This window comes from Macaca fascicularis, chromosome X (assembly GCF_037993035.2).
Source record: "Macaca fascicularis isolate 582-1 chromosome X, T2T-MFA8v1.1".
Taxonomy (NCBI): domain Eukaryota; kingdom Metazoa; phylum Chordata; class Mammalia; order Primates; family Cercopithecidae; genus Macaca; species Macaca fascicularis.
Genome location: NC_088395.1, coordinates 75,325,250 through 75,378,240, shown reverse-complemented (window position 1 = coordinate 75,378,240; position 52,991 = coordinate 75,325,250). Strand labels below are relative to the sequence as shown.

The 52,991-nt window shown below is 40.0% G+C and overlaps 1 non-coding gene across 1 annotated transcript; it reads right to left on the bottom strand.

Annotated features, from left to right (window-relative positions):
- Nucleotides 1-41,633: 41,633 nt before the first annotated feature.
- On the bottom strand, nucleotides 41,634-42,618 carry LOC102120227 (large ribosomal subunit protein eL31). The gene has a single exon (XR_006695483.2). It is a non-coding gene; the product is annotated as a large ribosomal subunit protein eL31 (transcript).
- Nucleotides 42,619-52,991: the final 10,373 nt, after the last annotated feature.

Here is a 52,991-nt window from a genome sequence, read left to right as displayed (position 1 = left end):
ACTCTTATAATTTTCATTTCACGGATGAGAAAACTGAGTCCCAGAGAGGTAAGAAATCTTGCTCAAGGTCACACAGCTGGTAGGTGACAGAACTGGGGTTCAAGCAAAAGCCACCCCGCTCCAGAGCCCATTCTTTTACACTTTGCTGACTGTTCAAATATGACCCCCACCCTGGCAAAGGGCTGACTCATGCTCCACAGGAGAGTTAAGCCAACCAGACAAACAGCCTTGATCCAAAATACAGCATGAGGGGGTGGAAGCAGAGAGTCAGAGAAAGTGTTATTGGAAGCTAGATGAGAGTCAACTCAAGGAATAAGAAAGCTTGAGGGAAGAGGTGACATTCGTGTTGATAGATGAGCAGGTTTTGGGGAAGTGATGGGGTGAGTATTCTTGACAGAAGAAACAGCATAAGCAAAGGTCTAAAAGTAGGAATTCAGAAATTACATATGAAGAAGTTCATTCAAGATGTCTCCAGTATAGGGTTCATAGGATCACAATACTGAGCAAATAAAAGTACAAGGTGCCCAGTTAAAGTTGGACTTCAGATAAATTTTAATACAAGTGTGTCTGAAACTCACCTTTAACTGGGGTCCTATATTTTATACAGCAACCCCAAGAATGCATAAATGAGAAGCTAGAATGAGAAAGGGCAGATTGAAATCAGATCATACAGAACTCTCAACATCAGGTTAGGTCATTGCCGGATGATTTTGCAAACTTGCCTCTCTGAGCCTCAGTTTCCCCTACCTGTAATGTGAGAGCACTGGACTAGACCAATGGTTCCTAAACCCAGTGCACAACTATATTCCAAAGTGTACATTCCCAGACTCTTCCCCAAATTTCCTGAATCCGAACCTTAGGGAGAAGAATCTGGTTCTCTGGTGATTCTGATGAACATCTAAGTTTGAAAACCAGTGGGCTAGGTGGCTCTAAGTATCCTTCTAGCTTCAATATTCTTTGTGACTGGTTCAAGAGTGATCATACCAGAGAGGTAGGCTATACCTTTATACTATCAAGTCCCTGAGTCCCTTCTTTCCCTCAGTTTCCCTCACCAGTGAGGCCCAACCATTTCTATAAAAGACTTTGGGACTCCCCTTCCATTCCTCTCCCAGCTTCCAGAAGGCCCCATGTCAAATGCCCATACTACAGGGAGTTCTGGCAGATAGGAGGTAGCTGATCATTTTTGTGTGTGTGTGCAAAATGTCCCTTGCCTTGTAGGAGTTTCTTGGGATGGGATGGAGACTGGTGGTCAGTGTGTCACAGGACCATCAAGACCAACGGCCTGAAACTGAGGTAGGCCTAAGCATGATCTCTAGAAAAGATATGAGATACTCCTTGGAGAAGTGAAATTACTGCTGTTAGAAAGTCTGGTCTTCCACAGCAGGGACTGAGGTGGGAAATGTCGACTTCCCAGCTCAGGAACACAAGGCCTCTGCCTCCCGCCACAGTGGCTACTGCCCATAAGTAGGTCAACTCAGCACCTCATAGCTCCTGTGGCTCCTACTCCAACCAGCTTGTTATACTGAGAATTAGAGTCAGGGCAGGGGATATGAGATCCCCGAAGACCAGGCTCTGCTATGTTTCCTAGCCAGACCTGGCAGCCTCCACCATGGGCCAACCCACTTTACCTCTCCAAGAGGCCCACTTGCCAACAGGCCAATCCTGCTGGGCCTCACAGGAAGTGGTGGCAACTGGAGGCTGAATCCCCTAAGCATCTGTCAGTAGGATTGTAGGTTATCAACAGCCCAGCACGTGAGCAATTTCTGCACAAGGTGGTGGCACCAAATGCTTTGGTATTAGGGCTGTCGTCTTGGCTCTGACAGGTCAGCCAGAACCTGGCAGGGCTGAGAGAGCAGGGTGTGTGGGGGGAAGGGAGGAGTCAAATACCGGGAGAGGGGGGCTGAGAAACGGGGCAGGAGAAAGAAACAGACTGGCTTGGAGCAAGGTCTGGGTCAGTGACACTCTAGGCCTCCTCTTAGGGCCCCTGGATGGCCCAATGGCATGTCTCAAGGCCTAACAGAGCTCAGGGAGAGCCCGAGTTAGTGTCAGCTAATGCTGGGAGCCTGTGCTAGGCTTGGCGGGTAGTCAGATTTCCTATTATGGGTTATCATGGCCACAGTTTGCTGAAGCAAGCCCAGATGCCCTGAGAGATGGAAGGAGCTGGGCAGGCTTTGCTATACTTGCAGTCAGGCAGGCAGAACAGATAGAACAGGCTCTCTAGAGAGCTGAGGCAATAGCCAGAAGTGGGGACACCCAAGGGAACAGCAGAAGTTTTCAGTCTCACACAATGTCTTGGGGAGGACACAGCAACTGATGAGGAGTCCAGGGATGGGTGATGCCAAATACTCTAGGAGACAGTTGGGGCGGGCAGGAAGTGGGGTGTGTGCAGGGGCAGGTGGCAGCAAGACCTTGCTGGAGGAAAAGGGACCAGACTTAAGTCTGTGAGAGGATCGGCAATAGCAAACTAGAGCTCAGCTATCACTTTACCATGGATGGAACCCAAAGATCAGAGCTGGTGTGGGCAAGGTGGGGACTTGGCTATTGTTTCCGGTCAGAGCCCAGTGACTAGAACCAGGGCATAGGGCCAGTGCCAAATCATGGCAAGAGTCTGATGTGGAGGCCAGCAGGTGGGCCCAGGGCTTCCCAGTGTCAGCATGGGGGCCAGAGATGGAGTTAGGCCTGAAGCAGGGCTCAGAAGTTCTCAGCAATGGGGGAAGGAGATGAGCAGCAACCGGGCACCAGGCAAGGTTAGTTAGTAGACATCCCACAGGGCAAAAGTCAGTCCAAAAGTGCCTGCCCCCCCATATTTGACACAACGCAGCTTGTACAGCTTGACACAGACCATGCTGTAGTGGCAAGAAGGCTTCCCAAGAGGCCCAGCCGCAGCAAAAGCAAGCCCTGAGCTGTGAAGCTGTGGCCTTCTTGGTGACTTGATGAATCATGAGACCCGGAACAAGCCATTGCTAGGCTGATATGCTTCCATTTCTCTATATACCATCAATCCATAGAGCTGGAGGAAGAAAAATGCATGGAGTACATGGAAGGAGAAAAAAGCAAACTAAGTAATAAGAGCAGTGATGAGGATGGTGAAAATAAAATAAATAACAACAGAACAATAAGAAGAAAGTATAATGATGAATTCTAACAAAATAACCACAACCACGGCTAACATGCATTGAGTTCTTACTGTGGGCCAGATACCACTCTAAACACTTTCCATGGATGACCTCAGTTCCCCAGACTACTGAGTGGCCTTGGGGCTCAGCTTGTGGCCAAAACCAGAGCTTTCCTCTATCAAAGGCACAGTGGCCTTTCTCAAGACTGCAATAATTGCCATCATCTTGTTGGCACTGGGACCTGACCACCAAGCCTCATGCCCCTCTTCTAGTGTCCTGGCCCCCAAATCGACAGAGAGTAGTTTTAGAGCTAAGTCCTGACCCCATGCGAGCAGGGAAAGCACTGTTCTGGCAGTTAGGAGGAAGAAGGACATAGCCTGGCCATGGGATTTTGGACAAAGCACTTCTTTGTGGAGTTCAATTCTCACATGTATACATTTCATTCATTCATTAAACAAATATTTACCATTATATGCCAGACACTGTTCTACTCACTGAGAACACAATAGTAAATGAGACCAACACAGCCTCTGCCCTCCTGAAGCTTACATTCCAGTGGGGAAGACAAACTATAAACACAAAAAGTAAATATGTAGAAAATCAGACCCTTATATTAGAAGGGAAGGAAGACTAGGCTTAGAGGCAGTAGGCGTACCTCATAGTCCTAGCCCAGCCCCTGATAGCTGGGAAATCTTGGGCAAATCTCTGCATCACTCCAGGCTGCATCATTCCAGGTCTCCTCTTCTGAAAAATCTGGAAAAAAGTCTATGTCCTGTGCACCTCCTAAGTGGTTATTTTTATGATGATATGATAAAAAGGATATCAGAGCAACTGAGGCTCTGTGAGTGCTATGCAAATGGAGGGGGGATTTATCGTAGTCCCAGTAGCTAAGCTGGCTATGGGAGAGGCGAACTGAGACAAGGAAAGCGTTGTGCTTTTCAACTCATGTATACCTTTTTCAGAAGACTGGAACTCTATGAGAGCAGCTTGGTTTTAACATCAGCCTCTACTAAGTTAAACATTTAAATCAAATGAAACTCACACTTGACTTTTAAATATACAAACACCTGGGTACAATTCAGTACTGTTCTCACTGGTCTTCAGCTGTTCTTAATCCTGAGGACTAAATAAGTCAATGCATCTAATTTTTTTAAATTGAAAAACACCATGGAAATGTGTTATTTCCTCCTAGAATCCTGTAATTTGGAATTATGCACTCCAGTGGGGCCTAATTGTCCGGAAGGTCAAGTCATTTGGGCATCAAAGGTGAGCATATATTGCCACAGTGTTGGGATGGGATGGGTTCCTTGGGTCCACCCGAGGTCCTCAGAGAAGGAGGCCAAGCTGCACTAGGTCGGGCCACTAGTGGGGAGAGGGACTTACTGCCCTCCCACACAGAGGCTCTTGGGAGGAGAGGGACTTCATCTGGCAGCATAAAAAATAAGCCATTCAGTTAAATATTACAACAGCCTGCTAACTCTTCTCCCTGCCTCCAGCCTCCATCCTCCACCCCTCCAATCTGCTTTCCAACACTGCTTACAAATTGTGGGTAAGGCAATTCGGCTTTTAAACACTTTAAAAATATAAATACTACATGAGTAGCTTTTTTGTAGCAAATAGTATCAACAATAAAGAAGTCTATAGACTTCTTTAGACTGGGTTTTTTTTTGTCCTCAGCACTATTGACATTTGGGACTGGATAATTCTTTGTTGTGAGGGCTGTCCAATGTCTTGCAGGATGTTTAGCAACATCCCTGGTCTCTGCCCACTAGATGCCAGTAGCACTTTCCCAGTTGTGATAACTAAGAAACATCTACAGACATGGGCAAATATCCCCTGGGTGGCAAAATTTCCCCCCATTGGGAATAATTGCTAAAGAGTAAAAAGTGCACATCCCCCTTCACCTCTGCCAACCCACTCCCCTCCTCAGAGATAATCATCATTTGACATTGGTCATCCAGGCCTTTTCTATATATTTTCACACATATGTATATATCTAGCAATATGATCTTTCCAAAATGCAGATTTGATTGTATTACTACTGTGATCCAGTTTCTCTCCAATAGCCTGCATAAGAAAATGCAAAATTCTTAGCCAGGCAAACAGGGTCTTCGGGACCTGACTTCTTCAGACTTTTGTCCTGCCATCCCTTCCTTGTGGTACACTTCCCACTATAAAGACTAAAAATGCCATAAACTTACCTTTCTAGTCTTTCTTGAATTTAGGGCATGGGAAAGGAATGTCTGATGGGGAGCTTCCGGGAAAGGTTTTCCTGCCTGCTATAAGAACACACATGGGGCCGGGCGCGGTGGCTCAAGCCTGTAATCCCAGCACTTTGGGAGGCCGAGACGGGCGGATCATGAGGTCAGGAGATCGAGACCATCCTGGCTATCACGGTGAAACCCCGTCTCTACTAAAAATACAAAAAATTAGCCGGGCGCGGTGGCGGGCGCCTGTAGTCCCAGCTACTCGGTAGGCTGAGGTAGGAGAATGGCGTGAACCCGGGAGGCGGAGCTTGCAGTGAGCTGAGATCCGGCCACTGCACTCCAGCCTGGGCGGCAGAGCGAGACTCCGTCTCAAAAAAAAAAAAAAAAAAAAAAAAAAAAAAAAAAAAAAAAGAACACACATGGAATGAAGGGGTCCTCTCATTCTTCACTGTATGTGGTTGAGCCTGCATGCAACACAATAACCATCTTGCAATCAAAAAGACAGATCAAAGATTGTGCCACTGCATTCCAGTCTGGGTGATGGAGCAAGGCCCTATCTCTAAAAAAATTTTTTTAATTAAAAAAAAGAGAGGCATGTCATTGACAAATCAAGGATGATTGAACAGAAGGATAAGAAACCCTCTGAATCTTTGATGACATCATCACTGAGCCACTGAACCTGCCTGGGAACCACCTACCTTTGGACTACCTATCATGTGAGGTAATAAGCCAATGTGTTTGTGTGTTCATCATACTTTTAGTTGGATATCCACTCACTTGCGATTGAAAGCATCCAAACTAATACATACCATATTCCACCCATTCATGGTTGCCTAACACACTAGTAAATGCCTTTGTGCATGCTGGTGCCTCTCTCTGCCTGGAATGTATTTCCACTGTATCTGCATGACAAATACTCTTACATCAAGTCCCATCTTAAGTATCACCTCCTACCCTATGAAGCCTTTCTAAGCATCATCCTATACCCAGAAATGGTAAACATCCCCCTCCTTCATGAATCTGTTTCATCTTGTTAATATTGTGTTATAAAATGTATCATACTGAATTGCAACTTATTTGTTAGTCTGTGAGCTTCTTGAGGGATGAGGCTATATCTGATTCATTTCTGAATGAATGTGCTCATCACACGGCTTGAAATAGAGTATACTTAGTAAATTTTTACTGAGTGGGGGTCAAGCCAGACCCCTATTGACTCCAGTAGCGATGGCGCTGTGTCCGAGAGGCCACAGAAGAGAGCTGGATCCGGTAAACAAGACATAGGGTTTATTGGAGATTTACATACGGGGTGGTCCAGGAGTGGTGGGCTTGACAGGAAAACCAATACCGTTTGTAAAAAGCATGCAGTTTATACAGCATTTTTACTTTGCACTCTTCCCCTAGCAACCTCCGTCTAACCCAAAACAAAGGGCCTCGGTTCCTTGCATGTCCTGTGTTCCAAGAATTGGGCCAGGGGTTCAGAGATGTTCCTCATAGATAAGGAATGAATCTCCGGATTGGCCACTCCTGGATTCCTTAGCTTGGAACTCTGAGCACACATTCTTCTTAGACCATAGGGTCATTCTCAGGGTATGCTTAATTTATTATTCTCAGGTGCATCTGCCATATGGGGTGGGGGAGGGGGTGGTTAAATGGATTAGTGAATGAATAAGGAAATGAATGAACTGACCAAGTCAGCTGGTAGGGAGATGGTAAACAGCCCATTTCTCTGAGTGCCTCGCTTCACCCCATGCTGGCTGGAACCCTCAAAGATCAGGAAAGGGTGGATTACCTGAGGTCAGGAGCTCGAGACCAGCCTGGCCAACATGACGAAACCCCATCTCTACTAAAACTACAAAAATTACCTGGGCATGGTGGCGGGCGTCTGTAGTCCCAGCTACTCAGGAGGCTGAGGCAGGAGAATAGCTTGAACCTGGGAGGTGGAGGTTGCAGTGAGCCGAGATCGCACCACTGCACTTCAGCATGGGCGAGAAGAGCAAGGCTCCGTCTCAAAAAAAAAATAAAAATAAAAAAAAATAAATCAGGAAAGGGGAGAATTCTATGGATAGGAGAGGCCTTTACAGATAGGACTTCATTCCATTCATATTGCAGCTCCGTCACCACTCCCTTGTCCCTTCCCTTTTCACCTCACTACTAGGCTCTGCCTTTGAGTTGAAGAAGAAAAACAAAGGTTAGCACTCAATCATTTGTTCAAGAAAGAAGTAATCATCTCAGGGTACATGGTCCCAGTGAGGTCACCTAGCCATTTCTTCCTCAGTGTGCTAGGGGCTTGTTACAAGTGTGGAATCTCAGGTCCCAAACCAGACCTTTGAATCAGAACTTGCATTTTCACAGGATTCCCCAGGTTCTTCCCATGCACATGAAAGTTTGAAGAGCATGGCTGTTTAAGGCTAAGAAAGGTCATGTGACTTGCTTAAAATCACAACAGCTGGGAAGTAGTGGAGCTAGATTTTGAACCCATCTGTCTTCCTCTGCATTCTGCAGTTCCCACACCATGCCATAATTCTTCCTCCCTTTCTTGCCTGGACACACCCACACCCCATTCTTCTGGAGTTCTTCCTCAGCTTCAAGGACCAGCTATCCAGCATGGTGCCTCATGTGGGGAGCTGGTAAAGGAGACAGCTGAGCCAGGAATATCTCCTCATCTCAGGCCACAAATGAAAGAACTGGCAGAGGCCTTCAAGGTAATGTAACCCAATGCTTCAATTTTGTAACAAGTAAACTATACTCTTGATAGAAGAGACAGGCTGAGCATCACCTACAGAACCAGAACAGACTTTAAGGATCACTTAGTCTACTATCTCCCCCGTCACTCCCATTTCACAGTGACCCAGAGGGAACTGACCTGGCTAACAGAGCAGGTTAGTGTCAGAGCTAGAGCTCAAACTAAGGCTTCCTTATGGATTCAAGACACAGCTCATTCTATCATTCCATTCTGGTCTCCCAGACATTTCTTTTTCAAAATAAAACAGGAGAACCCCCTATACTATAAGAAGCACTTTTAAAAGTATCCTTTATTGTTGCACAGCATTAATTTGCAGGGAAGATTGATGGAAAGTTCTTGGTAGAAGGAGAAAAAGAAAGAGAGAATCACTTCACAGAGCCTTCCACTTTCTAACTTTTTGGAATTTTGAACATATTTGAGCCTGTTTTGTTTTTATTCTTCATCTGGAACTTTTCAAAAAGGCATTTCACTTTGCAGTAAATTATTTTATACTACAGGCCACCTTGTGTAATAATCAGATCATTCCATTTTGCTTACCCGTGGAGGAATGCTGCCTTTTGGACTGTTTGCAGCTTTCTTCCATGATTTGTTTCCCATTCCACCTTTTCTATCCTGCTTTCATGATCAGAGTGTAAGAGCCAGACCTAGGGCTAATCAAGGAAAAGGAGAAGAATGGAGGAAGGGTACAGTCCTGCAGCCCCAACCTGGAGCCATCTCCACAGATCCAGGCTCTCTGCCAATCTACACCACAGGACGAGGAAATCTCATACGGAGGGAGAAGAGAGGTTCACAGACAGCTCCAGCAAACCATACGCTCCCCATCTCCCTCTGGCTCTGAGCCTGGAATCAAGTTTGTGTGGCCTTGGGAGTCATAGCCCAGCTCTGCCATTCACATTCATGCCTCTAAGCTTCAGTTTCCACAAAATAAAGGTGAAAATACACACAAGGTGCCATGTGGAGACCTGCTTATAGTGTACGTGAAAAGTATGTGGTGAATAACATAAAGAAGTGACACTTCCATGAGATGTGCCGCATATCCTGGTATATGCCCATGCCTACTGATGTTACGGGACCAGCTGATGCATGGGTGTGGGGAAGTTCTAGCCCTGACTGAGGGTGAATCAGAACTCTTACTTAGTAAGTGTGTGGGTATGGAAGGGAATGGGGGGAACTGTGCTTAGGGAAGGGCCTGCTGAGAAGGCAGAGGAGTTCCAAGACTAAGCCAAACCCTTTGCTGAGTGGCCCTCAACCATCCAAACACATCCCATGCCCTTTTCCAATGTCATCCTGGGGCCTGTCAGGAGACGGGGGGGTGGTTTGCCAGGGGCAGGCTCAGCCAGCCTGAAATGACATTGTCAGGCCCTAGAGACCCCTCTCCGCAGGGCTGAGCTGGGCCAGGCTGGGGACAGGGTGTGTAAAAGCCACACATCTCTCCACAAGCAGCCCTCCAGCTTCCAGGGCGCCAGGTCTGGTGGCAGTGTGAGGTCAGGCCTTGGCGGGGGCTGACGATGGAGCCTGTGAGTGGGAAGGAAGAGCCTCTCTTTCTGCTTCCCCGGATCCTACCCCCCTTCCCAGGTATTTTCCTTGGGAGCTGCAGCCCTGGAGGGACACTTGAAAGGATCCCAGGCAAGGAGGCAGGGTCCTGAGGGCTGTTCAAGGACTCTGGGTACCCATAGCCCCAGAGTGAGCTGGGAGCAATGCTGGGGGCAGAGACCAGGGCTCCAGGAGTGGGATGGCTTAGCCTCAGCCCTCCCTTTTCCTGCCTTTCCCCTCAGGCTCCCCACCCTTCCTTTTTCTCACTTTCCTCCCCTGGCCCCAGGTACCCCCCATCCTCAGAGGACTCTCATGCCACCCCCACCCCTATGCTCTGCAGAAGTCCTGTGCATGCTGGACTTGCAGATGCCCCACCCCCATGGGAACACACAGAGGAGCTCACAGAAGCAGAGCATTCTGGAAGGAAGGGACCCTAGAACCAGGGCCCATCCCGTTTTTTCCAGATGAGGAAAGTGGGCCTAGCCAGGGAGGAGCAAGCTCCAGGGCTGAGGACTGAGACTAAGCTGGGTGGAGAGGAGTGCTCCTGTCCTCGCCTGCTGTGTGTGGGGTGCGGGGTTGTGTCAGAGGCGGTCTTGTCTTTGCTCATCTCCCCTCTGCACGTTGTGATCTTCTTCTAGAGGGCAGGAATGCGGTGGGGCACTGGGGTGGACATCCTGCTCTGAGCGTCTGTGCCACCACGGTCACCAAGTGCTCTGTCCAGGGTGCCCCACCTATTTGTTAGGGTTGGGCAGGCAGACTTCCCGGAGTCGTATGGGGGGTGCTCCATCTGCCTGTAGCAGAAAACCTCTGGCCCCTTGGAGATAAGCCAGTAAGGTCAGTCCGGAGGCCCATCCTGGGTATGAAATGGGACCTGTGGCACTGTCATGGCACAGGAGTCTAGAGTGGATGTTGGGGCCCGGCCTTCCATCAGGCTGGCATATTGCCTGGTGTTGGTTCAGGGGAGATGACAGGCCCCCACATGTCTGGGAAAGAGCCAGGCCTGGGTTATCCAGCTCCACCTGCCCAGTCCAAGTGCCAGGAGGCAGTCATGAGCTGCCCCACACCTCTGTGTCTGAGCTTAGGGAGGGCAAGGGCAGAGAGGTTAAGTGACCCCTTAATCTCCTCTGGCCTGGACCTGGCTGGGCCTGTGCTCTAGAGTCCCTCACTGCCAGCCCAGGGCTCTGAGCTCAGCACAGAGCTCCTCCTTCCAGGGTGCCCTGGGGCAAAACCAAAAGTTGGTTCTTTGAAGGTCAAAAATAATGGCAAACCTTTAACTGGACAGATTAGGGAGAGGGGGAAGCAGAGAGAGAACACTAATAAAATCAGAAATAAAAAAGAGGATGTTACTACCAACTTTACAGAAACAAAAGGGATTATAAGGTATATTGGGGTTCTCTAGAGGGACAGAACTAATAGGATAGATGTATATATGAAGGAGAGTTTATTACGAGAATTGACTCACATGATCACAAGGTGAAATCGCACAGTAGGCTGTCTGCAAGCTGAGGAGCAAGGAAGCCCATCCGAATCCCAAAACCCCAAAAGTAGGGAAGCCAACAGTGCAGCCTTCAGTCTGTGGTTGAAGACCCAAGAGACCCTGGCAAACCACTGGTGTAAGTCCAAGAGTCCAAAAGCTGAAGAACTTGGAGTCCAGTGTTCGAGGACGGGAAGCATCCAGCATGGGAGAGAGATGAAGGCTGGAAGACTCAGCAAGTCAAGTCCTTCCACGTTGTTCTGACTGCTGTATTCTAGCCGTACTGGCAGCTGATTAGATGGTGCCCACCAGATTGAGGGTGGTTCTGCCTCTCCCAGTCCACTGACTCAAATGTTAATCTCCTTTGGCAATCCCATTACAGACACACCCAGGAACAATACTTTGCATCCTTCAATCCAATCAAGTGGACACTCAATATTAACCATACCATAATGGAATACTATGAACAACTCTATGCCAAAAGTATTAGACAACTTAGATGAACTAGACAAATTTCTAAAAAGACACAAACTACCAAAAAGAACTGAAAAAAATAAAGAGAAAATCTGAATGGATCTATAACAAGCAAAGTTATTGAATTAATAATAAAAAAAATTCTACAAAGAAAAGCTCAGGACCAAAATTGTTTCAACAGTTAATTCCACCAAATATTTAATGAAAAATTAACACGAATCCTTTAAAAATGTTTCCAATAAATCAAAGAAGAAGTAATGCTTCCCAGCTCATTCTATGAGGCCAGTATTACCCTGATACCAAAACCAGAAAAAGACATCATAAGAACAAAGTTACAGAACAATATTCCTTATGGATATAGATGCAAAAATCCCAAACCAAATACTAACAAACCCAGCCAGCAACATATAAAAAGGATGATTAACAATGAATGGATAGGTGCAGTGGCTCATGCCTGTAGTCCCAGCACTTTGGGAGGCTAAGATGAGAGAATTGCTTGAGTCCAGGAGTTTGAGACCAGTCTGAACAACATAGTGAGACCTCGTCTCTAAAAAAATCAAAAGGTTAGCCCAGCGTGGAAGTGTAAGCCTGTGGTCCCAGCAGATAGCTTGAGCCCAGGAGGACAAGGTTATAGTGAGCCATGATTGCACCACTCACTCCAGACTGGACAATACAGTGAGACCCCAACTCAAAAACAAAACAACAAAAAGAATGAGTAAGTGGGATTCATCCCAGGAATGTAAGGTTGGTTTAATATATAAAAATCAGTGCATGAAACACACCATACGGATAAAATAAAGAACATAAACCATATGATCATCTAAAAAATTGAAGAAAAAGATTAGACAAAAATTCAGTTCCCTTTCATGAAAAAATCATTAAATTAGGAATTAGGAATTAATTCCTAATTAGGAACATAAGGGCTCATCACAGGGGTTCACAACTGTAATCCCAGCACTTCAGAGGCTGAAGTAGGCGGATTACTTGAACCCAGGAGTTCAAGACCAACCTAGGCAACATAGTAAGAACCTGTCTACAAAAAAAAAAAAAAAAAAAAAAAAAAAAAGAAAAAGAAAGAAAAGAAAAGAAAAGAAAATAGCCAGGTGTGTTGGTGCATGCTTGTAGTCCTAGCTACTCAGGAGGCTGAGTTGGAAGGATTGCTTGAGCCCAAGAGGTTGAGGCTGCTATAAGCCGTAATTGTGGCACTGCACTCCAGCCTGAGTGACAGAGTGAGACCCCAGCTCTAAAGTATATAAATTAATTAATCAATTAATAGAAATTAAGTACCTAATAAATGAAAAGATATCTCATGTTTATGAACTAGAAAATTTAATAATGTTAAAAGGGCAATATTCCCTATTGATCTAAAGATTAGATGCGATCCTTATAAAAATCCTGGCTGCCTGTATTGCAGAAATTCACAAGCTGATTTGAAAATTTATATGAAAATGGAAGACTCAGAAGAGCCAAAGCAATCTTGAGAAAAGAAAAAAAAAAGTTACAGAAATTTGACTTCCTGATTTTGAAATTTACTACAAAGCTATAGTAATAAAGATAGTATAAGACTGTAATTTTGTATCCTTTGACTAACATTTGCCCAACCTTCCCCCACAACTCCCTCAGCCTCTTGTAACCACCATTCTACTCTCTATTTCTGCTACAAGTTAATGATGATATATTGTATTCTTGAAAAATGCTAAGAGAGTGGATGCTAAATGTTCTCACTACAAAAATGATAACTATGTGAGGTAATGCATATTATAAGTAGCTAGATTTAATCATTCTACAATGTATATATACTTCAAAATATCATGTTACACATGATAAATACATATAATTTTATTTCTTGATTTAAAATAAACAAATTTTGGAGAAAAGGATAATATAGGACTGGAATCAAGATAGATACATAGGCTGGGTGTCGTGGCTCACGCCTGTAATCCCAGCATTTTGGGAGGCCAGGGCAGGCAGATAGATCACTTGAGTCCAGTAGTATGAGATCAGCCTGAGCAACATAGCGATACCCCTGTCTCTATAAAAAAGAACAAACAATTAGCTGGGCATGGTGTTGTGCACCTGTAGTCCCAGCTACTCAGGAGGCTGAGGTGGAAGGATCACTTGAGCCCAAAAGGCCAAGGCTGCAGTGAGCTATGATCACACCACTGCACTCCAGGCTGGATGACAGAGTGAGACCCTGTCTTAAAAAAAAAAAGAAAGAAAGAAAGAAAGAAAGATACATAGACCAATGTAATATAATTGAGATACCTTTTAGGCAAAGGTGCCAATAATATTCAATGGAAAAAAAGTGGTCTTTTCAACAAATAGTGCAGGCGCAAATGGATATCCACATGCAAAAGAATTAAGTTGAATCTTTAGCTCACACCTATACAAAAATTAAATCAAAATAATCAAGGATTTAAATGTAAGGGCAAAAACTATAAAACTCTCAGAATAATACATATATGTAAATCTGAGTGTCCTTGGATCAGGCAATAGTTTCTTAGATATGACACCAAAAGCACAAGGAACCAAAGGAAAACATAAATGAATTTGGTTTTATCAAAATTTAAAACTTTTATGCATCAAAAGACACTATCAAGATACTGAAGACAACACACAGAATGGAGAATACTAGCCAATCATATTGGATAAGATCTACTATCCAGAATATATAAAGAACTCTTACAACTCAACAACAAAAAGACAAATAATCTACTATAAAAATGGGCAAAGGATTTGGATAGGTGTTTCCCCAAAGAAAATATATGAATGGCCAATAAACATATAGAAAGATGCTTAACATTACTAGTCATTAGGAAAATGTAAATCAAAACTACTATGTGATATTCTTCACACCTACTAGGGTAGCTAGAATAAAAAAGACAATAGCTCCTGACCTCAAGTGATCCACCCACCTCGACCTCCCAAAGTGCTGTGATTACAGGTGTAAGCCACCATCTGGTCAATATGGTGAAACCCTATCTCTACTAAAAATACAAAAACTACCCGGGCATGGTAGTGCTACTCTGGAGGCTGAGGCAGGAGAATCACTTGAACCTGGGAAGCAGAGGTTGCAATAAGCTGAGATCACACCATTGCACTCCAGCATGAGTGTCACAGTGAGACTCTGTCTTAAAAAAAAAAAAAAAAAAAAAAGATAATAGCAACTGGAATCCTTGTATATTGTTGGTGGGAATGTAAAATAGTGCAATTGCTACATCCAGAAGAATGAAATTAGACCCTCATCTCACACCATGTACAAAACTCAACTCAGATTAAAGACTTAAACCTAAGACCTGAAACTATAAAATTCCTATAAGAAAACAGGAGAAAACCTCCATGACCTTGGTCTGGACAATGATTTTTTGGATATGATCCCAAAAGCACAGACAACAAAAGCAAAAATAGGCAGGATAACATAAAATAAAAAAGCCTCTGTGAAGCAAAGGAAACAATCAACAGCATGAAGAAACAACCTACAAATTGGGAGAATGTATTTGTAAAGCACGTATCTGATAAAGGGTTAATATCCAAAATATTTAAGAAACTCAACTCAGAAGTAAGAACACAAATAACCCTATTAAAATATGTCCAAAGGACTTGAATAGAAATTTCTCAAAAGAAGACGTACAAATGGTCAACAGGTATATGAAAAAAATGTTCAATATCATTAATCATCAGGAAAATGCAAATTAAAACCACAATTAGATATCACTTCCTACCAGTTAGAATGGCTATTATCAAAAAGATGAAAGATCATCAGACCTGTTGTAGAAGAAATGCTAAAGGTAGTACATCAATTAGAAAGAAAATGATGTTAATGAGCAATAGAAAAGCATCTGAAGGTACAAAACTCACTGGTAATAGTGAGTACACAGAAAAACACAGAATATTATGACACTGTGACTGTGGTGTGTAAACTACTCTTAAGTACAAAGACTAAACAATGAACTAATAAAAAATAATAACTACAACAACTTCTCACGACACAGACAAGAAGATATAAATAGAAATAACAAAAAGTTAAAAATCAGGGGAAGAAGTAAAAGCAAAAAGTCTTCATTACTTTTCTTCGTTTGTTTATTTGCTTATTTATAAAAACAGTGTTGTTATCAGCTTAAATAATGTGTTATTAGATAGTATTTACAAGTCTCATGGAAACCTCAAACCAAAAAATATAAAATGTATGCACAAAAAGATAAAACGCAAGCAACTAAATCATATCTCCAGAGAAAAGTCACCTTCACTAAAAGGAAATAAAGAAGAGAAGACTACAAAACAACCAGAAAACAAATAACAAAATGGCAGAAAGTCCTTACTTATCAATAATAACACTGAATGAAAATGTACTAACCTCTTGAATCAAAAGAAATAGAGTGGCTGAAAGGATAAAAACCAAGATCTTGTGGTGACTCACGCCTGTAATCCCAGCACTTTGGAAGGCCAGAATGGGCAGATCACTTGATGTTATGAGTTCGAGACCAGCCTGGCCAACATGGTGAAACCCCGTCTCTACTAGAAATACAAAAAATAGCTGGGCATCATGGTGCATGCCTGTAATCCCAGCTACTTAAGAGGCTGGGGCAAGAGAATCACTTGAACCTGGGAAGCAGAGGTTGCAATGAGCCGAGATCATGCCACTGCACTCTCCAGCCTGGGCGACAGAGCAAGACTCCATTTCAAAAACAACAACAACAACAACAACAACAAAAAACCAAACAAACGAAAACAAAACCAATGACCTGTTGCCTACAAGAAATACACTTTACCTATAAAGACACACATAGGCTGAAAATAAAGGGATAAAAAAAGATATTCCATGCCAAAGAAAACCAAAATGAAAGCAGGAGTGGCTGTATTTATACCAGACAGAATAGATTTCAAGACAAAAACTATAAGAAAGGACAAAGAAGATCATTATATAATGATGAAAGTGTCAATTCTGTAAGAGGATATAACAATCTTAAATATATATGCACCCATCACTGAAGCACCCAGATATATAAAACAAATATTGTTAGAGCTAAGGTGACAGGCTTCAATACAATAATAGCTGGAGACTTCAACACCCTACTTTCAGCATTGGACAGATGTTCCAGACAGATGATCAACAAAGAAACACCAGAAAATCTGCACTATGCAACAAATGGACCTAATAGATATTTACAGAGCATTTCATCCATGGCTGCAGAATACATATTCTTTTCCTCAACACATGAATCATTCTCAAGGATAGGCCATACGTTAGGTCACAAAACAAGTATTAACATATTCAAAAAATTGAAAATCACATGAAGTATCTTCTCTGACCACAATGGAATAAAACTAGAAATCAATAACAAGAGGAATTTTGGAAACTATACAGATACATGGAAATTAAACAATATGCTCCTGAGTGACCAGTGGGTCAATAAAGAAATTAAGAAGAAAATTGAAAAATTTGTTGAAATTAATGACAACAGAAAGATAACACACTAAACCCTATGGGATACAGCAAAAGCCATACTAAGAGGGAAATGTATAGCTGCAAGCACCTACATCAAAAAAGAAAAACTTCAAATAAATAACCTAATAATGCATCTAAAGAACTAGAAAGGCAAGAGCAAGCCAAACTCAAAATTAGTAGAAGAAAAGAAATAATAAAGATCAGAGCAGAAATAAATGAATTTGAAAGGAAGAAAAGAATACAAAATCTCAATGAAACAGAAAGTTGTTTTTTTTGAAAAGATAAACAAAATCGATGAATTTTAGCCAGACTTAGAAAAAAGGAGAGAAGACGAAAATAAATGAAATCAGAGTTGAAAAAGGAGACATTGAAACTGATACTGCAGAAATTCAAGGGATTATTAGTGGCTGCTATGGGTAACTACATGCCAATAAATTGGAAAATCTAAAAAAAAGATGGACAAATTCCTACACACATACAACCTACCAAGATTGAACCAGGAAGAAATCCCAAACCTGAACAAACCAATAACAAGTAACAAGATCAAAGCAGAAATAAAACGTCTCCCGGTAGAGAAAAGCCCAGGACCTGTTGGCTTCATGGCTGAATTCTACCAAACATTTAAAGAAAAACTGATACCAATCCTACTCAAACCATTCCAAGAAATAGAGGAGGAGGGAATACTTCCAAACTCATCCTACGAGGCCCGTATTACCCTGATACCAAAACCAAGGATACATCAAAAAAAGGATCACTACAGGCCTATATCTCTCATGAATATTGATGCAAAAATCCTCAACAAAATACTAGCAAACTGAATTCAATAATACATTAAGAAGATCATTTATCACGATCAAGTGGGTTTTATCCCTGGGATTCAAGGATGGTTCAACATATGCATATCAATCAATATAATACATTATATCAACAGAATGAAGAAGAAAAACCATATGATCATTTCAATTGATGCTGAAAAGCATTTATTAAAATTTAACATTCCTTCATGATAAAAAATCCTCAGAAAACTGGGAATAGAAGGAACATATCTCAACATAACAAAAGCCATATATGACAAACACACATGTAGGTATCATACTGAATGGGGAAAGACTGAAAGTCTTTCCTCTAACATCTGGAACACAACAAGAATGTCCACTTTCACCACTGTTATTCAACATAGCACTGGGAGTTCTAACTAGAGCAATGAAACAAGAGAAAGAAAGGGCATCCAAGCTGGAAAAGAAGAAGTCAAATTATCCTTGTTTGCAGGTCATATCATCTTACATTTGAAAAAACCTAAAGACTCCACTGTAAAACTACTAGAACTGATAAATTCAGTAAAGTTGCAGGATACAAAATCAACATAAAAAATCAGTACCATTTCTGTATGACAATAGTAAACAATCTGAAAAAGAAATTTAAAAAGTAATCCATGTACAATAGCCACAAATAAAATTAAATATCTAGTCATTAACCAAAGATCATATCATCTTTGGTTAATGATTAATCATATCATCTTTGGTTAATGACTAATCATATCATCTTTGGTTAATCATCTTTGGCAAATGATCTCTATAATGAAGCATTGATGAAAGAAATTGAAGAGGACACCAAACAAATGGAAAGATATTCCGTGTTCATAGATTGGAAGAATCAATATTGTTAAAATGTTCATACTACTCAAAGCAATCTACAGATTCAATGCAATCCCTATCAAAATGTCAATGACATTCTTCACAGAAATAGAAGAAAGCAATCCTAAAATTTATGTGGAACCACAAAAGACCCAGAATTGCCAAAGTTATCCTGAGCAAAAAGAATAGAACTGGGGGAATCACATTACCTGACTTCAAATTATACTGAAGAGCTGTAAGTAACCAAAACAGCATGGTACTGGCATAAAAACAGACACATAGACAAATGGAACAGAATAGAGAACCCAAAACCATATCCACACACCTACAGTGAACTCATTTTCGACAAAGTTGCCAAGAATGTACACTGGGGAAAAGATAGTCCCTTCAATAAATGGTGCTGGGAAAACTGGATATCCATATGCAGAAGAATGAAACTAGACTCCTATCTCCCACCATATACAAAAATCAAATCAAAATGGATTAAAGACTTAAATCTAAGGCCTCACACCATGAAACTACTAGAAGTAAACATTGGGGAAACTCTCCAGAACATTGGTCTGGGCAAAAATTTATTGAGTAATACCCCACAAGCCCAGGCAACCAAAGCAAAATAGACAAATGGGATCACATCAAGTGAAACAGCTTCTGTACAGCCAAAGGTACAATCAACAAAGTGAAGAGACAACCCACAGAATGGGAGAAAATATTTGCAAACTATGTATCTGATAAGGGATTAATAAACAGAATATAGATGTGTTCAAACAATTCTGTAGGAAAAAACCTAATAATACGATTAAAAACTGGGCAAAAGGTTTGGATAGACATTTCCCAAAAGAAGACTTACAAATGGCAAACAGACATAAGTAAAGGTGTCCAACATCACTGATCATCAGAGAAATGCAAATCAAAACTACAATGAGATCTCATCATCACTCCAGTTGAAATGGCTTTATCCAAAAGACAAACAATAACAAATGCTGACGAGGATGTGGAGATAAGGGAACCCTTGTACACTGTTGGTGGTAATGTTAATTAGTACAACTACTATGGAGAACAGTTGGAGGTTCCTCAAAAAACTAAAAATTGGGCTACCATATGATCCAGCAATCCTACTGCTGGATATATACCCAAAAGAAAAGAAACCATGACAGGTGTGGTGGCTCACGCCTGTAATCCTAGCACTTTGGGAGGCTGAGGGAGATGGATCACAATCGAGGCCATCCTGGCTAACAGGGTGAAACCCCGTCTCTACTAAAAATACAAAAAATTAGCTAGGCGTGGTGGCAGGTGCCTGTAGTCCCAGCTACTCGGGAGGCTGAGGCAGGAGAATCACTGGAACCCGGGAGGTGGAGGTTGTAGTGAACCAAGATCATGCCGCTGTACTCCAGCCTGGGTGACAGAGCAAGATTCTGTCTCAAAAAGAGGACAGGAAGGGAAGGGGAGGGGAGGGAAGGGGAGGGGAGGGAAGGGGAGGGGAGGGAAGGGGAGGGGAGGGGTGGGGAGGGAGAAAATCAGTATACCAGAGATATCTGCACTCCTATGTTTGTTGCAGCACTGTTCACAATAGCCAAGATTCAGAAGCAACTTAAGTGTCCATCAGCAGACAAATAAAGTAAATGTGGTACTTTGCACAATTGAGTACCATTCCGCCATTAAAAAGAAGGAGATCCAGCCATTTACAATGACTTGGATGGAACTGGAGGTCATTATGCTAAGTGAAATAAGCCAGACACAGAAAGACAAACATCACATGTTCTCACTTCTTTTGGGGGTCTGAAAATCAAAACAATGGAACTCATGGAGCTAGAGAATAGAAGGATGGTTACCAGAGGCCAGGAAGGGTAGTGGAGGGTTGTGGATGAGGTGAGGATGGTTAATGAGTAAAAAATAATAAAAAGAATGAATAAGGCCTAGTATATGAAAGCACCACAAGTGAGTATAGTCAGTAATAATTTAATTGTACATTTTATTTTATTTTTTATTATTTTGTTGTTGTTGTTGAGACCAAGTCTTGCTCTGTCACCCAGGCTGGAGTGCAGTGGCACAATCTTGGCTCACTGAAACCTTCGCCTCCCAGGTTCAAGCAATTCTCATGCCTCAAACTCTCAAGTAGCTGTGATTACAAGTGCGCAACACCGTGCCTAGCTAATTTTTGTATTTTTAGTAGAGATGGGGTTTCACCATGTTGCCCAGTTTGGTCTCAAACTCCTGGCCTCAAGTGATTCACCCACCTAGGCCTCCCAAAGTGCTGGGATTACAGGCGTGAGTCACTGCGCCCAGCCTAATTGTACATTTTTTATTTTCCTTTTCTTTTTCTTTTTCTTTTTTTTTTTTTTTTTTTTTTTGAGACGGAGTCTCACTCTGTCGCCCAGGCTGGAGTGCAGTGGCACGATCTCGGCTCACTGCAAGCTCCGCCTCCAGGGTTCACGCCATTCTCCTGACTCAGCCTCCCGAGTAGCTGGGACTACAGGCGCCTGCCACCATACCCAGCTAATTTTTTGTATTTTTAGTAGAGACGGGGTTTCAACGTGTTAGCCAGGATGGTCTCGATCTCCTGACCTCATGATCCACCTGCCTCGGCCTCCGAAAGCCGAATTGTACATTTTTAAATAACTAATAATATACTTGGATTGCTTGTAACACAAAGGATAAATACTTGAGGGAATGGATACCTCATTTTACATGATGTGATTACACATCGCATACCTGTATCAAAACATCTCATGTACCTGCTAAGTACTCACAAACACTAAAATGAAAGAATTTTTTAATTAAAGATTTAAAAAATATTGGCAAGGATATAGAGAAAAGAGAACCTTGTATACTATTAGTGGAGATGTAAATCAGTACAACCAATATGGAAAACAGTATGGAGGTTCCTCAAAAAATTAAAATTATAACTACCATATGATCCAGCAACCCACTTTTGGGTACATTTCCAAAAGAAATGAAATAAGTATGTTGAAGCAATATCTGAAATTGTGTATGCCAATTTAAGATAAGTAAACTTGAAACACGTATTTAAATTTTATTAAGTATAAGTTCAAAAAAACATATGTAAGGCTGTACACATTGGTTCATGCCTATAAACTCAACACTTTGGGAGGCCAAGGTGGTGAGATTGCTTGAGTCCAGGAGTTCAAGATCAGCCTGGGCAACATAATGAGATCTCCTCTCTACTTAAAACAATAATAATAAAAATTAAAATTAGACAGACATGGTGGCATGCCCCGTAGTCCCAGCTACTGGGGAGATAAAAGGATTGCTGGAGCCTAGGAGGTCAAGATTGCAGTGAGCCGTTATTGCACCATAGCACTCCAACCTGGGTGACAGCAAGACCCTGTCTCAAACAAACAAGCAAAAGTACATGTATAGGATTTATATGCTGAAAAATACAAAACAGACCAAGTGCAATGGTCATGCCTATAATCCAAGCACTTTCGGAGGCCGAGGCAGGAGGACTGCTTGGGGCCAGGAGTTTGAAACCAGCTTAAGCAACATAGTGTGTCCTTGTCTCTACCACTCCCACCCCCCCGCCCAAAAAAAAGTCAGGCATGGTGGTGAGTGCCTGTGGAAGGCTGAGGCAGGAGGACAACTTCAGCCTAGAAGTTCAAGGTTACATTGAACTATGATTGCACCACTGCACTCCAGCCTGGGCAACAGAGCAAGACTCTGTCTCTAAAAAAGAAAACACTGATGAAGAGATTAAGGAATATCTTAATAAATGGAGAGAAATATTGTGCTGATGGATTGGAAGATTCAACAGACTAAAGACATCAATTCTCCCTAAACTGATTTATAGGTTAGTTGACAATTCCTGTCAAATCTCAACAAAACTTTTTTATAATCAAGCTTATTCTAAAATTTATGCACAGAGGCACAAGCCGTAGAATAACTAAAACAATCTTGACAAAGAAGAATAAAGTAGGAGGAATTATTCTACCCAATTGTAAGGCTTACAATATAGCTAGAGGAATCAAGAAAGTGTGGTGCTTGCAGAGGGAGATGCATATAGATGAATGGAACAAAACAGGGAACCCATAAATAGAAGTGAAAAATTATGCTCAACTGATTTTTGGAAAAGGTGCAAATAAATTTAATGGAAGAAGGATAGCATTTTCAATAAATGATGCTGGAACTACTGCATATCCATAGGCAAAAAATAAAACTGAAATCAAAATAGATCAAGATTTAAATACAAAACATAAAGCTATCAGTAATCTTTGGGACCTAGTGACTGATGAAGAATTTTTTGACATGACACCAAAAGCACAATCTATTTAAAAATGTATAAATTGGACTTCATTAAAATTTAAAACTTTTAGTCTGTGAGAGACATTCTGCTAAGAAGATTAAGAGAGAAGTTAAAAACTAGGAGAAAATGCTTGCAAGATGCCAATCTTGCAAAGATCTCATATGTAGGATATATAAAGATCTCTCAAAACTGAACAAGAAAACAAACATCCAATTTGAAAATGGGCAAACGATTTGAACAAATGCTGCAATAAAGAAGGTAAGCAGATGGCAAAAATCCTACACGAAAATATATTTAACTTCACTAGCTATTAGGGAAATGCAAATTAAAATCACAACGAGATATCACTACACACTTATTGGAGTAGACAAAATGAAAAACAGTGACAATACCAAATTTTGGAAAGGATGCAGAGAAATTGGATCATTCAAACATTGCTGGTGAAAATTTAATATGGTACAGCTGCTCTGAAAAATAGTTTGGCAGTTTCTCAAAAGTGTAACATATAATTACCACATGACCTAGCCACTGTACTGCTGGGGATCTATCCCAGAAAAACGAACATTTACATTCACACAAAACCTGCATATGATGGTTAATAGTGGCTTTATTTATGATAGCCAAAAACTGGAAACAACCAAATGTCCTTCAATAGGTAAATGGTTAATCAAGCTGTGGCATGTCTATACTCCTATAGTTTAGATCGAGTTTGTCCAACCCATGGCCCATGGGCTACATAAGGTCCAGGACAGCTTTGAATGCAGCCCAACAGAAATTCATAAACTTTCTTAAAACATTATGAGATTTTTTTAGCGATGTTTTTAAAGCTAATCAGCTATCGTTAGTGTTACTGTATTTTATGTGTGGCCCAAGACAATTCTTCCAGTGTGGCCTCAGGGAAGCCAAAAGATTGAACACCCCGAGATGTTTGCCCCCTCCAAATCTCATGTTGATATTATATCCCAGTTGTTGGGAGTGGGGCCTAGTGGGAGGTGTTTGTATTATGGGGGCAGATCCCTTGTGAATAGATTAATGCCCCCTCTGGGAGGGAGGGTGAGTTCTCACTATTAGTTCCACAAGAGCTGGTTATTAAGAAGAACCTGGCATGTTCACCTTCTCTCTTTCTTCCTTTGTCACCATGTGATTTATGTACAGGCTGGTTCCCCTTCACCTTCTGCCATGAGTGGAAACATCCTGAAGTCCTCATTAGAGGTGAATGCTGGCACCACACCTCTTGTACAGCCTGCAGAACTGTGAGCCAAATAAAACCTCTTATAAATTACCCAGCCTCAGGTATTCCTTTATAGCAACACAAAATGGACTAAGACATACACCAGGGACTACTATTCAGCACTGAAAAGGAATGAACTATTGATACACACAAAAACTCAAATGGATCTGAAGGATATTGTGCTGAATGTAAAGGGCCCATATCAAAAGATCACACTGCATGATTCCATGTATATAACATTCTTGAAATAACAAAATTACATAGATGGAGAACAGTTTAGTGTTAGTGGTTGCCAGAGTTTAGGGATGTGGCAAAGAGGTGTATGTAACTATAAAGGATAATATGAAGGAGGTTTTGTGGTGATGAAATAGTTCTGTCTCTTAATTACTGTGATGGTTACACAAATATATACATGAGAAAAAAAGAGACACAGAATTATACACAAGTGTTGTACCAATTTCAGTTTCCTTGTCTTGACCAATTTCAGTTTTCTGGTTGTTCTATAGTTAAGTAAAATGAAATCAGTACTATCTTTGCGTCTTCTTTTGAATGTGCTATCTCTGTGTCTTCTTGTGAATCTATAATTATTTCAAAATGAAAGGTTTGGCCGGGCATGGTGGCTCATGCCTGTAATCCCAGCACTTTGGGAGGTTGAGGCGGGTGGATCACTTGAGGTCAGGAGTTCAAGACCTGTCTGGCCAACATAATGAAACCCTGTCTCTACTGAAAATACAAAAATTAGCCAGGTGTGGTGGCACACACCTGTAATCCCAGCTACTTGGGAGGCTCAGGCATGAGAATCACTTGAACCTGTGAGCCAGAGGTTGCAGTGAGCTGAGATCATGCCACTGCACTCCAGCCTGGGCAACAGAGTGAGACTATGTCTCAAAAGAAATTAAATAAATAAATAAAATAAAAAGTTTAGGGTAGACAAGGGACAGAAAAAAAAGTTTAAAAAATGAAAAAAAGTTTGAACCAATTTGCACTCCTACCAACAGTGTAAAAGCATCCCTATTTCTCCACATCCTCTCCAGCATCTTTTGTTTCCTGACTTTTTAATGATTGCCATTGTAACTGGTGTGAGATGGTATCTCATTGTGGTTTTGATTTGCATTTCTCTAACGACCAGTGATGATAAGTGCTTTTTTCATATGTTTGTTGGCCACATAAATGTCTTCTTTTGAGAAGTGTCTGCTCGTAGCCTTCACCCACTTTTTGATGGGGTTGTTTTTTCTTGTAAATTTGTTTAAGTTCTTTGTAGATTCTGGATATTAGCCCTTTGTCAGATGGGTAGATTGCAAAAATTTTCTCCCATTCGATAGGTTGCCTGTTCACCCTGATGATAGTTTCTTTTGCTGTGCAGAAGCTCTTTAGAAGACAATGTGGCAATTCCTCAAGGATGTGGAACCAGAAATCCATTTGACCCAGCAATCCCATTACTGGGTATATACCCAAAGGATTATAAATTATTCTGCTATAATGACACATGCACACGTATGTTTATTGCAGCACTATTCACAATAGCAAAGACTTGGAACCAACCCAAATGCCAATCAATGATAGACTGGATAAAGAAAATGTGCCACATATACACCATGGAATACTATGCAGCCATAAAAAAGAATGAGTTCACATCCTCTGCAGGGACATGGATGAAGCTGGAAACCATCATTCTCAGCAAACTAACACAGGAACAGAAAACCAAACACTGCGTGTACTCGCTCATAAGTGGGAGTCGAACAATGAGAACACATGGACACAGGGAGGGGAACATCACACACCGGGGCCTGTCAGGAGGCGAGGGACTAGGGGAGGGATAGCATTAGGATAAATACCTAATGTAGATGATGGGTTGATGGGTGCAGCAAACCACCATGGTATGTGTAAACCTATGTAACAAACCTGCACGTTTTACACATGTATCCCATGACTTAAAGTATAATTTTAAAAAAGAAAGAAAAACATAACCCTCATTTTAGCACCTACTGCCTAACAAGAGAGCCAGCCACTTGAAAATAAAAGCTGTATTTTATTAGATTAGGCTTTTACATTGGTAATGCATTCAAATAGTGAAAATTTTCAAACAAAACAGAGTATATGAAATTAAAAGTAAAATCTCTGGCTCTTCTTCCTGTCACATCCCCGAGTTAGCTATTTTTAACCATTTTTAGTTTTAATTCTTCAAGTGGTTTACTCTATAACCTTAAATAATATGCTTATCTATTTCTTTGTTTTAATAACTCGTACCTTACCCAAGGTAAGAAAGGTAAGAAATTAGCTCATTTACATTACTCCTATCTCCCATATTTTTAGAGTTAATATTATTTTAAATTCTCCTATGAATTACTTTTATAACTTTCAATAGCATACTTTAACCACAGTTTCTGGATAGATAACAGAAACAATAGTACTTATATTTACTGAACACTTACTAAATGACAGATATTCTTTTAAGCCCTGTAGAGCAATATTAATTTACTTCTCTTACTAACAATCTTGTGATGTAGGTACCATTATTTTCCTCATTTTATAGATAAGGAAATTGAGGCACAGAGAGATTAAATAATTTGCCCAAGTTCACAAAGCAAGTAAGTGGTAGAGCCAGTACTGGAACTCAGGCAGTCTTCACCTTAGAGATTATCATTTGTCTCTCTTTACATAAGATAATTTAAACTCCTCACTTTCCCTCATTCCCTATCCTCCCTCTACCTCCAGAATATATGTCAGATAAAATTTTATAACTCTCCAGATTTATGGCACTTAAATTTTTCTATAGTTATAATTATGCTGCTTAAGCTTTTGCTTAGTATTTATAAAATACTAAAAACAACAGTATTTACACTATTAGGATTATACTAATATTGTTCACTGCAGAATCATGTAGTGTAATTGAGCCCACAGAGAAGGAAATCTAATTGTATGTCTCTAAAACCATGCTATTTGAAGAATGTTCTGATCATCAATACCAAATAAATTCTCTTTTCTTATTCTTCATGGATTGCTTCCTATCTAGCTCATGACTTTCTCGTACATCTCTTTTGTATTTCTTGAAGTTACTCACTTTTTTTTTTTTTTTGACAAAAGTAAGGCATGCTTTTTGTATCAGATAGGATGCTTTGGCTCCAAGCAACAAAGAGCTTAACTTAATTTAAACAATGAGGAAATACATTAGGTTACATAAGAGAAAGTCCATAGAGAAGGCAAGCTTAAAGGTTGGTTTGTCAGTGATTACATGGTAACACCGAAGTTTTGGGGTCTTTCTGCCTCTCTCCATAATATCAAATTTATTCCAAGGCTGTGTTCCCCTCACAGTCATGAGATGATTTGCCACTATGCCTGGGCAACTGATTATTCTAATCCATTATGTAAATAATCTTATAGCTTTTGTTAGTGATAAATTCAAAGATAGGTAAACCTGGCTGGGTGCAGTGGCTCACGCCTGTAATCCCAGCTGTTTGGGAGGCCAAGGCGGGCGGATCACCTGAGGTCAGGGGTTTGAGACCATCCTGGCCAACATGGCGAAAACAAATCTCTACTAAAAATACAAAAACAAATTAGCCAGGCATGGTGGCAGGTGCCTGTAATCCCAGCTACTCGGAGACTGAGGTGGAAGAATCGCTTAAACCTGGGAGGTGGAGGTTGCAGTGAGCTGAGATGGTGCCACTGCACTCCAGCCTTGGCGACAGAGCAAGACTCTAATTTCCCCAGAATTCTGAGGGAATTTCTCCACTGACTTCTGTTACCCACAGTTACTAAGAAGAGGTCCAATACTGATCTTATTTTGGTGCCATTTTAATTTTTGGTCCTATGTTTGGTCCATATTTGTGTTTTGTTTTTGTTTTGTTTCCAGGAGATTGTAGGATCCTCTCATTGAGGGTATGGAACTTCATAAGGATGTATCTAAGTCTGGATTTTTTGCTGACATTTTATGATGATTTTTTTCAAACACACATTAAAATCAGAAAGCATTATGATAAACATGTGAATACTCATCACTTTGATTCTAACATGAATAGTTTGCTATAGTTGCTGTATCATATGTCTGTCTAGCTGTCTATTAATTCACCTTATGTTTTGCTTCATTTCAGAGTAAGTTGCAGACATCAGCACATTTCCCTGTAAACACATCAGCATGCATATGATTAACTAGAGTTCAATACTGATTAGCTTTTTATTAGAAATTTATATTAAATGACACCAAGTGTGGTGGCTCACGTCTGTAATCCCAGCATCCCAGCACTTTGGGAGGCTGAGACAGGAGGATCACTTGACTTGAGCCCAGTAGTCTGGGACCAGTCTGGGACACAGCAAAACCCCGTCGCTACAAAAAGAAAAATTAAAAAATTAGCCAGGCGTGGTGGCACACACCTCTAGTCCCAGTGACTCAGAAGGCTGAGCTAGAAGGATTACTTGAGCCTGGGAGGTCAAGGCTGCAGTGAACCATGATCATGCCACTTCATTTCAGCCTGGGTGACAGAAAAATACCCTGTCTCAAAAAAATACATAAAATGAAACGCACAAATCATATTGTACATTCACTAAATTTTGGAAAATGCATACATCTGTGTAACCCAAACCTCATCAAAATATAAAATGTTAGCATCACCTCAGAAAGTTCCCTAATAACCTTTCTCCAACAATGCCCTGCTCCAGTCCTGTAGAGAAATCACCGATTTTCCCTAACATAAAATAGTTTTGCCTGTTCTACATTTTTATAGAAATGAAATAACATAGTGTATAATCTAGAATTTCATATAAATTAAACAATGTATAAATTTTTACTCATTGTATGTTATAGCTTCATTCATATTGTTACATGTATAATTTCATTCCTTTTATCGCTGAGTAGTATCTATTGTATGAATACATCACAGTCTGTAAAGTTATGGACATGTGGATTATTTCCAGATGGTGGCTATTATGAATAAATCAGCTATGAGTATTTGTCTACAAGTCTTTGCAGGCACATATGTTTAAATTCTTCATGAGTAACAACTTAGGTGTAGATTCCTGGGTCATAGGAAATGCATATGTTTAACTGCAAAAGAACTGTCAAATTTTGTAAAGTGGTTGTACCATTTTACATTCCCACCAGTGCATGAGATTTCCAGTTGCTCCACATCATTCATAATATTTGGTGTTGGAACGTTTTTAATATTAACCGTTCTGGTGGCTGTGTTAAGGTATCTCATAGTGTTTTTTTAACTGAGATATAATGCACATAATATAAAATTTACAATTTTAAAGTTTGCACTTCAGTGGTTTTCAGTATATTCATTAGGTGCAATCATCACCACTATATAATACCAGAATATTTACATCACAAGAATAATCACCAGATTTGTTAGCAACTAGTTTCTTTTTTTTTTTTTAATTAATTTATTATTATTATACTTTAAGTTGTAGGGTACATGTGCATAACGTGCAGGTTTGTTACATATGTATACTTGTGCCTTGTTGGTGTGCTGTACCCATCAACTCGTCATTTACATCAGGTATAACTCCCAATGCAATCCCTCCCCCTTCCCCCCTCCCCCCTCCCCATAATAGGCCCCGGTGTGTGATGTTCCCCTTCCTGAGTCCGAGTGATCTCATTGTTCAGTTCCCACCTATGAGTGAGAACATGCGGTGTTTGGTTTTCTGTTCTTGTGATAGTTTGCTAAGAATGATGGATTCCAGCTGCATCCAAGTCCCTACAAAGGACTCAAACTCATCCTTTTTTATGGCTGCATAGTATTCCATGGTGTATATGTGCCACATTTTCTTAATCCAATCTGTCACTGATGGACATTTGGGTTGATTCCAAGTCTTTGCTATTGTGAATAGTGCTGCAATAAACATACGTGTGCATGTGTCTTTATAGCAGCATAATTTATAATCCTTTGGGTATATACCCAGTAATGGGATGGCTGGGTCATATGGTACATCTAGTTCTAGATCCTTGAGGAATCGCCATACTGTTTTCCATAATGGTTGAACTAGTTTACAATCCCACCAACAGTGTAAAAGTGTTCCTATTTCTCCACATCCTCTCCAGCACCTGTTGTTTCCTGACTTTTTAATGATTGCCATTCTAACTGGTGTGAGATGGTATCTCATTGTGGTTTTGATTTGCATTTCTCTGATGGCCAGTGATGATGAGCATTTTTTCATGTGTCTGTTGGCTGTATGAATGTCTTCTTTTGAGAAATGTCTGTTCATATCCTTTGCCCACTTTTTGATGGGGTTGTTTGTTTTTTTTCTTGTAAATTTGTTTGAGTTCTTTGTAGGTTCTGGATATTAGCCCTTTGTCAGATGAGTAGATTGCAAAAATTTTCTCCCATTCTGTAGGTTGCCTGTTCACTCTGATGGTAGTTTCTTTTGCTGTGCAGAAGCTCTTTAGTTTAATGAGATCCCATTTGTCAATTTTGGCTTTTGCTGCCATTGCTTTTGGTGTTTTAGACATGAAATCTTTGCCCATGCCTATGTCCTGAATGGTACTACCTAGGTTTTCCTCTAGGATTTTTATGGTATTAGGTCTAACATTTAAGTCTCTAATCCATCTTGAATTAATTTTCGTATAAGGAGTAAGGAAAGGATCCAGTTTCAGCTTTCTACTTATGGCTAGCCAATTTTCCCAGCACCATTTATTAAATAGGGAATCCTTTCCCCATTTCTTGTTTCTCTCAGGTTTGTCAAAGATCAGATGGCTGTAGATGTGTGGTATTATTTCTGAGGACTCTGTTCTGTTCCATTGGTCTATATCTCTGTTGTGGTACCAGTACCATGCTGTTTTGGTTACTGTAGCCTTGTAGTATAGTTTGAAGTCAGGTAGCGTGATGCCTCCAGCTTTGTTCTTTTGACTTAGGATTGTCTTGGAGATGCGGGCTGTTTTTTGGTTCCATATGAACTTTAAAGCAGTTTTTTCCAATTCTGTGAAGAAACTCATTGGTAGCTTGATGGGGATGGCATTGAATCTATAAATTACCTTGGGCAGTATGGCCATTTTCACAATATTGATTCTTCCTATCCATGAGCATGGTATGTTCTTCCATTTGTTTGTGTCCTCTTTTATTTCACTGAGCAGTGGTTTGTAGTTCTCCTTGAAGAGGTCCTTTACATCCCTTGTAAGTTGGATTCCTAGGTATTTGATTCTCTTTGAAGCAATTGTGAATGGAAGTTCATTCCTGATTTGGCTCTCTGTTTGTCTGTTACTGGTGTATAAGAATGCTTGTGATTTTTGCACATTAATTTTGTATCCTGAGACTTTGCTGAAGTTGCTTATCAGCTTAAGGAGATTTTGGGCTGAGACAATGGGGTTTTCTAAATATACAATCATGTCATCTGCAAACAGGGACAATTTGACTTCTTCTTTTCCTAATTGAATACCCTTGATTTCTTTCTCTTGCCTGATTGCCCTAGCCAGAACTTCCAACACTATGTTGAATAGGAGTGGTGAGAGAGGGCATCCCTGTCTTGTGCCAGTTTTCAAAGGGAATTTTTCCAGTTTTTGCCCATTCAGTATGATATTGGCTGTGGGTTTGTCATAAATAGCTCTTATTATTTTGAGGTACGTTCCATCAATACCGAATTTATTGAGCGTTTTTAGCATGAAGGGCTGTTGAATTTTGTCAAAAGCCTTTTCTGCATCTATTGAGATAATCATGTGGTTCTTGTCTTTGGTTCTGTTTATATGCTGGATTATGTTGATTGATTTGCGAATGTTGAACCAGCCTTGCATCCCAGGGATGAAGCCCACTTGATCATGGTGGATAAGCTTTTGGATGTGTTGCTGAATCCGGTTTGCCAGTATTTTATTGAGGATTTTTGCATCGATGTTCATCAGGGATATTGGTCTAAAATTCTCTTTTTTTGTTGTGTCTCTGCCAGGCTTTGGTATCAGGATGATATTGGCCTCATAAAATGAGTTAGGGAGGATTCCCTCTTTTTCTATTGATTGGAATAGTTTCAGAAGGAATGGTACCAACTCCTCCTTGTACCTCTGGTAGAATTCAGCTGTGAATCCATCTGGTCCTGGACTTTTTTTGGTTGGTAGGCTATTAATTGTTGCCTCAATTTCAGAGCCTGCTATTGGTCTATTCAGGGATTCAACTTCTTCCTGGTTTAGTCTTGGAAGAGTGTAAGTGTCCAGGAAATTATCCATTTCTTCTAGATTTTCCAGTTTATTTGCGTAGAGGTGTTTATAGTATTCTCTGATGGTAGTTTGTATTTCTGTGGGGTCGGTGGTGATATCCCCTTTATCATTTTTAATTGCGTCGATTTGATTCTTCTCTCTTTTCTTCTTTATTAGTCTGGCTAGTGGTCTGTCAATTTTGTTGATCTTTTCAAAAAACCAACTCCTGGATTCATTGATTTTTTGGAGGGTTTTTTGTGTCTCTATCTCCTTCAGTTCTGCTCTGATCTTAGTTATTTCTTGCCTTCTGCTAGCTTTCGAATGTGTTTGCTCTTGCTTCTCTAGTTCTTTTAATTGCGATGTTAGAGTGTCAATTTTAGATCTTTCCTGCTTTCTCTTGTGGGCATTTAGTGCTATAAATTTCCCTCTACACACTGCTTTAAATGTGTCCCAGAGATTCTGGTATGTTGTATCTTTGTTCTCATTGGTTTCAAAGAACATCTTTATTTCTGCCTTCATTTCGTGATGTACCCAGTAGTCATTCAGGAGCAGGTTGTTCAGTTTCCATGTAGTTGAGCGGTTTTGATTGAGTTTCTTAGTCCTGAGTTCTAGTTTGATTGCACTGTGGTCTGAGAGACAGTTTGTTATAATTTCTGTTCTTGTACATTTGCTGAGGAGTGCTTTACTTCCAATTACGTGGTCAGTTTTGGAGTAAGTATGATGTGGTGCTGAGAAGAATGTATATTCTGTTGATTTGGGGTGGAGAGTTCTATAGATGTCTATTAGGTCTGCTTGCTGCAGAGATGAGTTCAATTCCTGGATATCCTTGTTAACTTTCTGTCTCGTTGATCTGTCTAATGTTGACAGTGGAGTGTTGAAGTCTCCCATTATTATTGTATGGGAGTCTAAGTCTCTTTGTAAGTCTCTAAGGACTTGCTTTATGAATCTGGGTGCTCCTGTATTGGGTGCATATATATTTAGGATAGTTAGCTCTTCCTGTTGAATTGATCCCTTTACCATTATGTAATGGCCTTCTTTGTCTCTTTTGATCTTTGATGGTTTAAAGCCTGTTTTATCAGAGACTAGGATTGCAACCCCTGCTTTTTTTTTGTTCTCCATTTGCTTGGTAAATCTTCCTCCATCCTTTTATTTTGAGCCTATGTATGTCTCTGCGTGTGAGATGGGTCTCCTGAATACAGCAGACTGATGGGTCTTGACTCTTTATCCCGTTTGCCAGTCTGTGTCTTTTAATTGGAGCATTTAGTCCATTTACATTTAAGGTTAATATTGTTATGTGTGAACTTGATCCTGCCATTATGATATTAACTGGTTATTTTGCTCGTTAGTTGATGCAGTTTCTTCCTAGCCTCAATGGTCTTTACATTTTGGCATGTTTTTGCAATGGCTGGTACCGGTTGTTCCTTTCCATGTTTAGTGCTTCCTTCAGGGTCTCTTGTAAGGCAGGCCTAGTGGTGACAAAATCTCTAAGCATTTGCTTATCTGTAAAGGATTTTATTTCTCCTTCACTTATGAAACTTAGTTTGGCTGGATATGAAATTCTGGGTTTAAAATTCTTTTCTTTAAGAATGTTGAATATTGGCCCCCACTCTCTTCTGGCTTGGAGAGTTTCTGCTGAGAGATCTGCTGTTAGTCTGATGGGCTTCCCTTTGTGGGTAACCCGACCTTTCTCTCTGGCTGCCCTTAAGATTTTTTCCTTTATTTCAACTTTGGTGAATCTGGCAATTATGTGTCTTGGAGTTGCTCTTCTCGAGGAGTATCTATGTGGCGTTCTCTGTATTTCCTGGATTTGAATGTTGGCCTGCCCTACTAGGTTGGGGAAGTTCTCCTGGATGATATCCTGAAGAGTGTTTTCCAACTTGGTTCCATTTTCCCCCTCACTTTCAGGCACCCCAATCAGACGTAGATTTGGTCTTTTTACATAATCCCATACTTCTTGCAGGCTTTGTTCATTTCTTTTTCTTCTTTTTTCTTTTGGTTTCTCTTCTCGCTTCATTTCATTCATTTGATCCTCAATCGCTGATACTCTTTCTTCCAGTTGATCGAGTCGGTTACTGAAACTTGTGCATTTGTCACGTATTTCTCGTGTCATGGTTTTCATCTCTTTCATTTCGTTTAGGACCTTCTCTGCATTAATTACTCTAGCCATCAATTCTTCCACTTTTTTTTCAAGATTTTTAGTTTCTTTGCGCTGGGTACATAATTCCTCCTTTAGCTCTGAGAAATTTGATGGACTGAAGCCTCCTTCTTCTCTCATCTCGTCAAAGTCATTCTCCGTCCAGCTTTGATCCGTTGCTGGCGATGAGCTGCGCTCCTTTGCCGGGGGAGATGCGCTCTTATTTTTTGAATTTCCAGCTTTTCTGCCCTGCTTTTTCCCCATCTTTGTGGTTTTATCTGCCTCTGGTCTTTGATGATGGTCATGTACTGATGGGGTTTTGGTGTAGGTGTCCTTCCTGTTTGATAGTTTTCCTTCTAACAGTCAGGACCCTCAGCTGTAGGTCTGTTGGAGATTGCTTGAGGTCCACTCCAGACCCTGTTTGCCTGGGTATCAGCAGCAGAAGCTGCAGAAGATAGAATATTTCTGAACAGCGAGTGTACCTGTCTGATTCTTGCTTTGGAAGCTTCCTCTCAGGGGTGTACTCCTCCCTGTGAGGTGTGGGGTGTCAGACTGCCCCTAGTGGGGGATGTCTCCCAGTTAGGCTACCCAGGGGTCAGGGACCCACTTGAGCAGGGAGTCTGTCCCTTCTCAGATCTCAACCTCCGTGTTGGGAGATCCACTGCTCTCTTCAAAGCTGTCAGACAGAGTGGTTTGCGTCTGCAGAGGTGTCTGCTGCATTTGTTTAGTTTACTGTGCCCTGTCCCCAGAGGTGGAGTCCACAGAGACAGGCAGGTTTCCTTGAGCTGCTGTGAGCTCCACCCAGTTCGGGCTTCCCAGCAGCTTTGTTTACCTACTTAAGCCTCAGCAATGGCGGGCGCCCCTCCCCCAGCCTCGCTGCTGCCTTGCCGGTAGATCACAGACTGCTGCGCTAGCAATGAGGGAGGCTCCGTGGGTGTGGGACCCTCCCGGCCAGGTGTGGGATATGATCTCCTGGTGTGCCCGTTTGCTTAAAGCGCAGTATTGGGGTGGGAGTTACCCGATTTTCCAGGTGTTGTGTGTCTCAGTTCCCCTGGCTGGGAAAAGGGACTCCCTTTCCCCTTGCGCTTCCCAGGTGAGGCGATGCCTTGCCCTGCTTCAGCTCTCTCTGGTCGGGCTGCAGCAGCTGACCAGCACCGATTGTCCGGCACTCCCCAGTGAGATGAACCCAGTACCTCAGTTGAAAATGCAGAAATCACCGGTCTTCTGTGTCGCTCGCGCTGGGAGTTGGAGACTGGAGCTGCTCCTATTCGGTCATCTTGCTCCGCCCCCAGCAACTAGTTTCAATTCCTACCTCCCCAACCCCTGGAAACCACTAATCTACTCTCTATCTCTATGGATTTCCCTATTCTGGACATTTTATATGAATGGAATCATACAATATGAGGCCTTTTGTGTCTGGCTTCTTTCACTGAGTATATTATAAAGGTTCATCCATCTTGCAGCATGTAACACTACCTACTTTCTTTTTATGGCTGAATAATATTCCATTGTATCTATGTACTATAATTTGGGGATTATTGCCATATTAATAATATTAAGTCTTTCAATCCATGAGAATGGCATTTGTTTTCGTTTACCTAGGTCATCCTTTAACTTATTTCAATGGTGTTTTATAATTCTCAATGTACATGTCTTCCGCATCTTTCAAAATTTTACTCATAAATATTTTATTCTTTGGATGCTATTATAAATGAAATTATTCTGTTTTCTTTTTATTGTGGTAAAATCTCTTGAGATCTATACTCCTAACAAATTATTAAGTGCACAGTACAGTATTATTAACTATATACACATTGCTGTACAACACATCTCTATAAATTTTTCATCCTGCAGAAGAAAACTCAACACCCATTGAACAGCAACTTCACATTTTCCCTTTTCCCAAGCCTCCAGCCACCATTATTCTACTCCCTGATTCTATATGTTTGACTGCTTTAAATACCACACGCAAGAGGAATTGTGCAGTATTTGTCCTATGACTAGCTTATTTCACTTGGTATAATGTCCTCAAGATTCATCCGTACTGTAGCATATAACAAAATTTCCTTATTTTAAAAGGCTAAATAATATTCCATTGTGTGTGTATACCACATGTTTTTAATCCAGTCATCCATCAATAGTTATTTAGGTTGTTTTGACCCCTTGGCTATTGTGAATAATGCTGCAATGAACATATGAGCGCAAATATCTCTTTGAGATCCTGCTTCTGATTTTTTAGATAGATACACAGAAGTAGGATTGCTGGATTATGTAGTAGTTCTGTTTTTAATTTTTTTTAGGAGTTTCCATACTCTTATTTATAGCAGTGGCACCATTTTACATTCCCACCAACAATGCAGAGTTCCAATTTCTCCACATCCTCACCAACAATTGGTATTTCCTGTCGTTTTGTTTGTTTTAATAATGGCCATCTTAACAGGCACTAGGTGATATCTTATTGTGGATCTAATTTGCATTTCTCTGATGATTAATGATATTGAACATCTTTTTATATATCTGTTTGCTATTTGTGTGTTGTCTTTGGAAAAATTCAAGTCCCTGGATGATTTTTAAAATTGAGTTATTTGATATTTTTGCTGAGTTGTAGGAGTTCCTTATATATTTTGGATATATTTGGATAATGTTCTCTTATCATATATTGGTTTGCAAACATGTTCTCCCATTCTGTAGGTTGCCTTTTCACTCTGCTGCTTGTTTCTTTTGCTGTACAGAAAATGTTTAGTTTAATGCAGTCCCACTTGTCTAGTTTTGGTTTTGGTGCCGGTGCTTTAGTGCCATATCTAAGAAATCATTGCCAAGACCAATATTACAAAGCTTTCCCCATTTTTCTTCTAGGAGTTTTAGTTTCCGGTTTACAATTGTGTTTTTCATCTATTTTGAGTTTTTTTATATACTATAAGATAAGGGTGCAATTTCCCTCTTTTGTATGTGGATATTCAGTTTTGCCAACACCATTTGTTAAAGAGACTATTCTTTCTTTTTTGTGTAGTCTTGGCACCCTCGTGAAAGATCAGTTGACTGTATATGCCTGTGTTTATTTCTGGGTTCTCTATTCTGTTTATATGGTTTATATGTTTGTCTTTATGCAGATACCATACTGTTTTGATTACTGTAGATTTGTAATATATTTTGAAGTCAGGAAGTATGAAGCCTTGTGCTTTTTTTCTTTCTTAAGATTGTTTTGGCTATTTGGGGTCTTTTGTGGTTCTGTATGAATTTTAGGCTTGTTTTTCTATTTTCATTTAAAATCCCATTGGTAGTTTGGTAGGGATTGCATTGAGCCTGTAGATTATTTTGGATATCTTAATATTAATTCTTCCAATACAGGAACAAGTAATGTTTCTCCATTTATTTGTGTCTTCTTTAACTTCTTTCAGCAATATTTTCTTGTTTAAGTGTACTAGTCTTTCACTTCATTAACTATGTTTTTCCCATTTTATTTTTTGATGCTATTATAGCATCAAATAGGAATTTGGAAATATTGCCTCCTATTGATTTTTTCTGAAGCATTTGAGAAGGATTGGTAACAATTCTTCTACAAATGTTTGTTAGAATTATTCAGTAAAGCCATCACTTCCTGTGCTTTTCTTTGTTAAAAAGTTTTTAGTTACTGATTCAATTTCCTTACTAGTTATAGGTCTGTTCAGATTCTATTTCTTCATGATTCTTTCTCAATAGGTTGCATGTTTCTGGAACTTTATCTGTTTCTTTCAGATTACCCAATTTGTTGGCATATAATGTCTCATAGTAGTCTTTTATGATTCTTTTTATTTCTATGACATCAGTTGTAATGTCTCCTCTTTCATTTCTAATTTTATTTTTTTAGGTCTTTTCCTTTTTTTTTTTTTTTTTTTTTTTTTTTGAGATGGAGTCTCACGCTGTCACCCAGTCTGGAGAGCAGTGGTGTGATCTTGGCTCAATGCAACCTCCACCTCCCAGGCTCTTGCAGTTCTCCTACCTCAGCCTCCAGAGTAGCTGGAATTACAGGGGTGCGAGCCACCACGTCAGGCTAATTTTTTTGTATTTTAGTAGGCACGGGGTTTCACCATGTTGTCCTGGCTGGTCTCGAACTCCTGAGTTCAGGCAATCCGCCCGCCTTGGCCTCCCAAAGTGCTGGGATTACAGGCGTGAGCCACCGCACCTGGCCTCTTTTTTTCTTAATCTAGCTAGGGGTTTGTCAATTTCATTTCTTTTCAAAAAACAATTCTTAGGCCGGGCGCGGTGGCTCAAGCCTGTAATCCCAGCACTTTGGGAGGCCGAGACGGGCGGATCACGAGGTCAGGAGATCGAGACCATCCTGGCTAATATGGTGAAACCCCGTCTCTACTAAAAAATACAAAAAACTAGCCGGGCGAGGTGGTGGGCGCCTGTAGTCCCAGCTACTCGGGAGGCTGAGGCAGGAGAATGGCGTAAACCCGGGAGGCGGAGCTTGCAGTGAGCTGAGATCTGGCCACTGCACTCCAGCCTGGGCGACAAAGCGAGACTCTGTCTCAAAAAAAAAAAAAAAAAAAAAAAAAACAATTCTTAGTTCCATTGGTCTTTTCTATTGTTCTTCTAGCCTCTGTTTCATTTATTTCTACTCTAATCTTTATTATTTCCTTTCTTCTACAATTTTGGGCTTAGTTTGTTCCTTTCTCTCTAATTCCTTGAGATGTAAATATAGGTTTTTAATCAAAGATCTTTCATCTTTGTTAACAAAGACATTTACCCTTTTCATCCTGCTTTTGCTGCATCCCATACGTTTTGGCTTGCTGTGTTTTCATTTTCATTTGTCTCAAGATATTTTCTAATTTCCCTTTTAATTTCTTCTTTGACCCATTGGTTTTTCAACTGTGTTGTTTAATTTCCGTATAGGTGTAAATTTTCCAGTTTTCCTTCTGCTAGTTGTTGTTGTTGTTGTTGTTGTTGTTATTATTATTATGAGACAATATCTCACTGTGTTGCCCTGGCTGGAGTGGCATGATCATAGCTCACTGCAGTCTCAACCTACTGGACTCAGGTGATCCTCCTGCTTTAGCCTCCTGAGTAGCTGGGACTACAGGCATGCACCATTGTCCTGGCTAACGTTCTAATTTTTTTTGTAGAGACAGGGGATCTTTATGTCGCCCAGACTGGGCTCAAATTCCTGGGCTCAAGCAATCCTTCTGCCTCTGCCTCCCAAAGTGTTGTGATTACAGCCATGAGCCCCCATGCCTGGCCTTGCTATTGATTTCTAGTTTTATTCCATTATGGTAAGAGAAGATGCTTGATATAACTTCAATCTTCTTAAGTTTGTTAAGGCATATTTTGTGACCAAGCATGTGGTCTGTCCTAGAGAATGTCTCATGTGCACTTGAAAGAATGTGTATTCTGTTGTTGCTGAGTAAATGTTCTGTATATCTCTGTTAGAGCCATTTGGTTTACAGTGTTATTCAAATCCTCTGTTTATTTATCATTTGTCTGGGTGTTCTATCCTTTATTAAAAGTGGGTTATTAAAATCTCCTACTATTGTTACGTTGGCGTCTATTTCTTCCTTTAGTTCTGTCAATGTTTGCTCCATATATTTAGGTGCTCTGATGTTCAGTGCATACATAGTTATAATTATTATCTTCCTGGAAAACTGACCTTTGATCATTATATTTTCCTTTTTGTCTCTTGTGATAGTTTTTTACTTAAAATCTGTTTTGTCTGACATAAATATGACCTCCATTGCTCTCTTTTGTTTATTATTTTCGTGGAACATATTCTCCATTGTTTGCTTTCAACATATTTGTGTACTTCAATCTAAAATGAGTCCCTAGTAGACAGCATAGCTGGATCTTGTTTTTAAAAATCCATTCAGCCACTCTATGTCTTTTGATTGGAGAGTTTAATTTATTTACATTTAATGTAATTACTAATAGGAAAGGACTTACTATTGCCATTTCATTCTTTTTTTCTGCTTAAGGGTTTTTTATTTGTTCGTTTGTTTTGTTTGTTTTATGTGATAGGGTATTTTTCTGTCATGCAGGCTGGGGTTCTGTGGCACAATTATAGCTCACTGCAGCCTTGAACTTCTGAGCTCAAGCAATCCTCTTGCCTCAGTCTCCTGCACAGCTGGGAATATAGGTGCACACCACCATCCCAGCTATTTTTTTTTTTTAACTTTTTAAAAGATGGAGTCTTGCTGTGTTGTTCGGGTGATCTGAAACTCCTGTCCTCAAGTGATCCTCCTGCCTCAGCCTCCCAAAAAGTGCTGGGATTACAGGCATGACTGCTGTGCCTGGTCTGTCTTATGGAGTGTTTTGACTCTCTTTTCTTCTCTTTCTGTCTTCCTTTGTGTTTTGTTGACTTTTTGTAGTTACATGCTTTGATTCCTTTCTCATTTTCTTTGCTGTATCTTCTATAGTTACTTTCTTTGTGATTACCATGGGATACCTAAGATATCTTATAGTTGTAACAATATATTTTAAACTGATAACATCTTAAGTTCAGTCACATATAAAAGCTGTACCTTTTTACTTATCCCCCCACACTTTCTGATGTTAATGTCACAAATTACATCTTTTTATATTTTGTATAAATATATACAAAATATATCACAGTAATCTGTATTTGTCTAAATATTTACCTTTACTAGAGATCTTTATACTTTCATATGGTTTCACCTTGCTATTTACTATCCTTTCATTTCACCTTGAAGGATTCCCTTTAGCATTTCTTCTAAGGCAAATCTAGAGGTAATGAGCTCCCTCCGTTTTTTGTTTATCTGGGAAAGTCTTTCCTTCTCCTTCATGTTTGAAAGACAGCTATGCCAAATGTATTTTGTTGGCAGTATTTTTCTTTCAGCACTTTGAAAATACATCCCACTTTCTTCTGGCCTACTAGGTTTATGCTGAAAATTTTACTGATGGTTTCACTAGGACTCCCTTGTACATCATGAGTCACTTTGCACTTGCTGCTTGGAAAACTCTCTTATCTTTGACTTTTCACAATTCAATCGTAATTTGTCTTGTGGACTCCGTTGGTTTCATCCTAGTTGGAGTCCTTTGGGATCCTTGACTATGGATGTCCATTTTCTTTCCCAAATTTTGGAAGTTTTTGTCTGATATCTTCAAACAGGCTTTCTCCACCTTTCTCTCTCTTCTCCTTCTACAATTCCTATTATGTGTATATTGGTCTGCTTGATGGTGTCTCATGAGTCTCTTCAGCTTTGTTCTTCACTATTTTTCTTTTCTTTTTCTTTTTTTCTTGAGACAGGGTCTCACGCTGTCACCCAAGCTGGAGTGCAGTGGCATGAACATGGCTCACTGCAGCTTCAACTTCCTGGGCTCAAGCTATCCTCCTACTTCAGCCCCCCAAGTAGCTGGGACTACAGGCATGTGCCACCAAACTCAGCTAATTTTCTTTTTGTACAAAAAGTACACAATTTTTGTACAGGGTTTTACCATGTTGTCCAGGCTGGTCTCAAACTCCTGAGCTCAAGTGATCCTCCTGCCTCAGCCTCCCAAAGTACTGGGATTACAGGTGTGAGCCACCATTCTTGGCCTCTTTTTTTTTTTTTTTTTTTCTTTCTTCCTCTGACTGGATAATGTTAAAGGACTTGTCTGTGAGTCCATTGATTCTTCTGCTTGGTCAAGTCTCCTGTTGAAAAATTCTCTAGTGAATTTTTCAATTCAGTTATTATATTATTCAGCAGCAAAAAAAAAATGTTTTGTTCTTTTTTTATATGTTCTATTTTTTGTTGATATTTTCATTTTGTTTATGCACAGTTTTCATGAGTTCACTGAGCATCTTTGTAACAGCTGTTTTGAATTCTTTGTCAGGTTGTTCATTTATCTTAATTTCTTTTTTTTCAATTTTATAACTTTATTTGATGTTTTTGACGATCAGTGATTTAGTTTTCATCCGCATTGACTGTCTGTAGATTTTCGAAAGTGGTAACAGGTACATAGGTAACCAAAGTGTAGAGCTTATTTGGTGAATCTTCATCCTTATTATGTTTTCTGGACAACCGCACATGGATAGGGTATGGGACATTCCTTATTCCTCTGGCCGGGACAGCTTTGTTGAGCCTGGTATCAATACGCACATCTGGAATTCCCATCTCCTTCATGGCAAATTTCCGAATCTCTTTGAGTGCCCGAGGGTCACGCTTCTTGAAGCCCACTGCATGGATGCGCTTGTGAATGTTGATAGTGTACTCTTGGGTCACCCCCTTGTTGATGGCAGAATGGCTCTTTTTCTTGTCATCATCCTTCTTTGTGGGAGCCATTCTGCTGGGTCTAAGTTGGAAAAGAAGCTATCTTAATTTCTTAAGAGTTGGTTTCTGGAGATTTATTTTGTTCCTTTAATTGGGTTATATTACCCTGTTTTGTTGTGTGGCTTATAAATTGGTGCTGTTTTCTGTGCATTTGAAAAAAATACCTATCTCTACTGGTCTTTACACTCTGTCTTTGTATGGAAAAAGACCTTCATCAATCAATCTGGCCAGAGATTCTGGAGGTCTCTCAAATATTTTCTGCGGAAATATCTTCTCTGAATTTGTGTATGTAAATTACCAACCTGAGGAATATTCTGGTTTATTTTTTAGGGGCTCATAATCTTTTGCTTCCCCTAGTGTCTGTGTGTGGTACTGCAGATTCTCTGGAGCTGCCACAAAGCATCCAATTCTTTTTTATTCTCAGTGGTCCCCATGTTTCTAGAAACATGTATGCTGGATTATGTCAGTGCTCTGAGTTGGTGAGACAGTAACCAGTCCCTCAGCCAGCCTCCTGAAAATCTTGAACATTAAACACATGCACCACTCCACTCACTCTTCCATTTACCCATGAAGGAAAGGCCACTGAGTTGAATCGGCCTCTGTCTGCTGTACCATGGCTCCTTTAGAGTAGCAGCCAAACACCCTCCTCTCTTTTGTTCTCAGATGCCCCCAGGTGTCTAGAATTCAGTCAGCATTCAGTCAGCATTCTGAGACAGACAAGATAGAAACCAGTTCCTCATACAGCCCCTGAAAAAGCTGGAATGTTTGACACACCCACCAACTCTTTACCTTTCCATGGAGAAGCCAGGAATTGGAAGTTTTCTCCCACTGGTTCCACTCTGCACCAGGGGGAGAGAACATGGTGAGGGGGTGCATGCTAATGTTAACCATCAACTTTGTCTGAACATTGGATGTATGATTCAGCCTTCTGTTTCCCCCTCCATAGGGAAGCCAGAAGCTGGGAGTTCTCTCCTGATTATTCCATGCTGAGCCAGGCGAAAGAACAGGGTGAGCGAGTGCCCCAGATATTCTAACTGACTTTGATGCAGCTGATGTCATGCTCATGTGGGGTGCAGGAGCTTCTTAAATGGTTTCTGTATTTCTCATAAAGAATTGTTGTTGAACTGATGTCTCTGTGCAAGAAAGGACAGTCTAGGGCTTCCTTTTCCACTCTCTTCCTAATGTCACTTCCTCTGGAATTGTTTGCTAAATTTCATTTTGATTGTTCATTGCTAGTGTATAGAAATACAACTAATTTTTATATTGATTTAGTATTTGCAACTTTGCTGAACTTAGTTGTTAGCTATTATAGGGGTGTGTGTGTGTGTGTGTGTGTGTATCCTTTATGAATTTTCTGTGTAAGATTATGCCATCTGCAAATAGAGATAGATTTACCTCTTTCTTTCCAATCTGGATGCTATTTACTTCTTTTTCTTGTCTAGGAAATCTCCATTACAGTGTTGAATAGAAGTTGAACAGGAGTGATGAAAGTGGACATCCTCATCTAGTTCCTGAACATGCGGGTAAGTAAGTACTCAGGCTTTTACTATTAGGTATCATATTAGCTATGCTTTTTTGTTTTGTTTTGTTGTTTTTTTGCAGATACTTGTAGCTGGGTGGCAAACTTATCTTCTATTCCTAGAAGATAAGGAATATCTTGTTGAGAGTTTGTATCATGAATGGCTGTTGGATTTAATCAAATGCTTTCTCAGTGTCTATTGAGATGGTCATGTGGGTTTTCTCCCTTATTCTATTAATATGGTGTATTGCATTGATTCATGCTTATATGTTGAATCAGCCTTGCATTTCTGGTATAAGTTTCACTTGGTCTTGCTGTTTATTTCTTTTTATATGCTTCTTAATTCATTTTGGCATATAGTGCTTTTAACATGCTGTTGTATTCAGTTGGCTAAAAATTTTATGGAGTATTTTTGCATCAATATTCAAAGAATATTGGTCTGTAGCACTCTTCTGGTGATTGCTCTTGTCTGACTTTGTTATAGAGATAATACTGGCCTCCTACAATGAGTTAGGAATTTGATTTTTTTAAAAATTACTAACACAGTCTCTATGCTTGTTATAAGTCTGTTCAAATTTTCTACTTCTTTTTGACTAATTTTTGGTAGTTTATGTGTTTCTAGAAATTTATCTAATTTCTTGGCATATGTATTAGTCCGAGTTCTTCAAAGAAACACAAGCACTGGGATATATAATGAGATTTATTATAAGGAATTGGCTCACACAGTTATGGAAGTTGAAAAATTCTAAAATCAGCTGTCTATAAGCTAGAGATCCAGGAAAGCTGGGTTTGTGTAAATTTGGTGTTATTCTTTTTTTTTCTTTTTACAATTTTTTTATTTTTTAATTTTTGTGGGTGGATAGTGGGTGTATATATTTATGGTGTATTTGAGATATTTCGGTGCAGACATGCAATGTGTAATAATCACATCATAAAAATGGTGTATCCGTCACCTCAAGCATTTATCCTTTGTGTTATACACAATCGAATTATAGTCTTATAGTTATTTTAAAATGTACAAATAAATTATTATTGACTGTAGTCACCTGCTGTGCTATCAAATACTAGGTCTTATTCATTCTTTTTAACTACTTTATTTTTTTACCCATTAACCATTCCCACCTCCCCCAAAACCTCCCCAGCCTCTGGTAACCATCCCTCTACTCTCTATGTCCATGAGTTCAATTGTTTTGATTTTTAGATCTCACAAATAAGTGAGAATATGCAATGTTTCTCTTTCTGTGCTTGGCTTATTTCACTTAGCATAATAACCTTCAGTTCCATCAATGTTGTTGCAAATGACTAGATGTCATTCATTTTAGGACTGAATGGTACTCCGTTGTGTATAAGTAGCACATTTTCTTTCTTCATTCATCTGTTAATGAACACTTAGGTTGCTTCCAAATGTTGGCTATGGTGAACACTGCTGCAACAAATAGTTTTGATTTGCATTTCCTTGATGATCAATGATGTAGAGCACCTTTATATATGTCTGTTTGCCATTTGTAGGTCTTCTTTTGAAAAATGTCTACCCAAATCTTTTGCCCAGTTTTTAATCATATTATTAGGTTTTTTCCTATAGAATTGCTTGAACACGTCTATATTCTGTTTGTTAATCCCTTATCAGATACATAGTTTGTAAATATTTTCTCCCGTTCTGTGGGTTGTCTCTTCACTGTATTGATTGTTTCCTTGGCTGTGCAGAAGTTTTTTAACTTGGTGTGACCCCATTTTTCCATTTTTGCTTTGGTTGCCTGTGCTTATGGGGTATTACTCAACAAATTCTTGTCCAGACCAATGTTGTGAAGAGTTTCCCCAATGTTTTCCTCTAGTAGTTTTATGTTTTGAGGTTTTTAATCCATTTTGATTTGATTTTTGTATATAGTGAGAGGTAGGAGTCTAATTTCATTCTTCTGCAAATGGATATCCAGTTTTCCCAGCACCATTTATTGAAGAGATTTTTTTCCCCAATGTATGTTCTTGGGACCTTTGTCAAAAATGAGCTCACTGTAGGTGTGTGGATTTGTTTCTGGGTTCTTTATTCTGTTCCATTGGTCTGTGTGTCTTTTTTAACGCCAGTACTATGCTGTTTGGGTTACTTACAGCTCTGTAGTATAATATGAAGTCAGGTTCCTCCAATTCTGTTCTTCTTGCTCAGGATAGCTTTGGCTATATGGGTCTTTTGTGGTTCCATATAAATTTTTGCGATTGTTTTTTGCATGTCTATGAAGAATATCATTGGCATTTTAATAGGGATTGCATTGAATCTGTAGATTGCTTTGGGTAGTAGGGAGATTTTAACAATATTGATTCTTCCAATCCACAAACATAGAATATCTTTCCATTTTTTGGTGACTTATTCAATTTCTTTCATTTGTGTTTTACAGTTTTCATTGTAGATATTTTACTTCTTTGGTTAAGTTATTCCTACATATTTTATTTTATTATGGCTATTGTAAATGGGATTAATTTTTTAAATTTCTTTTCAGATTGTTCACTGCTGTCATATAGAAATGCTGTTGAATTTTAGGCCAAGCACGGTGGCTCATGCCTGTAATCCCAGCAGTTTGGAAGGCCGAGACAGGCGGGTCATTTGAGGCCAGGAGTTCAAGACCAGCCTGGCCAACACAGAGAAACCTGGTCTCTACTAAAAATACAAAAATTAGCTGGGTATGGTGGTCCATGCCTGTAGTCCCAGCTACTTGGGAGGTTGAGGCATGAGAATCTCTTGAACCTGGGAGGCAGAGGTTGCAGTGAGTCATGATCATGAGAGAGAGAGAGAGAGAGAGAGAGAGAGAGAGAGAGAGAGAGAAAGAAAGAGAAAGAAAGAAAGAAAGAAAGAAGAAAGAAGAAAAGAAATGCTACTGATTTCTGCATGTTGATTTTGTATCTTGCAACTTTGCGAAGTTTGTTTATCAGTTTTAATAGTTTTCTTGTTGAGTCTTTCAGTTTTTTCAACTATAAGATCATATCATCTGCAAACAAATCATTTGACTTATTCAGATGATTTTCTTTCCAATTCAGATGCCCTTTCATTCCTTCTCTTGATTGATTGCTCTAGCTAAGACTTCCAGTACCATGTTGAGTAACAGTGGTGAAACTGGGCATCCTTGTCATGTTCCAGATCTTACAGGAAAGGCTTTCCATTTCTCCCCATTCAGTATCATATTATGTGTCATATGTTAGTCTGTCATACATGGCTTTTATTATGTTGAGGTATGTTCTTTCCATTCCCAGTTTTCTGAGTATTTTTATCATGAAGGAGTGTTAAATTTTATCAAATGCTTTTCAGCATCAATTGAAATGATCATATGGTTTTTCCTCTTCATTTTGTTGATATGATGTATCATACTGATTGATCTGCATATGTTGAATCATCCTTGAATTCCAGGGATAAATCCCACTTGGTCATGATGAATGATCTTTTTCATGTATTGTTGAATTCAACTTGCTACTATTTTCTTGAGGATTTTTGCATCAATATTCATGGGAGATATTGGCTTGTAGTGTTCCTTTTTTGATGTGTATTTGGTTTTGGTATCAGGGTAATACTGGCCTCGTAGGATGAGTTTGGAAGTATTCTCTCCTCCTCTGTTTCTTATAATACTTTAAGTAGGATTAGTATTAGTTCTTTGAATATTTGGTAGAATTCAGCAGTGAAGTTGACAGGTCCTGGGCTTTTCTTTACTGGGAGACGTTTTATTTCTGCTTTGATCTTGTTACTTGTTACTAGTTTGTTCAGGTTTGGGATTTCTTCCTGGTTCAATCTTGGTAGGTTGTATGTGTGTAGGAATTTGTCCATTTCTTTTAGATTTTCCAATTTATTGGCATGTAGTTACCCATAGCAGCCACTAATAATCCCTTGAATTTCTGCAGTATCAGCTTCAATGTCTCCTTTTCCATCTCTGATTTCATTTATTTTTGTCTTCCCTCTTTTTTTCTAAGTCTGGCTAAAATTTGCCAATTTTGTTTATCTTTCCAAAAAAACAACTTTTGTTTCATTGAGATTTTGTATTGTTTTATTCCTTTCAAATTCATTTATTTCTGCTCTGATCTTTATTATTTCTTTTTTTTTTTTTTTTTTAAGGTTAGCCAGGATGGTCTCGATCTCCTGACCTTGTGATCCATCCGCCTCGGCCTCCCAAAGTGCTGGGATTACAGGCGTGAGCCACCGCGCTCGGCTATTATTTTTTTCTTCTACTAATTTTGGGTTTGGCTTGCTCTTGCTTTTCTAGTTCTTTAAGATGCATTATTAGGTTATTTATTTGAATTTTTTCTTTTATGATGTAGGTGCTTGCAGCTATACATTTCCCTCTTAGTATGGCTTTTGCTGTATCCCATAGGTTTTAGTATGTTGTCTTTCTGTTGTCATTTGTTTCAAGAAATTTTTCAATATTCTTCTTAATTTCTTTATTGACCCACTGGTCACTCAGGAGCATATTGTTTAATTTCCACGTATTTGTATAGTTTCCAAAATTCCTCTTGTTATTGATTTCTAGTTTTATTCCATTGTGGTCAGAGAAGATGCTTGATGTTATTTCAATTTTTTGAATATGTTAAGACTTGTTGTGACCTAACATATGATCTATCCTTGAAAATGTTCCATGTGTTGAGGAAAAGAATGTGTATTCTGCAGCCATGGATGAAATGCTCTGTAAATATCTATTAGGCCCATTTGTTGCATAGTGCAGATTTTCTGGTGTTTCTTTGTTGATTATCTGTCTGGAAGAGCTGTCCAATGCTGAAAGTATGGTGTTAAGTCTCCAGCTATTTTTGTATTCAGGCCTGTCTCCTTAGCTCTAATAATAATTGCTTTACATAGCTGTGTGTTCCAGCTTTGGAGATATATATATATATATGTGTGTGTGTGTGTGTGTGTGTGTGTGTGTGTGTGTGTGTGTGTGTGTGTGTATATAAAATAAAATAAAGGGATGGAAAAATACATTCCATGCCAAAGAAAACCAAAAAGGTGCAGAAGTAGCTACCCTTATATCAGACAAAATAGATTTCAAGACAAGAATTGTAAGAAGAAACAAAGAAGATCATTGTGTAATATATACACCATCATTATATCATCTTGTTGAATCAACCCCTTTATCATTACATAATGATCTTCTTTGTTTCTTCTTACAATTCTTGTCTTGAAATCTATTTTCTGATATAAGTATAGCTACTTCTGCACCTTTTTGGTTTCCTTCGGCATGGGCTATCTTTTTCCATCCTTTTATTTTCAGTCTATGTGTGTCTTTATAGGTGAAGTGTGTTTCTTGTAGGCAGCAGGCCATTGGATCTTGTTTTTTTCATCCATTTGGCCACTCTATGTCTTTTGATTGAAGAGTTTAGTTCATTTCCATTCACTCGATGTTGTTATTGATAAATAAGCACTTACTCCTGCCATTTTCTTGTTTGTTTTGTGGTTGTTTTGTTGTTTTCTCTTCCTTCTGTCTTTCCTTACTGTTTTCCTTTTAGTGAAGGTGATTTTCTCTGTTGGTGTGCTTTAATTTCTTTTGCTTTTTATTTTTTGTGTATCCATTGTATATTTTTCAATTTGACATTACCGTGAGGCTTGCAAACACTGCTTAAAACCCATTGTTTTAAACTGATGACAAATTAACACTGATTGCCTAAAAAACATGCAAAAGGAAAACTAATAAAAACTCTAATTTTGTTCCCCCACTTTTAAACTTTTTGTTGTTTCTATGTATTATTGTACTTTTTTTTTTTTTTTTTTTTTTTTTTTTTGAGACAGAGTCTTGCTCTATCAACCAGGCTCGAGTGCAGTGGCACGATCTTTGTTCACTGCAAGCTTTGCCTCTTGGGTTCAAGTGATTCTTTTGCCTCAGCCTCCCCAGTAACTGGGATTACAGGCATGTGCCACCATGCCCGGCTAATTTTTGTATTTTTAGGAGAGACAGGGTTTCACCATGTTGGCCAGGCTGGTCTTGAACTTCTAACCTCATGATCTGCCTGCCTTGGCCTTCCAAAGTGCTGGGGTTACAGGCGTGAGCCACCACACCTAGACTTATACTGTCTATTTCTTTAAAAAATGTTGTAGTTATTATTTCTGATTGGTTCATTGTTTAGTCTTCCCACTTAAGTTGTGTAGTTTACACACCACAATTATAGTGTTATACTCTTCTGTGTTATTTTGTGTGCTTAGTATTACCAATAAATTATGTACCTTCAGATGATTTCTTCCTGCTCATGAGCATCCTTTTCTTTCAGATTGAAGTACTCCCTTTAGGATTTATTGTAGGACAGGTCTGGTGTTGATGAAATTTCTCAGATTTTTTTCGTATGGGAGAGTCTTTATTCCTTCTTCATGCTTAAGGCATATGTTTGCCAGATATACTATTCTAGGGTAAAAGTTTTTCTTTCCTTCAGCACTTTAAATATGTCATGCCACTCTCTCCTGGTCTGTAAGGTGTCCACTGAAAAGTCTGCTGCCAGATGTATTGGAGCTTCATTGCACATTATTTATTTCCTTTCTCTTGCTGCTTTTATGATCCTTTCTTTATCCTTGATGTTTGGGAATTTGATAATTAAATGCCTTGAGGTAGTCTTCTTTGGGTTAAATCTGCTTGGTGTTCTATAACCTTTTTGTACTTAAATATTAATATCTCTTTCTAGGTTTGGGAAGTTCTCTGTTATTGTCCTGTTGAGTAAACTTTTGATTCCTATTTCTTTCTCTACCTCCTTCTTAAGGCCTATAAGTCTTAGATTTGCCCCTTTGATGCTACCTTCTAGATCTTGCAGGCATGCTTCACTGTCTTTTATTCTTTTTTCTTTTGTCTCCTCTGACTGTGTATTTTCAAATAGCCTGTCTTCAAGCTCACTAATTCTTTATTATTATTTACTTTTTAGATACATTTGTAAGCAGAAATCTTGCTAATTCTTCTGCTTGATCAATTCTGCTATTAAGAGATTCTGATGCATTCTTCAGCATATCAATTGCATTTTTCAACTCTAGAATTTTTCCTTGGTTCTTATAATTATTTCAACCTCTTGGTTAAATTTATCTGATAGAATTCTGAATTCCTTCTCTGTGTTATCATGAATTTCTTTGAGTTTCCTCAAAACAGCTAATTTGAGTTTTCTGTCTGAAAGGTCATGTATCTCTGTTTCTCCAGGATTGGTTCCTTGTTTCTTAGTTTATTTGGTGAGGTCATGTTTTCCTGGATGGTGTTGATGCTTATAGATATTCACTGGTGTCTGGGTATTGAAGAGCTAGGTATTTATTGTACTCTTCACAGTCTGGCATTGTTTGTGCCTGGCCTTCTTGGAAAGGCTTTCCAGGTATTCAAAGGGACTTGGGCCCCAAGCCCAATAGCACTGTAGCTTTTGCAGACTCATAGAGGTACCGCCTTGGTGGTCTTGAATTTGATCTGGAAGAATTCTCTGGATTACTGGCCAGAGACTCTTGGTTTTTCCCTTACTTTCTCTCAAACAAAGGGAGTATCTCTCTCTCTCTCTCTCTCTCTCTCTCTCTCTCTCTCTCTCTCTCTCTCTCTCTCTCTCTGTGCTGAGCCACCTGGAACTGGGGGAGTGGTGATGCAAGCACTCCTGTGGCCACCATCACTGAGACTGCACTGGGTCAGACCTGAAACCAGCACAGCACTGGGCCTTGCCCAAGGCCCTTCCCTTTCAGGTGATGAGATCCCCCCACACCCCAGATATGTCCAGAGATACTGTCTGGCAGCCAGGGATCAGAGTCAAAAACCTTAGCAATTTACCTGATGTTCTATTCTACTGCAACTAAGGTGGCACTCAAGTCACAATACAAAGTCCCTCCTGCTCTTTCTTTCCCTTTCCACCAGCAGAGGAGTCTCTTCCCATGGACACCACCACCGCTGCTCCATGGGTGGTTCTGCCAGGCCACCACCGATATTTGCTTGGAGCTCAAGGGCTCTTCTATAAGCTTGTGGTGAATGCTGCCAAGTCTGGGATTCACCCTTTATGGCAGTGGGCTCCCCTCTTGTCCAGGGCAAGTTCAGAAATGCTGTCTAAGGCCTAGGCCTGGACTCAGGGTCCCCAAGAGCCTGCTTGTTCCTCAACCCCACTGTTAGTACCTAGGGTGCAAGGTAAATTTATTTTTCCCTCTGCTTTTCTCAAACAGAAGTAGTCTTTTATTTTTATTTTTATTTATTTTTCCCTCTGCTTTTCTCAATCAGAAGTAGTCTTTCGTGTTAGCCACCACAGCTGGGAATGTGCTGATTCACCCCAGAAGCCAGCACATCTCAGAGCTCAAGGCCCATGGAGTACTGCCTGGTTATCACTTCTGGTTATTCAGGGCCCGAGGGTTCTTTAGTCAGCAGGTGATTAATCATGCCAGGACTGGATCCTTCTGTTTAAGGCAGTGGGATCTTTTGGTCTACAGTGTGACTAGAATTTTCGTCTGGGAGCTAGGACCTGGCCCCATTATTTCAAATGATGTTCGTTGCCATGAAAGAAGGAAAGAGAGTCTTATAGGTTCTCAGTTCTCTGGCTTAAAAATAATAGATGCCACTTCCATTCATAAATCTTTGGCCAGAAATAGTCATATGGTACCATCAACCCTACCAGGGCTGCTCATTCAAGTACCAGAGTCATATAGAAATTAGTAAATTCATCCCACTTTCCTCACCCCATAATTACGTCTGAGTGTGTGTTAGTCCATTCTCACGCTGCTATAAGGACATACCTGAGATTGAGTAATTTATTAAGAAACGAAATTTAACTGACTCACAGTTCTGCCTGGCTGGGAGGCCTCAAGAAACTTACAGTAGTGGCAGAAGGAGAAGCCAACATGTCCTTCTTCACAGGGTGGCAGGAGAGAGAAGAAAGAGGGTGAAGGCGGGAGGAAGCCCCGTATAAAACCATCAAATCT